This window comes from Ctenopharyngodon idella, chromosome 14 (genome assembly GCF_019924925.1).
Source record: "Ctenopharyngodon idella isolate HZGC_01 chromosome 14, HZGC01, whole genome shotgun sequence".
Lineage (NCBI taxonomy): Eukaryota > Metazoa > Chordata > Actinopteri > Cypriniformes > Xenocyprididae > Ctenopharyngodon > Ctenopharyngodon idella.
Genome location: NC_067233.1, coordinates 6709886 through 6774334, shown reverse-complemented (window position 1 = coordinate 6774334; position 64449 = coordinate 6709886). Strand labels below are relative to the sequence as shown.

The following is a 64449-nucleotide window of genomic DNA, read 5'->3' as shown; positions in this document are numbered from 1 at the left end:
ATTTGTTTTAATTATTTGGGGTGACATGGGATAAGAAATACAACAAATGAAAAAAAAATAATAATAATACAAGAATACGGCGCTAAAAAGCCTAGGATAACTCACTTTTAATGATTCACTATATCCAGCAGGTGGCACTATAATCCTGCTCATGGTCACAAAAATATTGTTGGTGACAAAAAATAATATTATCATGAACATATTCTTAAGCGGACAAAATGATTTATACTACATTTAGCAACTTACAAACTCATTTTGCCAGCCAATTATTATGAGGATTTGCTGTTTATTTTCAAAGGCAAATTAAAATCATTAGAGATAAGCTTCCTCGGGCAAAACCATAAACTAGCCTATAATGAAAAAGACAGAATAAGAAGCAATTCAGTTTGAAAAACATGTATTATTTATAAAGCAGGTAATTTAAGCTGGGTAAGAATGAAATTAACTTAAAATTCAATTTCGATTTCAACTTCCAGAGTCTGAATCTGGGACATTAACATTGCCACCTCAAGTCTTTATCCACTGACAACACCATTACCACACAGGTAAACTTTTCCCATACCTCTTTAATTGATTTGCACTGATCCACCTCTTCTGCCATCTCAGGTAGTGATGAGGTGCTTATCATTGACTGCCGTCAACACGACGCTGTTTTCTGTGCATTTCTCAAACCATGAAAAAGTATTTTCTCAAAGTTACAGATCAGCTTGTTCAGCAAAACGAATCCAAACTCACTAAACTGACCATGCTAGCACCAGCCTCAGTTTCCATTACAGAGAAAGAGCATTGCTAATCCACCAAAAGAGAGTCCACAGAAACACTATCTCAACTTTGGTTAACAACCCACAGAGTATACGCTGGCAGGGGACAGGGAATATAAACTCCCAGCAAATGTTTTGTGCTGACATGTTCTTTTTCCCCCTTTTATTTATTTTATTTTTTGTGCCACAGGGGATTCAGCCTGTGAATTGCTTAAACTGTCTCTACATATTAAACTAAAAATGGTAATAATAATCATTATAATAGTAATTAAAAAGTACATTTTCTTTTTCAGAAATGGAGATAAAATGAATGATGATCCCTCACACTTAAACATTTAATACCAGACAGCATAGTTTTTTGTGTTGAATATAGTACATACTGGATATACCCCTAATTAATATATTATTTGTTATTTTGTTTTATTTTGAATTTGGCAATATTCAATTAGAATCAGTAGCACCCTGTTTTTCAATGTCTAATGCAAACCCAAAACTATGAGCAACCATCTGTATGCATCACAAAATCTGAGCATTTCCATTATTGGTTATATAAACAATCAGGTTCCTGATGAAACAGCTTTAAAGGGGAAACAATTCACTTTCTTATGGTATTTGAACATAAATGTGTGTCGGCAGAGCGCGTACACAACCACACTGTCTATAATGGTAAAAATCCACACACTCCTTTTTTTAAATCACCATAAATCATAAGCAGTGTCTCAGATTAAGCCATTTGCGGTTTCTATGAAATGCGACGTCACATTACACAGGCCCCGCCCATGACTGCTGACGGACTCTGCCCTATTAGCATAGACCCCGCCCTGAGTGAGCTGTACACAGTCCGCCATGTTTATCTCCTCGCCTGAGCATTTAACAGCAGCATTCAAGTAAGAAATTCATTCTTATTAAAGCTACTAAAGTTATTTAATCAAGAGCAGTGATTTTCTGTTTTTCTTTTGTTGGTTGATACATATTAACAGCATATATCCTTGTGTGTCTTTGACAGTTTAAGTGCAGTAAGAGGTGAAAGAAAAATTGGTTTAATACTCACAGTACGCGCACTCTGTGCGCGTGTTTCGGGTGTGTGCGCTCAGAAAACCATATATCAGAAGTTTAGACTGATATGGCTTTAAAACGCATGAAGATAATATATTTTTAAGATGATGAAGAACTGCAAAGTCACGTGAGCGTGGTCGCGATAGAGATGATAATCAAAACCAAACAGATGTTTTAGTTTTTGCCAGAATATCCGAGGCACGAGCTGTACAGGCTCCGCCCTCTTCTGGAAAGTGGGGTGGGGCGCAGCAGCTCATTTGCATTTAAAGATACATGCACGAAAACATCATGTTTTTCCTTCCATTCAAAAATGGGCATTTACAACATGATAAAATATATGATCTGTGGGGTATTTTGAGCTGAAACTTCACAGACACGTTCTGGGGACCCCTGAGATCTATATTACATCTTGTAAAAAGGTCCCCTTTAAAATACAAGCACAACCTCCTGCAGAGAGGTGAATGAAGCACAGAGAAGAGTTTGAGTTATGAGCCTTTCACAAACAGGAGATAAAAGCAGACTGGCTGCTCAGCCAGCTGAGAATCCTCAATTAATTAAACACTTCCCAGTGATTAGGCCGCCTGATAGAACTTATCTCCAGAGTCAGGTCTGCACCCAACTAATGGGTTGTTACATCAACACAAACACAATGTGATGCATTGCACTTCGCAGAAACTGATTTCACCAAATGCAACATGTTCCCAGAGCAAAATCTTTGTTGATCCTGGTATGGAACAACATAGTTCCATACCAGGAACAACATTCCAATCAATCAATCAATCAATCGGATTTGAGGTGCAACTTTACAATATAAGTTTAGACTTAATAGCTTAGTTCATGTAAAAATGAAATTTCTGTCATTAAGTACTCACCCTCATGACGTTCCAAACCCGTGAGACCTTCGTTCATCTTCGGAACACAAATTAAGATATTTTTTGATGAAATCCAAAAGGTTTTTTTATCCTCAATATTAAGCAATGAAATTACCACATTCAAGCTCCAGAAAAGTAGTAAAAACATTGTATAGTCAAAATAGTCAACGTGATTACAGTGGTTCAATGTTATGAAGCGACAAGAATACTTTTTGAGGGCAAAAACAAAACAAAAATAACGACTTTATTCAGCAAATTCATCTATGCCCTGTCAGTCTCCTATGCAGTTGACACAGTGAAGGCAGTTCAGCACTTCCGTGTTTATGTCCAAACACCGACTCATTATTGGCCGGCTCCTGCGTCAGCATCACACGCATGTGTCGTGCTGCTCAGGTGAACAGGCGTCGGCCAACACTGAGCCGCCGTTCCGACGTAGAACCTGGAAGTGCTGCAACGAAAATAGCAAAGGAGAATGACAGGGAGAGACGAATTTGTTGAATAAAGTCGTTATCTTTGTTTTGTTTTTGTGCACAAAAGTATTCTCGTCGCTTCATAACATTAAGTTTGAACCACTGTAGTCACATGGACTATTTTTAACAACTACTTTTCTGGAACTTGAATGTGGTAATTTCGTTGCTTTCCATTGAGGATTAAAAAAACCTCTTGGATTTCTTAAAAAATATCTTAATTCGTGTTCCAAAGATGAACGAAGGTCTTTGAAACAACATGAGGGTGAGTACTTAATGACAGAAATTTCATTTTTGGGTGAACTAACCCTTTAAAACCAGGGTTAGGTGCTTTTACATCAGTATAAACTTATAGGATAGGGTTTATGTAGTTAGGATTAAATGTTTTTTTTATATTAAAATAGAAAACAGTTATTTTAAATTGTAATAATATTTTACAATATCACTGTTATTACTGTATTTTTGATCATATAAATTCAGTCTTGGTGAGCATAAGACATTTTTTTTCCTAAAAACATTTAAAAAATCTTACCCACCCCAAACTTTTGCACAGTAGTATAGATTTAATAGTAGTATAACTTTAAAAATTACAGTATTTGTTGTTTTGTTTTTAACAATTGTACCTGTTATGTGACAACGTGCTCCACTATTAGAGACTGTTGAAAATTCAATGGAAATGTTCCTCTATTTTTTTTTTTTTTTTTTCAAGACTTTGAGGTATGTGTTTATACAGAAATTGACTACCCTGAGAAATATTCACTTGAGTAAAATGTGTGAAATCTAGCTCCAGTCTTCCTATTTCCACTGGGTAAAACAATTGTATTTTTGCACTGGTATCTCACTGCAAACTGAATTTGGATGGCAAAAACAGAGCAAACACAGTTCCAGCACTAGTGCCACAGAAAGGCACTTTACTCATCATAATTGTTCACCACAAAAATAAAATCTGGCACCTACACTGCATCACAGAATGATGCATTATATATCATAAAAATGATTTGAGTGCCTGTTCTCAGGTGTATGGAGTCCTTTACATGCTGAGAGACTGACATTTATTGAGGAGTCTCTAGACTTCATTTCCTTCAGATAATATTGGTGATCCTGTCGACTTTGTATCTGCGTGATCACTTTGAATTAGTAGCATATGCAAACATCTAAAAGAATGTCTGTGGGGAAAGTTATTATGCCTTCAGGAGGTTTGTCACTCTCTGATAGATTACAGCCTGTCTAACAAAGGGAAGCTGCCCACACTACTTTGCCTTCCTGTGTTTCAGATCTGTATCTGTGGCCATTGAAATCACCTTGTCACTTGGCATTAATGAATAAAGGTGACCCTGTGCATGCACTGAAATATACTGTAAGACTTTTAAAGGTAAAACTAGCATAAAGAGCACAAAAGCATCCATCATACTTAGATTTCAGAGGACGTTGCTCCACCAGCACAATGCAGGCTGCATGTTAACAGATAGCATTCATCTGGCATTGACGATAACATATATAGTGTGCATCTGTACTGTGGTTATGTATTGGCCTACTTAATGCCATTATCTTTATCTAACCTTGTTTACCTGATAAGTGAAATATATTTATATTACAATAACAAAATATAAAATGACACATTCTGCTTTACAAATACAATCATTTTAATGCATTCTGCTTCATGAAAACCATATAAAGATTTGTCTAAGTAGTATCATAAGTAACAACATGACTGATGATTTCTCCAGTTGCAGTGTTTGTAGTTGTAAACTGGTTCATTGTCAAAGCTGTAAATGATTCAAGCATCTATGTCGCAGGGCAATAAATCATACACAAACAGAAGTTTGAAAGCTAATGGCTTTGTAACATTGCAGTATTTTCATTTGACTCAAAAGTCTCCTGGGCCTCGAATGTTTTTCTGTCATTATGAAATGTTCCCATGTTGCAAACTGAAAACTTTCCAGTTGAATTCTTAATGCTGACATTCAAAATTAAACTGCACATTTTTCAAAAGTTACAAATGATTTCACATAACCACTTGTTTCTTATGGCCATAATAAGATTTAAATGTTTGGTGGAAAACATTTTGACCACATAACCAGGTATGTGAAACTTGTTTCTGCCTTAGATTAAAAATAAAAAATGTAATCGATTAACAAAAAGAGAAATAGTCACATTGTGAGATATAAAGTCACAATAATGTAATTTTATTTTTTCACAATATTTTTTTTTAAGTGAGGCAGAAACGTATGGAAGACCAAACCTGCAGAAATGAAAAGTAGATAAATAAATAAATAAATAAATAAATGTAATAATAAGAAATAAATAAGGGAATAAAATGTATTTTTTAATACAATTTAATACAGAATTTATTTTTGTATTCCTTTTTTCATTCATTTTCTGTATTTATTTTTACATTTATTTTATTTGTTTATTCTTTAATTCATTTTTAATATATTTTATATTTATTTATGCATTCATTTATTTGTATATGTATTTATTCCCACATGTATTTGTTTCCAGATTATTTATTCATTTATTTATTTTCCTAGTATTACATCTATCTATCTATCTAATATTCTTCTTCCTTACAAATGAAGACTAAACACAAATCTTCTTCAACTCTAATCTAGGGCTTGTGAATCCTAAGTAGATCAGAAAGACAACCACCTGGACTTGTTGGATCTAAATCCAATTAAAGTAAAAAGCTTTAGCAAGCTCAGAAGTTGTTTTGAGGCTTAGACCAGATACAGACACTAATTAGATGTGATTTATTGGAACAATGACATGTCACAATAAAGAGTTAACTAGGTTGTGCTACTGGAGTTGTTAGCTAGCTAGTTGCTGAGGTGGTGATCCGTAAGCATCTGTCAAATATCACACACTCTCAGGCTGACAGACCCTTTTTTGCCTCAATCAACAGCATCTCTGAGAGAAAGGAAGAAGTGAGGTGAAATGTGACACTTCTGGCATCTGTTTGGCACCATTAACACAAAAAGAACAGAGCTGTAGTGTGATGGGTGACGTGTAGACACTGTGTAATGCTACTAGAGAGCTGCCAGGGAACTGTTATTAAGCTATATAGAAAACATTTCTATCAGAGAGTAGCAAGACTTGACCTTTGAGCAAAACTAGTGTTGTAGCAATAGCATCCCCTTTTCTAAATGGTGGCTCTCACATAGACTCAGCAGCGCAACATGGAGATGATAGTGATGTTTTACCTTCACATGGTTGAAGCCATATTTAATGCACTGATTTATTTATTATTATTATTATTATTATTACAAAACAACTTAATTGAGCTGGATGATGACACCACTGTTTTCTGCAGAGCTGCTTTATAGCTGATTGATGACATTGACAACATTGACACTGCTATTGAAGTGAAATGAATCAACACTGAACTGAATTAAGCTAAATAATGACACTATTGTCTTATGTAGAGCTGCTTTGAATTTGCCTCATATTTGATGTTCACATTTCCTTTTTATTACTGCAAAGCTGCTTTGAAACAATAGCTGCGTCTGAAATCAAATAGCCTAATTCTCTACTATATAGTACACAAAAAACAGTATACAAACAGTCCGAATTCACAGTATTTGAAAAAAAGTAGGCGAAAAGTCCCTGGATGACTTACTATTTCCGGTGAGATTCTGAAGTGCGCATACGATGGACACTTTACTATCCCATGAGGCCACGGGAGAGTTGGATGGAGTTGAAGGGATGTAACTGACACTGGTAGGTCATGTGACAGTAACAACATGGCGGATGTAGTACGTGAAGTAAATTTAAATTCAAATCTACTCAACAGTACCTGATTTCGGACGCAGCTAATCTGTATTGTTTAAGCACTATATAAATAAAGGTGACTTGACATAAACTGTGAGAACATTAATTTGTTTTTAAAAATCATTTTTTCTTTTTATAAACTTTTTTTTAGTATTAAAAGGGCACAATCTTTATTTCTAAACTTTATTATGTATCTGTATTATTATTATTTAAAAATAAATAAATAATAATAATAAACAGAAAATACATTGCTCTCGTTAACTAGTTTCGAGAATTTAATGGAGAAAACATTTGCTGTTTACTTCTAAACTTTATATAGCCCAGCTTACATATTGCCATAATTTAAATAATGCACTGTCGCCAATATTCTTTCCTCATGCAGATAAAGAGGAAATATTTATGTATTAAAAAGTGGACCTTTCACGCCCTCTGATTAATTCAAAAGCTGCTCCATCAGTTTAGGTGATCTTGCAAAAAGACTATGAGAATAAAGGGTGTGGTTTCGATTTTCCAGTGATGGATTGTTTCTTTGTTTTGGCTGCTATATGATTTTAAATGTGTTTTATTATAAATACACATATACATTAATACATTTACAGTTGGAACTTGTTTTTACTCATCAGAAATAAATTAAGGTCTTTATATGAATAATGGTTGGAGGGAAGGGGGTGATAATAATGAAAGTAATTTCAAAGAGACTTCAGAGCAAGTTACATTCTGATGAAATATTTCAAAGACATTTTTACCAGAATAACATGTACAGATGCATCATCATGAGACCAGGAACATGTATTAAGGAAGTCAATTTTGATTTCATTCATTTCAAACCACATGAATATGATGCTTTAGTGAAAGGCTGCACCTGAGCCATTATTAATATTAGACACTATTCAATCAGAATCAGACTTGTTACATATTTTTTGTTCTTTGAAGAAAGGCTACTTTGGGTAAGTTAAGAAAAAAAAAAAAAAATTAAAGCTGCAAGCAGCATTGAAATTGCCCTCGCACCCGATGCCCTTAGGAAGACAATGAGCAGTGGGCGACAAATATAGGAGAAATATGTCAAAGACATTTTGATGTGCCACACTTCCTGGTGCCAGCAGGCGGCGCTTTGACTATTACTGAAGATGTCCTCAGGCCAGGACTTTTATCAAAATGTGAATTTTGGGGCAGATTGGACATTGCATGCTCGAGTTACAACTTCCTGTTTTGTGGTGTTAATCGCATACATTAGCACTTAGCCAAGTGTTGCATGATTTCAAGTGTTTCTAGCATGTTTGGTACTTCGTGGCATATTTAAATGTGTTTCTGGGAGTGAATTACAGTGTAAAGCATACCATTTCCTGACCAAGACCAAGACTTTTATCAAACGTTAAGTTCTGGACAGATCGGACATTGTATGCCTGAGTTACAACAGCTTCCTGTTTCATGGCGAAACATCAAACTTTATCAGGCCGCCATGGACACGCCGTTCAGCGAAAACTCAAGATCTTCGCAAATTAACATGGCTAATTTAAATTTCTTCAGGCCCGAACTCTAAAAATACATGTGAAGTTTGGGGCAGATCGGACATTGTATGATCGGACCGAGCAATTACAATAGTCCTCACACCATCAGTGCTCGGGCCCTAAAAAGAAAGAAAATCAAGAGAAAAGGTGAAAAAAAATCTCCAAAAGGAAAGAACAAAGGAACGATGACATTAACACAAAGCTTGCTAAATATAAAAAACAGGAAAATTTCACAAATGAATCTCAACTTGTCATGTTGTAATTGCTTCTGTCTTAGTTCTGTGAGTGATGCACTTCTACCAAACACATTAATTGCAACAGAGAGCTGCACAATCGAACATTATGAACATATTGCATTACAGATATTCATAGTCATGAAGAACCTAATTACCAACATGATTTCGGATGAATTAAGCTACTCATTTTCCATTAGGCTCTGTCAGAAAACACGACACTAATAGCACATCAAGTTTGCTATTAACCTTATCGGCGTCCTTGGTCCTGACTGCTGGCCGTGCACACAGGAACAATGATTAAACTGAAGCCTCTTCAACACAAAATAAGCCAGAACATTTAATGAATCTCAATGCATCAAAACAGTGATTACTTCAATACTCAAAAGCGTCAGATGTGATGAAAGTAATACTAATATTATATTCATTAATCTTTAGCTATTTTGAGACACGGTATATTATTTAGTCGGTGGCTTAATGAGTGGGTACGTACAATATGTTGTTTCAGTGCCTGGCACAGAAATAGAAAGGAGAATATTGTATCAGTTTGGTTCTTTGTCACTGTCTTCCAGTGACAAAAGATGTATGGACAGAGACTTAATGAAAGTGTCTATCAGTGCAGGGTGGAAAGCGCACCTCAGGAAGCTCCTTCAGTTGTTCTGATAGGGAAGCTTTCATCTGTCATTGTCTGGAGGTTCCACAGACAGGTACTAAAGTTAGCAGGGGTATTTAGGTTTATTGTATTTCAAGGGGCAATAACTCCCGAAAGGTTCCAGAGGAGAACCTTTAAATGTGGAATGTAGGGGGGAGAAATAAAAGCCTTTAAAAAAGTCTTTAGACGGAAATACTTTGGAATGGCTTTCGTGAAAGTGCACGTGGTTTTGCATGGTAATGAATAATGGCCTTCCTAATTAGCAGACAGGTGACAAAAGACATTATGAGGAAAATGGATTGGTTTCAGATTTCAGTGAAATAACAGAACAGCTGGCACGGCCATTAATAGCTCTGCTGTTATGAATTAGAAAACAGAGGCAATGTAGTAATTGGCTAATATTAATAATGATAATAGTTACATTGAGAGAAGAAAGACATTGGATTTAATGTGTGCCATTGTTATCATTTAATACCGCACAATGAAGTGTGAAATCATGTAAAAAAAAAAAAAAAAGGAGGGGAGTAATAAAATTATTTTGAATTATAAACGCATTATGAGTCATCCATGCATGTAATTGTTTCTGGCTTTATTCTACATTATGTGACTACAAATTATGTCAGTGTGCCAATATATCCCTGAAACTTCATTAATTCAGACACATGAACACAGAGGTGAAGTGTCCCTATTGGTAAGGAAGGAGTGTGCAGAATATCCAAATGTAAACGGACCCTCTTGTGTGTTCTTAAAAGTGTAATTTTTTAACTTACTAAAGAGCGTACTAAAGCCCCATTTGACTAGTTTTCCCAGAAGAGGTTAGAGAAATTTGCGTTTTGACAGACGTAGGCCTACTTGAGATTTTAATCTGTCTGAATCTGCTACATCTGTGTTTTTTCACACAACCTCTGAAAATATTCCGAAGCAAATTACCTACTGTTTTTCAGAAAAACTCAATGGTCTTCGGAGAAATCTAATCCCGTCCGAATGCGAGTATCCCAACGGTTCTCCTCATGTGTTTTTGACTAATGTGTTTTTTACAAAATTATAAAATATAAAATGAAGAAGATCCAATTCTTGGAAACGTACCATTTTAATACCAGTGTCAGGTTTCTTTGCTCAGTTACATGGGTTTATTATATGCAGCCACTTCGGTATTAAGTATATTTAAATAAGTATATTTTAAGTATAAATAAGGTTATTATAAAAATTTAAATTATATTAAAAAATAATAAAAAGATGTGATGCACTCAACCTTTTGCAACAAAATACACACTCCTACAGACTAACAGTACTACTGTAATCAACATGTCAAATCCTATGGGGTTAAAATTAGTTTATGGTCCACAAAAATATTTCCATCAGGACTATACACAAATTATGATCATTCACAGATCCCGAACATCATGATCAGTAACACTCTCTCTACACCAGACACAAGCGACGCAACCCTTGCATCAAAAGCAAATAAAACTCATTATAATCAGTGATGCTGTCTACACTGGATGTGACCTGAGTACAATTCTAACCCCATACAAACCGGTACATAAAATCGCAGATGTGGGGTGATATAGGAAGACTTGTGCTAAGTGCTAATTTGGAAGGACTTTTAAACAAAAAAATATTCCGTTTTAAATGAACTAAAGCAATCATTATTTAAGGTTTAACTGAGTATTTCAGATCTTAATTGGAGATGCACCACATTTACATAAAGCACAAGAGTGAGGAGACTCCCAGTGTCATTGTCCATCCCAGGTGGAAGTGATTAATGCATGATTAATTCCTCTAGAATAGATTATCACGTTAATACCAGGTGACCAGCAATCCATAAACAAATAAAAATATCATGCGGCTATCAAGCAGCTCTTTGCAATGATGATCACACACACTAAAAAAATAAAACAACAACAATTTCCTAACAGATGGTGTGATAACGGCTCTTGACAGAAGACAGTTCCCTTCCCCTGCCATTAGAACTCTCAAAACAACATCTTGATGCATCATTAGAAAATATAGCTAAATTCTGTCTATTAGTTATTTGTTCATTTTGCATTTGTTCAGCTATGCCTCAGAGTTCCATTAGAGGCTTCTTTTCAAAACAGTTTCTAATCAGAGCTACAATTTTTTTTCTGCCGACTTCCAGTTTCCTCCGCTGAGGATGGAAAGAAATAACATGCACAAAAAGTGCACAAAATCACCTTTTGAAAAAATACAATGCATAGTGGAAATGGAGCATGCAATGAATTGAATGAATCCTGGTGAGTCACTGTCTGTACATAAAAATACTAGCATATATATATATATATATATATATACATATATTGTTTGTAGTGGCAGATGCATACAGTAAATGTAAGTTCTTGGAAACTTTTCTTTATTAAATTTATATTTTAGAAGGAGTGTAACATGTTCACGAGAGACAGATGGTGTGTGTTCAACATTATTCTGCTCCTTCACCTCAGATGAAAGGCCTCCATGCATGAGCATGGTTATATGGTCATGCAAAATCGCTTCCGCTGGACTGACATAAAATATTTTGCATATTCCTGTCATCATTGAAAGCACAGTCAACTGTAAGACATTATTTGACATAAACTGTCATTTTATCATAATATATTGTGTTTCGTGTCAAGGATGAAATGAGAAATGTTGGCTTTTACACAATGAAAAGTAAACAGATTTAGCCATGATATATCCATGGTGCAACACTTTTAATGAGTATTATTACACATTAAAATGATGAATATGCGATAATTATATCACTGAATTATTTGAAGGCTGATGAATGATTGTCACTGGTGTACTCAGAATAAACAAATTTCAACTGATGAAAATCATACATCAATCTTATGTTAATATGAAAAAATAAATAAATATATGTAATATGTAATTTAAAAAATATATCAGATAATGTCAGTCAAATTTCTACTACAGTCTCTCAGACTTATTTGTACAGAATCCTTCATAAGAGTCAATGCTTCATAAGATAATGTCATTTGTAACTGCCTAAACTGCCTAACAAGAGTCCCTGACACTTGGTGTGAAAAGATGAGTCACTTGCACAGTCTATGAAAAACAACAACAGCTAAAACATCACCCAGAATTTATTAAATTGTCACCGTACCAGACTACCATGTGGAAGCATTACATCAGTCTCTTCTGATTAAAAATACATGAAAATGCTCTATATCTCGACCAGAACAAGTCCTAAAAGAGAGAAAAGATAAAAAGACAACAGCTGACAGAACTTGTCCTCGGAGAGACTCGGAAAAACTGTTGGAGAAACTCCCCCACTCTGTAAGGCCATGTTCTTCTAGCAATACTGGTGTTCACTGAATACCACAATCTGATAACGAATTTAACAGTATTTTATTAACAATATTCCAATAATTACATATGTTTGTCTTTCTGTACTTTCTCCTTGCCACTATTATATTTGGATCAATCTGTCAGCCACAAATGAAACCAATAATCATTCCCCAAACACAAAAGTAGAGTCAAGTCAGTTTAGACATGAGGTCACAGGTAATCACAGCCCTGCTGATATTTGGAGAGAAAAAAAAGCACAACTGCGAGTGTGATTTTGTTTTAAAGGGGACCTATAATGCCCCTTTTACAAGATGTAATACAAGTCTCTGGTGTCCCCAGAATGTGTCTGTGAAGTTTCAGCTCAAAATACCCCACAGATCATTTATTAGAGCTTGTCAAATATGCCCCTATTTGGGTGTGAGGAAAAACATGCCATATTTGTGTGCGTCCCTTTACATGCACAGTGCAGAATATACAATATACTTACTATCACGTCCAGGGGAAAAACAGACAATAAATCTGATATGGGCGATGTAAGGGCATAATATAAAGTATTTATTGCAAAATAAACCCAGACAGGTTGATCAGGACTGTGACACAAACTGGCACTTTACATTATGCTGCTTATTACATGGCGACTTAACAAATAAATAAATAAATGATCATGAAATATTGATTTGAACAACTCCATCTGATTAAGTGCAAGGAAAGAGACAGCAAAGTTATACAAGATACATTGAACTAGTTTATGAGATTGGTTGTCAAGAAAAACAATAAAATATAAAGTTCAAAATACAAAAATATTTAACTGCTGAATGCTGTGATGGATCAATCAGAATCAAGTCTCCCAGAGAGCCATAATATCCACTGTACTGCAAACAAGCAGAAAAACCTGCATGAAAATATGTAGAAATCAACAAAACAAATTGATTTAGTTGAAAATGCTAATCTAAACCTGACAACATGTATCTGCAGTCCACACTCCTTTAGACCCTAAATGTATTGGTTTTTGTTTGCAGGTTTGCCTATAAATCATATTGATTATTACTAAGCTTGCATTTCTTTCACCATAACAGAATAAAAAATAACCTGCTTCATTCAATTTCACTCACATTCCACTCAAATCATGTATATGTTTACTGTCATCTTAGTGCTGAGCCGATACAACTGAGGGGAGGCATGGCTGAGCTCACAAATCCATCTTCATGCGGCATATCATCTCTGACTGAGCCCTTGCAGAGTTGTGCTCCATGCTAAATGGAACGAAGTCAGGCGAATATGATGGTCCATTAGGAGTGGCTCAGTTGGGCAGCGGGTCAGACTGTAGCAGGTGACAGAGTGATGAATAGCTTTCGGCAGGAGTCGGGTCGTATAGATGGCAGAGAGGGCAAGGCTGTGGAAATAGAGAAAACCTCAGGTTAAGCCCCAGTGCCCGTGTGATTGAGTCTCCATTTGGCATAGCAGCTGGGGCATTCACCACTGGAGTCCAGAAGTCAGCAGTTGAATCGAGAGTTTCGGTGACTTCAAATGCACTGAACGATATTGCGATATATTCCTCAACAGAAACACAAAGGCTATGCAAAGCTTTTCAATAATTACTTTTTTAAAAGACAACAAAAGTTGCGTGTGTTGTATAATTCATGACTCACCTGTCGAATATCACAGGGATAGATGACAAGAAGTCTTCACAAAAAAAAAGTTTGATAAAGTACAAGCATACAATTCAAACTAGACATATTTACAAGGTAAAATTAAATTTGTTTCATTTATTTAATTATTTTATGTACAGTACATGTCACAATTGGATTTAAAATGCTGCCAAGTTAGTAGTACATAAAGGATTAGATCACTTTCAATGAAAATTAGCCCAAGCTTTACTTACCCTCAAGCCATCCTAGGTGTATTTGATCTTCTTTCCGATGAACACAATCGGAGATATTTTAATAAATACCCTGACGCATCCGAGCTTTATAATGGCAGTGAACAGAGTATGAGTTGAAGAAAATGCTTCCATCCATCATAAACGTACTCCACACGGCTCTGTGGGGTTAATAAAGCCCTTCTGAAGTGAAGCGATGCATTTGTGTAAAAAAATATCCATATTTAACAAGTTATGAAGTAAAATATCTAGCTTCCACCAGACCGCCTTCCGTATTCAACGTACAAAGAAAGTGTAAAACTCTTGCAGTTCAAAAAGCTTACGCTGCGTCCTGCGCCTTCCCTATTCAACTTACGGAAAAAGTGTAACTGATGCGACGCCAGTTTATACTTTCTTCGTAACTTGAATACGGAAGGTGGTCTGGCAGTAGCTAGATATTTTACTTCATAACTTGTTAAATATGATTTTTTTTTTTTACACAAACGCATGGCTTTGCTTTAGAAGGCCTTTATTAACCCCCCGGAGCCGTGTGGAGTACACGTTTATGATAGATGGATGTGGATGGAAGCGCTCATACTCGTGACCCCTGTACACTACCATTATAAAGCTCGGACGTGTCTGATATTTATTAAAATATCTCCGATTGTGTTCATCAGAAAGAAGAAAGTCATATACACCTAGGATGGCTTGAGGGTGAGCAAAGCTTGTAATTTTCATTTGAAAGTGAACTAATCGAAGAACTGTCTTGAAATATTTCCATGCAAACTCTTCCAAGATTGTTTGCCACATGTTTTTGATGAGAAATATACAAAGCAAAGTGCTTGTTGTCTTAAAATAATGACAATATGCTCATCACATGAAAACTCATAAAAATACCACTTGCAGACTGATAATTATAGGAACAAACTCTCCAGACATCACTAAAAGTGAAAAAATCAACATCAATGTATATAAAACCATATGCAACCATATTAATTATTCATGCCCCGATGCATAGGAATGATTCAGAAAACCACTGAACCAAAAAACTACTTACATTAGCAATAAATGCATAAGAATTAATAAAGTATGTTTTTAAGAATTGCTTACTTGATCTAACATTGCTTTTTACATTGTATTTTCTATATGCAAGCATTGCAAAGTGTCTCCTTTCTATAAATGTTGTCCAAGTGCAGTGATTAATCTACAATTCAATAAGATGAGGGATTCGTAGCGAGTGATTAGCAAGGACTGTGTGCACTAGAACATCTTTCAGTTGGCGTGACAGCTGTGAGTGAAGAGCTGGCAGTCGAGGGGAATGTCTTGTGATGTGATTACTTAACAGATCCCCACCGTTGCTTGTTAAATTGTGCATGACTAATAGACCTGTTCAAGGACAAATTTGTGTTGACATGTTTGATGGAGTACATGCTTCAGGCTTGATGCTTTAGGCTGATGGTTACCTATTTCCAAGTTTATCACACAGAGAGTTAATGAGAATGCAACTTTCCTGATGGGGAGGAAGGGGATGCTGTTGGTCAAAACACTTTGAAGGTGCTTATGGATTGAAATACGGACTTTAATAAACTCACCGTCCATTGTATTTTTGACTCACTGGATCTGTTTGTCCTTTTATGTAAACAGATTTAATTTATAATGCCAGCTTTACCTTGTCACCTCAATCTGTTTCCTATTTAGCAGCTTATTAATCTACACTTAAAAGCTGACTTCACTGTAAATCATTTTTGATAAATTACCACAACACAAATACACCTTTTGTAATCAAGCTTGAAAAGCTTATTTTCTGTAATACAATGACACCCCTGAATTTGGAACTTACTGTACGACTCATTAATCATGCTGTGTGAGGTTAATGTCTCATCAGAGTCATGTTTATAATGTACATTTATTTTCTGGTCATAATGCATCCAACGACTCACTGTTTTATGCATTAAGTGCTTTATTTTGCAACTATATTATATGCATTCAAGAAATACAGAATGAAATAAATTGTGTCCATAATATCCAAAATGTCCATATTAAGGGATGGATGGATGGATGGATGGACGGACGGATGGTTTTTTTATTGCAATAGGTTGTTTGCAATCACATGGTTCTGGTGGCATGCAAAATTAATGTGGAGGGCAAGCAGTGAAAATCAGAATGGAAGAGATTGGGAAAAGTCCGTACTGTGCTGGTTTAGAAAGGTATAATCACAACATATTTTGGACGTGAACCTTATGTTATGAAGAGGATCGATTTTTCTACTGAATTGAAAGACTTGACTGCCATCGAGGAGGTAGATATAGAGAATGTGAAGCTGCCGTCACGAGTTAGTCTGGTTTGTTTATATCGCGCTGCCTTTCTGCTAGTGACGTTAAGGCCAGTATTTTTGATTTTCTGTCGTGATTGTGAAAAATGTCGCCATTGTAGGTCATTTATGCTGAATCGAGAATTGCAACAGGAGCTCACATCATCGTACATCTCACAAGTGGACGGTGTAAAACAATTTTCGCCTTTTCTACGTGTAAAAACACACTAAGGGAAGCAGGTTGAGGAGGTGACGGGAAGACGATGTATAGCAAATGTAATAATGTCACTGATTAAACCCACTGCCTATCACTCAATAAAATAATCACATAGCTGAGTGTTTTTGAAAGTGTTGTATTTTGTTTGGTTTAATAATTAACATTACATTTGCCAGTATGACTCTCACTCGGCTTGTGAATGAGCATAACTTGCACGCAGCCACTTCAAAACTGTTCACAAGCTTCTATGGGTTTGATTTTGGTTGTCATTCGTTGAAATAAATACAAAAAAAAAAAATACAGTGTGTCGGTGTCTATCCGTTGAATGCCTCTCAATTCTCCTCCGTGGTCATTAGGGAAAGTGAATATTTACAAAGAAAACATTAAAACTACAGTTACATTTACACCCTTCCAACAAATAAATGGATCGACTTCTGTCAGCTTGTTGAACACATTTTTTTTTTTATTTGGACATTTTCTACCATATGATGGCTGAAGCAGCAGCGTGTGACACTGTTTTCACTGTAACCAGATCAACATTGTGAACGGAATTCTACAAAACTTCAGTGAAAACACCAAATGATCATGCAATGGGATAAAATATCTTCTCTTCCCTGCAAACGATACCATGAAGAATGTGAATATTTAACCAAGTCAAAAACAAAAAAGGTAAGCAGGTGTCCATATTCATTTCAGTATCAGCAGACGCAAAACGCTATAAAAGGTGACAACTTAACTAAAGTTAAAAAAGTTACGTAAACGATAAAAGCTCATTGTGGTTTCTTGGTTTGATAGATTTGAGCAACCATAAATGACGCAAAACATTTCACGTGCAGCAATGACGTCATGTGCAAACAACCTATTCAGTAAATTCAGCAAATGCCAAATTCCAAGTGTCCGATTCAAGTGTGAATTTGAAAATGTGAAAGGGACTGAAAAAGGGATTGAATTGATTGAATTGGGATTGCCAATTCTAATTATGAGTTTTGCCCAACTCTGGACAAAATCCCAGAAATATTATTACAGGTACATTTTTTGTAAACACATTACTTTGACTGACATTCTGTAAACAGACAAGATGTTTAGAATCATTCTAAGGGTGAATCATTTAGGAGGATGCCTAAGGCCATACAAAATGTTCTGTTCCTGGGTGGGTAGAAGAGAGACACCTTCCTCACCCAAGAGGCAGCAGCAATGGCAGCTGCAGTCAGCCAGATTAAATGATAGATTGACCACAAATCAATGGCAAACTGGTTCTTTTTAAAGCCCCAGATAAATCTTCTCTAATCTGTGCAGTGCAGGTGTGCCACACATACCAGGCACAGAGTCCAACCAACCTCCCAAGAGTTCACAATAAATCAAATACTAGAAAGCCCGAAAGCTATACTCAATGCCATTTTATATTAAAGCTCAGAATTAAAACCATCCAGTTCATATCTCCACACACTGGGTGTTGGCTTGAAAGTATGCTGAAATAAGTGGCAGTGTATGATGCTTTCACTAGCGATATGAAAATTCCACTAATTAATTCCTGAATGTGACTAATCTGAGGATAATTCGTGCTGTCTAAATCAACGTCCACTGAATTTAAATCTATAAAAAAACCAACAACACAAATGATTTCTGTCAACGCCAAAGTGTCTTTCATTTATTCACTGAGCCATGATCTAGTTTTTCCTCTATTAAAGATAAGTGTAATCTATTGAATTCATCTCACAGACTTTATTTTCCTACTGAATGGGTTGAGTCATGATTCAGTCAATAATGGAGTCATTCATTACCACTATTTCTATATGTTCTGCTTCTGTATGTCTGCAATCATACTATGATTTTATATCTTAGCTCAATAGGGTTTAAATCTTAAAATATCACACACTAATATAGATTACAATAATGTCTTACTAAAATGTTTGAAATGATAAACTGCAAGACACTATTTTACCAAACCCTTTAAAATATACACTATATTGTCAAAAGTATTGGGACACCCCTCCAAATCATTGAATTCAGGTGTTCCAATCACTTCCATGGCCACAGGTGTATAAAATCAAGCACCTAGGCATGCAGACTGCTTCTACAAACATTTGTGAAAGAATGGGTCGCTCTCAGGAGCTCAGTGAATTCAAGCGTGGTACCGTGATAGGTTGCCACCTGTGCAATAAGACCATTCGTGAAATTTCCTCACTACTAAATATTCCACAGTCAACTGTTAGTGGTATCATAACAAAGTGGAAGCAATTAGGAACAACAGCAACTTGTATAAAATCACAGAGCGGGGTCAGCGCATGCTGAGGCGCACAGTGCGCAGAAGTCGCCAACTTTCTGCAGAGTCAATAGCTACAGACCTCCAAACTTCGCGTGGCCTTCAGATTAGCTCAAGAACAGTGCGTAGAGAGCTTCATGGAATGGGTTTCCATGGCCGAGCAGCTGCATCCAAGCTTTACATCACCAAGTATAATGCAAAGCGTCGGATGCAGTGGTGTAAAGCACGCCGCCACTGGACTCTAGAGCAGTGGAGATGTGTTCTCTGGAGTGACGAATCACACTTCTCTGTCTGGCAATCCGATGGACGAGTCTGGGTTTGGTGGTTGCCAGGAGAACGATACTTGCCTGACTGCATTGTGACAAATGTAAAGTTTGGTGGAGGGGGGATTATGGTGTGGGGTTGTTTTTCAGGGGTTGGGCTTGGCCCCTTAGTTCCAGTGAAAGTAACTCTTAATGCTTCAGTATACCAAGACATTTTGGACAATTTCATGCTCCCAACTTTGTGGGAACAGTTTGGGGATGGCCCCTTCCTGTTCCAACATAACTGCGCACCAGTGCGCAAAGCAAGGTCCATAAAGACATGGATGAGTGAGTTTGGTGTGGAGGAACTTGACTGGCCTGCACAGAGTCCTGACCTCAACCCGACAGAACACCTTTGGGATGAATTAGAGCGGAGACTGCGAGCCAGGCCTTCTTGCCAACATCATTGCCTGACCTCACAAATGCGCTTCTAGAAGAATGGTCAAAAATTCCCATAAACACACTCCTAAACCTTGTGGAAAGCCTTCCCAGAAGATTTGAGGATGTTATAGCTGCAAAGGGTGGGCCAACTCCATATTAAACCCTACGGATTAAGAATGGGATGTCATTAAAGTTCATGTGCACGTAAAGGCAGGTGTCCCAAAACTTTTGGCAATATAGTGTGTATCGTAACAAATTCTAAATTTACAAGCTTGGAAAACGTCTAGGTTACGTATGTAACCCTGGTTCCCTGAGAAGGCCCCGGCTCAATTGGAATCTCAAACTAGTTCGAGCCATGCTCCAGGAGAGTCTAGATTCCTTAGAGCAGAGCTATCAGAAAATCAGAAAAGTCCATGACCCACATCTAACAATTTCCAACCATAGACGGGGGCAATTAGAAGGAGTATAACCTTACTTAATATTGAGGGACTGGAAGCTTGGGCGCACTCCGTCGGATCTGTCTGTGGTTTCCTCCTATTTTGGCGCCTCCACTTGCCTTCTGCTCTTCTCTCTAGGAACTCATGCCTGGTGAGGGCACAGACAATTTAGGAGGAGCCTGAACTCGGCGAACAGCACACACAACCTTATTTGCTTGAAAATAGGAATTTTTTAAAGGATCTTCCAAGAATGTTGTTCTAAGAACATTTTCTCCCAACATTATGAGGACATTATGAAAAACCTCTACAAACACTGTATAATTAACATTTTTGTGCTAACCATTATTAAAGACCAAACAACTTTGAACAAACACTTTATTAACGCTACTGGAAGAACATTTATTTATAACTCGGAGAGAACCTTGCCAGAACGTTAACCAAAGTTATTTGAGACTGTTCCGTGTTAGCTAGGCACCTTCTGATGGCTACTTCCAGCAGGATAACGTGTCATATCACAAAGCTCAAATCATCTCAAACTGGTTTCTTGAACATGACAATGAGTTCACTATCCTCAAGTGGCCTCCACAGTCACAATCTCCATTCAATAAAGCACCTTTGGGATGTGATGGAACAGGAGATTCGCATCATAGATGTACAGCCGACAAATCTGCAGCAACTGCGTGATGCTATCATGTCAATATGAACCAAAATGTTTCCAAAGGAATGTTTCCAGCACCTTGTTAAATCCATGCCATGAAGAATTAAGGCAGTTCTGAAGTCAAAAGGGGGGTCCAACCAAGTACTAGTATATATATACACTTTATATATTATACCCATTTTATGGCTTTAAAATGTTATTGTTTAACATTATGTTTCCAGGTTCTGTGACCAGAGCTAAGGGAGAGAAGTCAGAGCTGTTTATCTGTTCGTCTTGGACTGTCACACATAAGATGGCAACAGTGCTATTTTCACTGGCCAAGTTTCACACTTTCACTGGCTAAACAGAAATGCATTCTGTATTGTATTCTTGGTGTAAAGTTTGAAAGATGGTGTAAGTATTGCAGTTTTTGGATTTAATAAATGGCTCGCTGTGTTTTGTATGGACAGTTTATCTACAAATTATACATGTTTTTCAATTCTGTCATTTCTGCATAAAGAGTGCATGTACAAAGGACAAACAAAATGGTTTAAATTACCATTGCAGCAGCTGTATGAAAAATAGACTGAAGGATTTTTTTTTTTTTTTTTTTTTTACTTTGAATTAGATTTGGCAGTACTATACAGCTGTACTTCTTAATTGTCTTATGACTCTATGAGTTTCTTATGTAAATATGTTGCACAGACTGTTTTCTATGTTTATTACTGATGTTCTTGTGCAATAATCCCACTTCTTTGCATCGTTCCAGAGTAATCCTGCTAGGGAAATAAAGACAATGATGCAATATAGGTTCACCCTTGGCTCTGTGTTATGTGTTTATCTTTCCTTTTGTGTCTAACTGAGCAAACCCTGTACAGGGGCATATCATCGCTGGCATCATGAGAGGATATAGATTACACAGAGGTGCTCAATAGCACATATTGTCTCAAAACAGAAGAGTGCTTCTCTGTAGTCTCACACCAGAGATGAATGCAAATAACAAGCGAGATGGAAACGCGAAAGTGTTTTGCTCACAGGCTTATTCAATATATATCCTCCCACTCATGAACGATCAATGCAACGCTTACAGCTTCCACACTGTGTTTCATCTTGTTGCAAAGCAAGTGCCAATACAGTCAAAATTGAAACTATGCCAGCTACAGGGTTTGCATTCTGTTGATTTTCATTAAGGAGTAAATCTGGCAGTGATTTATTGAATGGATCTTAAAAACATAAACAATTTTGTGAATACAATGTCCAACAAATTTGAGCTGTTCTTACAGGCATGCAAGTTTAGTATGTTTAAGTTTTATTATTGCTACACTGTAAAAAATGAATGTGATTTTAACAGTAAAATATTGTAAAAACGCTACGGAAAAAAATTGTAAATAGGTTAACAGTAAGTTCCAGTACTATATACAGGGAAAAACTGTAAAAGCTCTTACCAGACATTTTATGTAATTTTCACAGTAAAATGCTGTAAATTTTACAATTTTTAGAAGTAAAAAAGAACAAATCAATGTATAATTTACAGTCAAAAACTGTAAACTGATATTCCCACAATTCCCTGTGTGACACTCCACATTTGAAAGTATTTTGCTTAAAAAATCATGTTTCTTAATAGTTTTTGTTATGTACATTAGGGTTTCATGTTACATCTTCTGTTGTTTAATGAATGTTTATTGCATTATGTAAGTGTTGTGGGTTACCAGGATGGTGTTTTGCATTTGCGTGAATGACTCTTTGCACCCTCTTTACATTAGTATACACTTCAGCTCGTGGAAAAGCTATTTGTGCTGAACTCTGAGTCTTCATGTGGCTTTCTCTTTTACCACCTGCATTATTATGTTGGTTGTCAGTATATGTTAAAGGTACAAAACAGATTTTAGTAGTAGTGTGCATTGTTGAATTTACTTGTTTACATTCAAATTTTCTTGTTTGTAAATTACAGTTTTATACTGTAAAATTGACAGTTTGTTCTGTAAATGTGTTTACAGTTTTTCTGTATTTTTTACAAAATTATTCTGGCAACCACAGCTGCCAAAATTATTTTGTAAAAACTACGGAATATTTTTTACAGTGTAGATTTATAAATAGATCTACCATGTTACCATGCACTTGGCAAGCTACATTTAATGCACAATAGCAGGACTTTATTGAGTAATATTCTGATGCATATCGAGGCCTTTTGGTATTTCTTGCAAAATAACTCTCAACACAGACTGATTCCCATAGGATGGATTTGATGGAAGAGATGATGTGCGAGTTATTAGGAAAGTGCAAACAGCCTTTCCCCCATTTTATTTCCTTTGAGAACCACTTCACACACACACTTTGAATGCTCCTTAATGCCATTAAACTACAATCTATTTCCCAAAACAAACAAGAACTGTTCAATAAACACATTCACATGGCTTAATTTTACCAGCACTGATTTAAAGCACTGTATTTCAGCATATTTGTATGTAAAATAAATCAGATGTGCTTGTCATGTAAAAACTGTAACACTCCATCAAGCATAATAGAGGGAATACGGAGGAAAAGTGAAATTCAAAAGAGACAAAAGGGTTTGCTAAAACTACAAGCGTCATAAAACCAAAAAGCAGGAGATGGCAATGAGACAGGTAAGATAAGACTCCTCTGACAATCACAACCACAGAAGGACAGACAAACAAATCATCATCCCATCTACTGTATTAGGGTGAAAATACCATGCAGTCCAAAATGACTTCTTAATGAAATAACTAACACTAATAACTAATAACACAATCTTTTTGATGTTTTACTTACATATTATTCTATATATTATTAACACGGATTTCTGTAAATACAGATCACGAACAAACCATTCTGTAGTAGACCATTCAACTTCTGACACTGATGACATCACACACTGATCGAGACGGACTTGTCCTCGGAGGAGCAGTAATGATCCAGCATCAGTGTGAGGCACTGAAACACCGACACCGCTCTCCGGCTCATGTGGAGTTTAAACGGCATTTTATTTGGGAAATACCTGAGATTTGTGTGGATTGATCCTTAATTTGGACGCATATTCTTTTGCAGCGATGGTAAGTGACGGCTAAAGCCATGCACTTTTATTATCAAATAATAATAAAGGTACATTTATTCACATTTGCTTCTTTCTTACTAGACAAATAGTGTAATATAACTTAATCTGCTCTCGCGATAAATATCTGTAGCCTATAAAGATGATCGAATCTTTATAGATTCGCATTTCCTACATCAACAATGAGTTTGTAAGGAGAAACTTGAGAACTGAGTCTTTCAGTCGGAACTGTCAGTGTGCTTGCAGTTGAAATAATCAAAAACTTTATAGTCTTTTACACGATCAAATCAGCCACATTAACTATTAAATAAAATATGATCAATATACTACCAGTTTAATACAAGTAAATGTTTTGTCATTTTATCTAGATAATTATTTAATTCATTCACTATTTTCTGTCAGCAAGTCGTTATCACAAAATACAGGTGTTTATTCTGCGATGACCGACATTATATTTCTTATTACACTACCAAACAAACAAATAAATACAAAAAGAAATATTTTTATTATTTTGTATTATTATTATTATTAACTCCTTGATTAGCTTAACGCTTCTGTTAAGAAAATATACTCCCATAGACAACAATCGAAAAGCAGTACGCCTAAGTAGCACCTACCTGTAAGTAGCATATTTCTGGAAATAGTATGTAAACAATTACCTGAATGACGTACTGCACGCGCTGAGATTGTACGGCGTGCGATCTGAATATTTTGCTATCCCATGAGTCCGAGTGAGCTGAGGAGCCGTTGAGAAGCCGGAATTATTTTTTTTAATTGCAAGAAAAGAAACAGCACTGCGTTAAATACATTCACATAAATGGAGAAAGAAAGAAAAAAAGAAAAAAAATACAATGGCACCTCAACCAGTAAGAAAAATATGGTCATAGTTCTTAAGAAATTTGTTGTTCTTGTTGTTATCAATGAGTTGAGAAGCTGGAAAATAAAAATGGCAGCGAACCAAGTTTGACGTAGTTAGGATGTCCAAGTTTAAGTGCTAGAGTTAGCACGAAAATCTTCGTAGTAAAATTGTAGCCTACTTCATCAATGGTTAAAAAGTTTTTCGTCGAAATCAGTATATGCTTTGCAAGTAGGCCTACGCGATTTCAGACGCTTCGTGCGCGTTTCTCAATATTGCTTGACCAATCAGAAGCATTTATACGATATTATAAGTATTTATTATAGTAGCCCTAATTATAATCAGAAAAAAAAATATTTAAATTGAACAGTTTAGACAGAATAGGTTTTTATTTGATTGGCTTTATGGCTCATTTAGTATGATATGTCACTCGAGGAGGAAAAAACACCTCAGTTTTCATTCAGAGGCCCAATCTGAACAAAAATTAGTGCAGTTGCTGATATTTATATGGCCAAAGTGAATCAATGAGATCTTTATAACAGTATAGCAGGCTACTTACATAAACTGCATATAAAAATAAGTTATCACTTTATACCTCCCAATAATATGTCTTAATAACATGGTATTTAAATGCTTATTTTTATGATCAAAGTTCTGTAGTTTTTTTTATTGTGTCATATATAAGACTCACATTTTAACTTGATATATTTTTTTTAAAAAGTATGGAAAATCAAGTAAACCAAAGCTGAATCAGTCCAGTAAATGTTTATCTTAAAATATTAAAATATCTAATATTTTAACACAAATATTTATATCTAAATATAAAATAAATATTACATTAATAAAAATTTGTAAATAATTCACAAAAACGTGTACCACGACCTGAAGGCGGGCATTTTTAGAATTATACTAAAATGCCATTTACTTGCTAAAAATGTATAAACTATCAATCGGATGACAGAAGACATGTAGAAAAGTGTGTACAACAGATTTTTCAGCAAAGTTTTGATTATGTTGATAATTTGGAGGCCTTATAAATTCACATAGCAAAAATATGATACAGTAGTCTTTATATTATAGGGTTAAATAATTTCACATAGGAGTTGAATTGATGCATTATTGTGATATTTATTTTATTGTCATATTTACAGTACTTTCCTCCACCTGTTTTTCTGTTCTTTTTTCAGTTGGCTCTGTAATCACCTGTGTCACAATGGGTAAATCCTGGACTAACCATCTTGTAATGCTGTTTATGTGGAGTTGCTTAGGTGCCCAGCAAATGGAAGATGCATCGCCTTTTCAGTTTACTCATCCAATTTACAATGTAATGATATTTGAAAATTCAGCAGCAAAAACCTTTGTTGAATGCCCCATAGAAATGGGTATTTTTATGGCGAACCAGTCCTGGGACATTTGGTACATAATAGAATCCGGGGACCATGATAATTTATTCAAAGCTGAGAAGTATGTTTTGGGTAATTTCTGTTTCCTGCGAATAAGGACCAAAGGAGGGAATTCTGCCACTCTCAATAGGGAAGTGAAAGACCACTATATACTGTCTGTAAATGCTATTGAAAGAGACACTGGTGCTGAGGCACAAACTCAAGTTAAAGTACAAGTTCTGGACACGAATGATCTCAGACCTCTTTTCTCGCCGACTACATATAGTTTTTTTGTTCCTGAAAACTCAGCCATCAGAACAAGCATAGGCAGAGTTTCTGCCACAGACGCTGACACAGGCACCAATGGAGAGTACTATTTCAGCTTCAAAGAGAGGACTGACATGTTCTCCATTCATCCTACTAGTGGGGTTATAACTCTGACAGGCAAGCTGGATTACTCTGAGGTGGCTCTTTATGAGATTGATGTGTTGGCTGTGGACAGAGGTCTTAAGCTCTATGGGAGTAGCAGCAGCAGTAGCACAGCAAAGCTAAAGGTGCACATACTGCAGGCCAATGAACATGCACCTGTTATCACAGCTGTCCCCTTAACTCCATGGAACGCAACCACGGATCCCACTTATGCGTATGTGACTGTGGAAGATGGTGATGAAGGGCAGAATGGCGAGATTGCCTCTTTGAGCATTGTAGCTGGAGATCCGCTCCAGCAGTTCAAGACATTCAGAACAAACCCTCGGAGCAAAGAATACATGATCAAGGCCATCAAAGAAGTGGAATGGGAGGGTTATAGTTTTGGGTACAATCTTACATTGCAGGCTAAAGATAAGGGAAATCCTCCAAAGTTTTCCTCAGCCATAGTTGTGAGGGTGAGATCGCCCGGCGAATACACAGAGACTCCTACATTTGAGAAGAGCATCTATAGAGTAACTCTCAGTGAGTTTGCGCCACCTCACTCTCCTGTTGTTATGGTCAAAACTGTACAGAAACATTCTAAGATTAAATACATGTTAGAATTTAAAATGCAACAACATGAGAATCCATTTGTTATTAATCCAAACACAGGTCTTATTACCACCACGGCACCTATAAAAGCAGAAACTGTCAGTCAATATGAATTTGATGTTGTTACCAGTGACAGGCGAGCAGTGACCAAGGTGATGGTCAGTATAAGTGACGTGAACAACAATGCCCCAACCTTTCAAAAATCTAAATTTGAAGCCAGTATCGCTGAGCATGTGCCTATAGGGACCAGCGTCTTAACAGTCAGCGCTACTGATAAAGATGATGGGGAAAATGGCTATGTCACCTATAGTATTGTCAATGTGAACAAACAGCCGTTTGTAGTGGATTATTTCACCGGTGTCGTAAGCACCGCAGAGGATCTGGATTATGAGATAATGCCAAGTAAATTCTCCCTAAGGATTCGAGCCTCAGACTGGGGCTCCCCTTTCCGCCGCGAGGCCGAGGCTGTTGTTTTAATCACTCTCACTAACCTGAATGATAATAAGCCTCAATTTGAGAATATCGATTGTGATGTTACTGTGCCAAGATCTCTAGGGGTTGGTGAGCAAATATTAGTGGTGTCTGCCATTGATGCTGATGAACTCGGCATAGTGCAGTACAGAATTGACGCTGGTAATAACATGAATCTTTTTGAACTGGATTCCAGCTCTGGGGTGCTGACACTTAAAAAGTCACTGAGGGATGGCGATGCAGCGAAAAAGTCTTTCCACCACCTGCAAATAACTGCCAGCGATGGAGAAATATCAAGTACTCCTATGTTCTTAAATCTAACAGTTGTTAGTGCTTTTAAACATGTCCACTCCAAATGTGCACAGACTGGCGTTCTGAGAACTGTTGCAGGGCTGCTGCTTTTTGGCTCTAAACTACACAGTCAGAAAGAAGCAGAGGATGAATTCGCAGACATCCATTCAGTTAACCGCCACGCTCCACGGTTTATAGAGTCCACTCTAAGTGTAATAGAAGTTAAAGAGGACCTTCCTGTGGGGACAAGCGTAGCACTCTTCAGAGCTGCCGATTCTGACTCTGGCTTCAATGGGAAATTGCTTTTTGTGATCGCAGGGGGAGATTTTGATAGCTGCTTCACGATAGAATCTGACACAGGGTGGCTTAAAGTTTTCCAGCCACTTGATAGAGAAACAACAGACAGCTACGCTCTTAACATCACTGTTTATGACCTTGGCTTACCGCAGAAATCCTCATCTCACATTTTAGATGTTAACATTTTGGATGCCAATGACAACAGTCCCAAGTTCCTTCAGCTTGAGTATTCAGTGGATATAAGTGAGGACACTGCTATGGCAACAGAAATCATTCAGCTTGAAGCAAAGGATAAAGATTTAGGGGTAAATGGAATGGTTAGGTACTCGTTTCTTACTGAAACGGACAAATTTGTCATACATGAAGAAACAGGGATTGTAACTGTTATCGGTCTGTTAGACAGAGAAGCCATTCCGTCGTTTGTTTTGAGGGTGGCTGCTTTTGATGCAGCAGTTGATGAGCCTAAAATGGTATCAACAGCGTTGTTGCATATTAATTTGAAGGATGTGAATGACAATGCCCCTACATTTATACCCCAACAATACCATATCAGAGTAAGAGAAGACATTCCAGTGGGCACCTTGGTGCTCTGGCTTGAAACTCTCGATCCTGACCTTGGCTTGAATGGACAGGTGAGATACAGTCTAACAGATGGGGAAGATGGAAGTTTTCAGCTGGATAAAACGACTGGAGCTGTGTACGTCTCTCAGACTCTTGATTTTGAAACAAAACGAGTATATAATCTGACAGCAAAGGCCAAAGACCGAGGCAAGCCGAACCCTTTATCCTCAACCTGCCTCATTCAGGTAGAGATTGTGGATGTTAATGAGAACATGTACCGGCCCTCTTTCCCATTCTTTGTGGACTGGGGCGCTGTGAGTGAAGACGCCCCAGTTGGCACCTCTGTTATGAAAGTTACAGCTCATGATGAGGACAGCGGCAGGGATGGAGAAGTTCGCTACTCCTTACGAGGCGGTTCAGGCCTCGGAGTGTTTACCATTGATGAACAGAGCGGTAAGTTCATTTGTGTTCTTTATTGCTTTTTAAAGGAAAAAAGAACTTGTTCTGCGCTAAAATTAGTCTGGTTCTTTGGGTTTATTAATTCAAAACAAATAAGTCATCAGGAAGTATTAAGGAATCCACAAACGAAAAACTATTTTGAATGAGCATATCATGGAGGCTTGCAAATTAATTTTCATGGTCATTTTTTTTTTTCTAAAATCAATCTGCATAAAAAACAAAGTGCATTTTTTATTATTCCTTGTTATTGAACACTTATTGCTATTTTTCTATAATTCTTCAGCACTGACTGATTAGAGATTGCCCCACAAAGTATTTGGAAACTTACACATATATTTCTTTGCATTGTGAATGTCTTTGAAGTGTCTTAGAAAAATAGCAAATATAGCAAAAACGATATGTTGTTCAAAATTATGGTTACAGCTAATGTGATGAACTACGTCTGGTTACTCTGCAAGGATATGTGTGAACTTAAGGAGAACTGAATTTACATACTCTTAAAAAATAAAGGTTCTTTATTGGCATCAATGGTTCCATGAGGAACCTTTAACATCCATGGAACCTTTCCATTGCACAAAAAGTTCTAGTGGAAAAAGATTCTTTACATTATTAAACTGTTCTTCATACCAAGAAAAAAATGGTTCTTTTAAGGCCTGTTCACTGAAAGGCTTTCTGGGAGCCCAAAATGATTCATTGCATCACTGCAAAACCCCCCTTTTGAACCTCTAAAACGTCCACTAAAAATCAGCTTGATACCAGTTAAAAGTAATTTGTGAAATGGCTCAGTGAAGTTAGTTGTAAGAAAAACTTTAGTGGTGTTACTTGTTAGCAGATGCCATTTTATTTATTTATTTTTTATCTAATACAATAAAATTCATTCATTTTAAGTGTGACTGAAGTGTACTCTTCAGGGCCACTCTATGCATCTTTAACAAACAACAACGATTGAATTTTGTTGTTTGTACCATAGTGCTATCTAAAGACACGTGAGAGAGACAAAATGAAAAAGAGAGAGAATAAGAGGGAGAAACGAAGAGCGATGTGGGCACTTTCACCCTCAGGAAAGAGCTTATCACGTTTTACTAGAGTTGTAGAATCCACACCGCTACCTTTAGAACAAAGCCCACAGCGTGAAAGCAGACACTGCCGAGAGACAGTCAAACAAAGAAAGCTACCTCATCTCCCCTTACCCTCTTATTCACTCAATTTTTTATGTACAATGTCTGCCCTTTACACATTTAATCTTTTATGCAAATGTCTGTGTTATGAATTTTCAGTTCCCTGCTAGATAATAGATCAATTTTTTCGCTTCTGCTGTATGTTGATTACGTTTTTCATTTAAAAAGAACATATTAGCACTGTGTAAGTCGTTTCTACTTTGTATGGTTAATTTCTGCCTCATCCTTATCTAGACTTCAGAGTTTGCAATGCAAAACTCCCAGTGCCATGTGACAAGATTTTATGGCAGCACCGTTGGAGCTGTCTCAGTCTAAGTATTTAAAGTGCTTCATGTAGTGCAACATGTTCCTTCTTCTTTTCTTTGTCACAGGCATTATAAGGACACAAGAGACACTTGATCGTGAGACTACTAATCATTACTGGCTCACAGTCTATGCTACAGACCAGGGAATTGTGCCACTTTCTTCATTTGTGGAGGTCTACATCGAGGTTCAAGATGTCAATGATAATGCTCCTCTGACGGCAGAGCCTGTGTACTATCCTTCTGTATCTGAGAACTCTCCCAAAGACGTCTCTGTCATCCAGATCCAAGCATTTGACCTGGACTCTGAATCAAGTGATAATCTCTCTTATAAAATAACCAGTGGAAATCCACAGGGATTTTTTGCCATCAACTCCCAGACAGGTAAATTGATGCCTCTCATCAAAACCTCTAAATCCCAGCATGTGTTTTTGTGTTTAAAAAATGTAAAAAATAAATAAATAAATTATATTTATACACTGTAAAAAATTATTTTCATGATTTGTTATTAGAACTTTGTTGGTAATTAATGTGGTTCAGATAACATAATATTTTGAGTTTCTGTTGATTAAACCAATTGCCTTAACTCAAATTTTTAATTTCAATGAACTCAAAATTTTAAGGCAACCAGGTAACTTACTTTTTTAAGGTAAACTAACAATTCTTATCATTATTATGATGATGATACCCTGAAAACGTCTAGTTATGCTGTTTTCTGGCTCTGTGTTATTAAAGAAATGCCCTTCATGTGTCATATGCAAAAAGGAGCACCTTGAACATTTAGTAAACACAATTTAAAACATTTTACACTAGGTGCGTTTACATGGAGCATTGCAATTGGTTTAAAAGTCCAATCCGAATGAAAATGCTCCATATAAACACCTCAATCGGAATAAAAATGCCCAAACCGAATGAAATTGTAATCAGTTTGAGAGGGGTGGGATAAACCTTTCTATAAACCGAACAACAAATAAAAACTCTGCCATGTAAACACGTTAAACTGATTATTTTGGGTCTACGTCATCATGTCAAGAGGCCAGGGGTCGTCAGAATGCACAATGGCAGCGGCAAAAATAAACTGGAGTAAAACTGAAACAACACATTTATTAAATACACTGAAGTTTATCATTACTACAGACCTTCATCCACATGCTTCTGCTTTTCGGAGGAGGGAGGGGGTAGCATTGAGATGCTCCTTAGAGATGCACAGCCACCAAACAGGTCAGCTTCCTGCGCCTGTCTTTTCTTCATACCTTCCAGCAGTAATATGCCACAAATCCACGCTGTTGCTTGATTAAGAGCAACACTTTACATAAAAATAGCGTGCATAAGAAATAATGGAACTCCATGTTGACAGGAATACAAGGTGGCAAACAGGACATAAGCTAATGTGCGCACGTCACAAAGTCACATGTAAACACCGTATCGGATTAGGTAATATCTCGTGTAAACAGTCCACCGAATCTTTCAATCGGAATGATTTTAATCGGAAAAAAAGGTGTACATGTAAACGTGGCTACTGTATTTGAATATATATACACCAATAGAGATGAATAAACTGCAAAATTTGAGTGATGTCCACACCTGTGTGGGATTTAAAAAATGCATGAATAATACATATGCTGAACATAAAATAAGTTTTGACATGATATATTTCCTGAAGTTTTTATACAGTATATAGGCATAATTGATATTCACACCAGCTGGTTAATTACATTCGCTGAGCAGCACAAGTAATGAATGCAGCTAATTAATTTGATGCGCCAATTGATTTCTCCTCCACCAAATTACTTGCCACACTCAGTCAGCTCAGCTTAAAGTCTCAACAGTGCAAGTAAAAAAAGTTTTTCAAAGGATTTTGCTGCCAAAGTCAATTGAACAGACTGAACTTAGTTGGTACATTGAGAACTGAATGTTTTCCTGAAGAAGAATTGTGACCGTTCAGAGAGCATTTCCAAGAACAGTGAGCATAGTACACTCTAAACTATGACTCTTTCTCTCTTTTCTCTCTCTTTTGCAAAAAATACATGAAGGAATGCAACATAAAGGAAACACTCTCTGAGGAGAATACAAAATGTAGGGTAGTTTTATCTGTCAAGCCTGAATGTTTCTTTTTTAGTTAGGACTAACCCAGTATCAGGAGAACAGCTTGAATCTTTTATTACTGATAAAAAGTTTTCTTATTCAGAGGAAGACACACACAAATAATGTACCATTTGTCATTTCATGCACAGGGTTGGTGACAACAACATCACGGAAACTAGACAGAGAAAAGCAAGCAGAACATCTTCTTGAAGTAAGTTGCACCCTGTAACTCATGACAATGCATTGTATTTACGTCCACAGAAGACAAAGGAGAATTTTCATGCCCTTTTTCTTCATACAACAATAGCACATAGTGACCACATATGTTCAGCTCCAAAAAAGGACACAAAAAGCACCATAAAAGATTCATGAATGAAATGCTCAATTTTGTGTTTCACACCATATGGGTTTAAAACGACATGATGGTGTGAAAATAATTTTAATTTTTTGGGTGAACTGTTCATGTTGAAGAGATGTTGAAGTTTACATTCAATTTAATATATTTTATGCCTCCCTCACGTTTGCTTTGGCAGTAGTTTCTCAAGCGCTCAGGCATGAGATCTGTTTTTTTCTTAAACAGATCACTGTTTCTGATGATGGCAGTCCATCCAAGTCTACATCGGTTCGTGTGATAGTCAGCGTATTGGATGAAAATGACAACAGTCCCCAGTTTCTGGAAAAGATCTTAAAAATCAAGCTGGTGGAACGACTAGAGGCAGTCGAATGGGAGCCAATTTATCGAGTGATTGCTTATGACAGAGATGAGAGTCCCTCTTCTGATATCTCATACACAATCGAGGAGGGTGAAGAGCACAGGAAATTCTTCATTGAGCACACAACTGGGTTTGTGTTCTCCAAAGAAGCTTTTTCAGCAGGGGAGTATCATATTCTCACGGTACGTTTATTTCAATTCCTAGACTCCAAATGGTGTCTGGCTTAATAGAGTTGTATTTGCGGCTTCAGAATCAATAGACACATCCCCCTGCATATTTTGGATCCAAGTGGATTTTGAATGCAACTTCTAAATGATTGAATATTTTGTAAACTTTGATAATCAAATTGAATAAATATTGTGGCAGAAATCACCCATTAACATACGGTTAACAAAATAATACAGTATGCCCCATACAGTATACAAATAGGCTCTTGACATGTCTATGTCAAAAACAAGGTAAAACACTCACACTGCTGTCTTGCAGATTAAAGCATCAGACAATGGCAAGCCTTCAAAGTCGTCCATCTGTCGGTTGCACATTGAGTGGATTCCAATGCCTAAGCTGGCTAAACAACCGCTGGCGTTTGAGGAGATTCCGCTCTCATTCTCTGTGATGGAGAATGATCCAGTGGCCCATATGGTGGGAGTCATCAGCGCTCAGCCACTTGAATCTCCTGTATGGTTTACAATCAAAGGTAAAGATATAAAGCTCTACAATCAGCCTTAAAAGAATATTTCTAAAAAATTAAAATTCTGACATTTATTCACGCTCATGTGATTCCAAACCCACACAACTCTCTTTCTTCAGTAAATCACAACAGGAGACATTTTTGAGAGTATGTTGGATTCCATGCAATTACTATGAATAGGAGTTGGAGATTCCAAGCTTCAAAAAGGACACAAATTCATTGATAATGTTTCCATGAAAGTGTCCATATGACTCATGCAATACATTTCAAGCCCACTAAAGTCATATGGTAGCTTTAAGTGAAGAACATCCTAAAATTTACGCTGTTATTCACTGATAATCTTCCACTCCAGTGGTCTGTTAATGGGGTTAGTTCACCCAAAAATGAAAATTCTGTCATTAATTACTCACCCTCATGTTGTTCCACACCCGTAAGACCTTCGTTCATCTTCGGAACACAAATTAAGATATCTTTGATGAAATCCAATGGCTCAGTGAGGCCTGCATTGAAAGCAAGTTAATTTATACTTTCAAACGCCCAGAAAGGTACTAGTTATATTTAAAACAGTTCATGTGGTTCAACCTTAATGTTATGAAGTGACGAGAATACTTTTTGTGCACCAAAAAAACAAAATAATAACTTTATTCAACAATATCTAGTGATGGGCGATTTCAAAACACCACTTCATGAAGCTTCGAAGCTTTACAAATCTTTTGTTTCGAATCAGTGGTTTTATCAAAAATATCGGTAACACTTTATTTTAGGGTCTTTTAACTAGTTGCTTATTAGCATGCATATTAATAGAATATTGGCTATTTATTAATACTTATTAAGCACATATTAATGCCTTATTCTGCATGACCTTGTTTTATATTTTTAATCCTACCCAATACCTAAACTTAACAACTACTTTACTAACTATTAATAAGCAGTAAATTAGGAGTTTTTTGAGGGAAAAGTCATAGTTAATCATTTATATGTGTTCCCTATACTAAAGTGTTACCGAAATATCTTAATTTGTGTTCCGAAGATGAACGAACATCTTACGGGTGTGGAACGACATGAGGGTGAGTAATTAATGACAGAATTTTCATGTTTGGGTGAACTAATCCTTTAAACTCTATAAAAGTGAGTTATATTCAGTGAGTTAAACTCCAGAATCAATGACAAATGATTTATATATGGGCATTGTTACTTCTATCATGATTTGAGTAATAGTTCACATAAAAATGCAATTTCTGTCATCATTTACTCACCCTAATGTGTTTCAAAGCTTTATGACTTTCTTTTGTCTAACACAAAAGAACATGTTTTGAACAATGTCTGTTGTTTTTTTTTTTTTTTTTTGTCCATACTATGATAGTCAGTGGGTTACAGTGTTGTTTGGTTTTTAATGTTCCTAAAATATCTCATACAGGCTTAAAACGATTTGAGGGTGAGCAAATGATGACAGAATTCATTTTTGGGTTTTAATTTCATTTAAACTTCAGTCTAATCCTTACAAAATGTCTTTGAATGGCTTTAGAAGACATATCACACAAGTCATGTATCACTTTTATGATACTTTTATGGTTCTTTTTGAAGTTTAAAAGCCTCAGTTCGCATTCATTGTAATTGCATGGTGCAAAAAAAAATTGTCAGTAGATTTCTCCATTTATGTTCGGTAGAAAGAACATCATAAGGGTTGGAACTAGATGAGGGTGAATAAATGGGGACAGAATTGTATTTTTTTTGGGTGAAGTGCTCTTTTGAAAAAGAAATAGCCAATAAATACAATGTATTGTAATCCCTAATCATTCTTGATGCTTCAGCTCTTTAAAGTTCAGATGTTCAGATGCTCCTCAATAACCCAACCTTGATTTTGCTCTAATCAGCTTTCAAATATTATATAAAAAAACTGTTTTTCCCTCTGCTGCCTTTTTGTCTGCCTCATCTGCCTTTCTTTTCCTGTTTCTCTACTCTTGCTTCACAAGGAGTCACACATGTTAAAGAAGTTTTTCACATCCTACAGATGGCTTGTGACCTGAACTGTACAGCAGGTATCTGCTGATAAATAGAAATATTGCTTCTTATTTTTCTTACAGCTTCTTATTTCCTGTCACATCTACCAGAAAGAGTTCTGAATTCATATTCTGTGGGAGATATATTGCACAGTATTTACTTTCTTTGAACGTTTGCTACTTTAATAGCTAATGCAAATTCTATATTATGCAAAAAGTGAACAGCATGAATATGTGGCCTCTGTCTGTTTTGGTACTAACAGGTGGAAACACTGACAGCCGCTTTGATGTGGATAAGGCGAGTGGCACAATCATCATTGCTGGAGCTCTAGATGCTGAATGGCAGTCAAATTACAACCTCACTGTTGAAGCAACAGATGGAACAAGATCTATCAGCACTCAGGTGTTTTGTCTTTAATGGCACTTACCAATAAATTGCCCATGCATTTGTAAAATTGGATCTGTTGAATAATGGATGGAGAGATAAGAAAAATGATGCACATCTTTGCTTTGACAAAGATTGTGTACGCGTGGTTCTGTATTGTGACAGGATAATTATTTTGTTGCTTAGTATTACCTATTCATTTCGCCACTGCTCAAATTGCAAAGGATGAACAAGATTATATGACACACAATGAATGCCAGGTTTAAATTCGTCACAAAGTGAACATATCATTTATCTTTTTTGATCACGTGTTGAAAAAAGTACCAAAAAGAAAGAAGTATAGTTGTATAAATTTCACTCATTTCTCGTGATACACGTGACATTCCATATTCCAGAAGGATCAGATTTAATCTTAATAGAAAATATTAAATTTCATGAAAAAAAAAAAAGACAACCCAAGTAGCTGAAATGTGCCCTGGCACCTGCATACTGCGATACTATTGGACACACTTGGCTGGAGTCAAGCTCACTGCTGTCTTTCTAATGTACAAGTTGCTATTGTCCTTTTGTCATGGTGTGAACATACCTCTCCTTGGGCGATACCTGCATGTATCAGCCAAGCCAGCCAGCCTTATCAGGTCACAGTGTGAGACTCATCCATCAGTGTGAGCAGACCCAGAGGCAAAGAATGATGTGAGAGGGAGTAATGTTTTAAAAGAGAGCTCCGTTTCAGCCCTCAGCCCATCTCTCCTGTTGCAGAGAGCATTGCCCTCCAGGAGATTGCACTCTGTACAGTTTGTCATCCTATAATGGGCTTCTTACTTGTGGGTAGTTTCAGGGTCTGTGTGAATTAAAGATTTTCATAAATTTGTGTCTCAGGTCAAATAATATGTACTGGGTGTCCTTATGTTCTTGTTGCTTGAGTAAACATACATCTTACAATAATAATAATAATAAAAAAAATAAATCTAAATATGATTTTGACTGTAAGTACTTTTTTAAGAGTACTTCCTTAAAAGCAACTGGATTTTTTGTATCCCTTGTATTCCATTTGATTCTCAACTGATCTCTCCGCCCATTATGGGTAATATAAATAATCATATAATTAAAATATATAATATAATATAATATAATATAATATAATATAATATACTTGATTCTGATTGGTCAATGGCGCCATCCAGCGGTATGTTATTCGCCGATAACAACCGCTGAAAACAGTTAACATAGGCTCATCCGGGTTACTGAAGTCTGCAGCGCTATACGCTTGCTAGGAGCGGTTTTTCCTGGTGGAAGTTTTGCCTTTGGTGAGCTAATAAAATATTAAAAAGCAGTCAAATTTTGTGTAGTTATTTAATTATGTCATTCGGTATCGCGGACTCGCTCTCTCGTTTCATACAAATGCAGCTGCTGCCATTTTGCGACTATTATTTTGTTCATTGTAATGGATTAAGATAACAAACAGGTACGATTTTAAATCAGTTTAATCTCAGATCAATATCTTATCCCCATAATAATTTATGTGGCGAAATACCGTGTAATATGCTGTATGACTCTCTTAAATGTGTTTCAGATCAATATTTTGTGTCTAATTATTTACTTATGTGGCAAGTAGCCGTGTAATAAGTGGGATTATGTACATCCATCCGGTTGTTATCTCATAAACCCCTTCAGGCTGATCCTGATCACCCTGTCGGGGTTTATTCTGAGATAACAACCGGCTGGATGTACATTATCCCTTACATAATGTTTAACAAATACATATATACCATATTTACTGTGTGGATTTTGCTTTGTTAAACAGGTCATAATTCAAGTTCTTGACATAAATGAACATCGCCCCCAATTTGGCCAAAACCAATATGAGATAAGCATTCCAGAGGAAACTCTGCCTGGTATGAAGATAATGGAAATAAATGCAACAGATAAAGATGAGAAGAACAAATTATCCTACACACTGTTGAGCAGCACAGACTTATTTAGCCTGAAGAAGTTTCGTCTTGATCCTGGGACAGGCTTTCTGTACACTGCTGAAAAACTGGACCATGAAATCATGCGCAGACATATTCTCACAGTAATGGTAAGGCCATGCATAATCTTTTTTTTTTTTTTTGGTCCACTACACTAGGTACTAGGAAATATTGCACTGCATTTAACAGCTGTTAATATTTATATTATTCCAGGTTAGGGATCAGGGTGTGCCTGTGAAGAGTAATGTTGTGAGAGTGATCATCAACGTGGAGGACAGTAATGACAATGCACCATGGTTCACCAGCTCTCAGTACACTGCTCGTGTGTTTGAAACAGCTGCGATTGGTTCATCAGTATTACAGGTCACTGCTCTGGACAAAGACAAAGGCCTAAATGCTGAAATCCTCTACAGCATAGATTCAGGTACAGCTTATCTCTACTAACACTCTCAAGTCATTGGAAATTTTTATTGTCAATGGAAAATATAATACAATATACACTAATAATACCACAAATAATACATTTAAGCTTTCTATTTTCTCTAGGAAATCACAGAAATTCCTTCAACATTGATGAGTCTTCAGGCATTGTAACAGTTGCAAGGGAACTTGATCGTGAATACAGAGACCAGTATGAATTGTTAATAAAAGCATCTGATAAAGGAGAACCTCCTCTCAGTGTGGTTACAACCGTCCAGGTCACAGTCACTATCTCGGATAATACCAAGCCGAAGTTCCCCTTCAATTCAGTATTGGCTGAAGTCAGTGAATCTGTTCCTATTGGAAGTTTTGTAACTTTAGTCTCTGCCTGCAGTCAATCAACCATCTTCTATCAGATCAAAGAGGGAAATGTGAACAGTGCGTTTGACATCAATCCAAACTCTGGTGCTATCTTCACAAGGAAAAAACTGGACTTTGAAACTCTTTCGTCATATAAACTGATTGTGCAAGGTTCAGACATGGCTGAAATGTCAAGCAGTGTCATAGTGAACATTCATCTAAAGGATGAAAATGACAATGCTCCTGTTTTCACTCAACCTGAATTTACTGGCTTCATCAGTGAGTCGGCCATTGTTAGAAGTGTGGTTCTGACCTCTCAGAACGTTCCACTTGTTGTCGTGCAACAGATGCTGATCAGCACTCAAACGCCAGGCTTGTCTATGAAATTTTGGAGCCATTCGCTCATAACTATTTTTCTATAGATTCTGGGACTGGAGCTATTCAAACTCTCAGTAACCTGGATTATGAGCAGAGAAAGGTGTTTAACTTCAGAGTTCAGGTCCATGACACTGGGATGCCACGTTTGTTTGCTCAAAACACGGCAAATGTGACTATACATGTCATTAACGTAAATGATTGTGCTCCAAAATTCACTCAGGATTCATATGAGACAACACTCCTCCTTCCAACCTACAAAGGGGTTAAAGTGACAACAGTAAAGGCTACAGATGAGGACTTGCTGCCAGACACCAAACTACGCTTTGAAATTGTAGATGGCAACATAGGGAAAAAATTCCTGCTTGATCCAACTTCAGGTGATATTTTTGTGCAAAATGCTACACAGTTGCGGAGCAGGTACAGACTGACAGTCTGGGTTTTTGATGGAAGTTTTACTGGCACTGCAACTGTGAAAGTCAATGTTAAAGATAATAAAGGTCACAATCTGAAGTTCACTCAGGAAATTGTCACCGCCTATGTGCAAGAAAGCTCAACAGAGAAGAAGACCCTCGCAATCCTCTCTGTAGTTGAAAATAGAGTTAATGAGCCTTTGTTTTATTCTATTCTCAACCCTAACAACAAATTTGAAATAGGACGCACGTCTGGAGTGCTTTTCTCCACAGGCATCCCATTTGACCGCGAAGAGCAGGATTTGTTTGAAATCTTTGTGGAAGTTACAAAAGAGTCAAGGTTAAATGGAACCGCCCACATGCTTGTGAGAGTGCACGTTGAGGATGTGAATGATAATGCCCCTGTCTTTGTAGATCAGCCCTATGGCGCCGTTGTTCAGATCGACAAAACCATGGGTTCAGTTTTCACGAAGGTGTCCACCGTGGACAAAGATATTGGCAGAAATGCAGAGGTTACGTACTATTTGAAAGGGCATGATAAGTATTTTCAAGTAAGCCCGTCTGGAGAAATATCTCTTAAGAGACCTCTAGAGCTCGAAAGCATTGGCAAGTTCGTCATTAACATCACTGCGCAAGATGGAGGCAACCCACCGCTGTTCTCAAATGCAGAGGTAGTTATTTCAGTGGTGAACAAAGCCACACCAGTGTTCGAAAGACCTTTTTACAAGATTGTAATCCCTGAGAATGTGCAAGTTCGTACTTCTATACTTCAAGTCGTGGCCAATCAATCTGCAGGACCTTGTATGTTCTACAGCATCAGTGAAGGAAACCCATTCGATCAGTTCTACATTAATTTCAATTCGGGACTCATTGAAGTAATCCAGCCATTGGATTATGAGGCTCATCCCGCATATCGGTTGAGTGTCCAGGCGACAGACTGTCTAACCGGGGCCAACTCTGATGTTTTTGTAGATATCATATTGGAAGATGTCAATGACAACACACCCAAATTCGAAGTGACAGTGTATAACATCAGCATCTCTGAATCTGTTGTAACTGGAACCTCTGTGTTACAAGTGGCAGCCATGGACTCTGACACAGGAAGCAATGCAGTATTGTTTTATCAGTTGTATGAAAAGGATGGAGCCACTTCAGATCATTTCAGAATAGATGTTGAGAGTGGAGTCATTTGGACTGCAGGACTATTGGACCATGAAACCCAATTGCAGCATGAACTGATTGTAAAAGCTATTGATGGTGGAGCGTTTCAGCTGTCTGCTGAGGTCCAAGTAATCATATATGTAACTGATCTTAATGACAACCCACCTGTTTTTGCACAGCAGCTTTATAATGCCACAATAAGTGAGATTTCTTCTCCAGGGCAGCTTGTGACCTGTGTTAAAGCATATGATGCTGACAGCAGTGGAACCAGTCAGCTGGAGTATGCTATTTTGTCTGGAAATGACAACAATATCTTTGCAATTGATGCGTCAAGTGGAGAAATTGTGATTGCCAACATCAGTCGACAGTCTCTTGAGCACTTCTACAGCTTAATTTTGTCAGTAACCGATGGTGTTTTCAGAAGTACTGCTGAGGCAAAAATCTATGTGATGGGTGAGAATAGCCACAGCCCATCATTTACCCAGAATGAGTATCTTATTGAGCTCCCTGAGAACTCTCCAGTTGGTACGTTGGTTGGACAAGTTGAAGCCATTGACGATGACCCAGGGATATATGGACAATTGGCATTCTTTATTGTAAATGATATCGCTAGGGATAAATTTACCATCAATGACGATGGCCGGATTCACACAGTAGAGGGTTTTGACAGAGAAAACCCAGAAGAGGAAGTGATTAGCATCAGTTTAATGGCTAAAGATGGAGGCGGGCGCTTAGGCTTTTGTACTGTTATTGTAATTCTCTCTGACGTGAATGACAATTCACCCAAATTCAGGTTCTCAGAATATAAAGTTACTGTGCCAGGAGATGCTCCCATCGGTACAACAGTGATCAAAACATCTGCAGTAGATGAAGATGAGGGAAGTAATGCTGATATCATTTACACTACTGACTCTAATTTAGGGCACTTCGAAATTCATCCACTTAGTGGTGTGATTGTCACAAAGGATAGTCTAATTGGACTGGAAACTGGCCTGTATTCCTTCTTTGTGAAGGCTAAAGATTCTGGAAACCCACCAAAGCAATCTATTATTCCTGTTTCAATTAGAATAGTTCCCCCTGAAACATCAATCCCAAAGTTTGCAGAGCCGTCACTGTGGTTGGAGCTTTCAGAAGACCTGGCTGTCGGAACTGAGATGGATATTTTCCAAGCCCAGAGTGAGCGGTCCGTGATCTACAGCCTTGTTGGTGGGAACACCCCAGAGAGTAACAAAGATGAAGTCTTTGCTATTGACAGCAGTACTGGAAAGCTTACACTCACAAAAAGACTAGACTATGAAACTATCAAATGGTATCAGCTTGCAGTGCAGGTCCGAGATGTTGAAGATGACATGGAAATGGTCTCAACTATAGATGTGAGTATCCATCTCAAGGATGTCAATGATAACAGCCCACAATTTGAGTCCTTCCCCTACCAGTCATATATTGTTGAAAACCTACCAGAAGGGACTTCTGTAGTGCAGGTCAAGGCCACTGATCTGGATTCTTGGCTAAATGGTCAGGTCACTTATACTCTGCATGAAATCCAGGAGCACCCTGATGTTCTGGAGATGTTTGCAGTGGACAGTGAGACGGGCTGGATAACCACCCTCACAGAGATAGACAGAGAAAAGACAGACCAATATCGAATCACAGTGGTGGCCACGGACAGAGCCCAAGGGCTACATATGACAGGCACTACTGTTGTAGAAGTGACAGTTCTGGACACAAATGACAATCCTCCATTATTTGCTGAAGCAGTTTTTAAAGGTACTGTGAGAGAAGACGAGTCTAAACCAGGCACAGTTGTCACCATTCTCAACTGTGCTGATTCTGACAGTGAGGAGGTCAACAGGAGGTTCAGCTGTTTTATCACAGGTACACTGTCCATGCTACAAAATGAAACTAGTAAGAGTAATAAGATTAAAGAGATACACTTGAATGTCATTTTTTACTCTCATGCCCTGAGATATTTTTGTTCCTGTAACACAAAAAGAGGTACTTAAGATGAAGAATGTCCAGACTGCTCTTTTCTATACAATGAAATCAAAATGGTGACCAGAGAATGTCAAGATCAAAAACGTATAATACAGTTTCATAGAGTTTGTGCATTAAATTTCAGATAAGTGATAAGTCATCTAAAGCAACATTTGCTTAAATATAAAGGCAGCTATATATATTTTTTCATTTAAGATCCATTTATACTGTGTGAGTTAAATAGTATGCATCATATTACTATATTACTACACTATACTAAAAGCAAAAAAATAAAATAGTGAAACCTTTTAGTTCTGTTCATTTTATTCAGATTTATTTGTAAAGTGCTTTTTGCAATATATATTATTGCAAAGTAATGTTCAAAATTATATTGCATTAAACATATTTAATAAATATCTTAAACTTTTACAATCCTAAAAATACATAGTATAAAAATATTTTCTTTTATGTTTTCCTTCTTGGCCTCCTAAAATTCCCTTGCGGCTCCTTGGACCAGTTTGAAAACCCTTTGTCTAAAGCCATATGATAGATTTATGTGAGAAATGGACCAAATTTTCATTTTTAGGTGAACTATCCCTCTAAAGAAACTGGTATTGGCATTTCAACATGCTAATTTTGTGAGGTGTTTATTAACCTTTGGTTAGTCACAAAGAAATTACAGATCTAATGTCACAAGCTTAATTGCTGGATGTTATGAATAATCTATGATATGTATATGAGTGTTCTGTATTATACCATCGCTGATTAGAGATATTCAGAGCATCTTGTTATTGTCCTCAGTTTCATTACATCGCCTGATTAGTATCTTGTATGCAGCTAGAAATACAATTATTCCCCAAGCTGTTTAGAATGATGCTAAACGCATGATGATTTGACTGCTAATCTCCTTATTAAATATTTCTGATTAGACCAAAGTTTTTCTTTGTTTAATATATTCAGGTGGAGACCCGCAGGGTCTGTTTGATGTGAAGCACACAGATGGTGTTTGGGTGGTCGCTGTCAGCAAAACCTTGGACAGGGAGGAGAGAGATTTCTATCTTTTACACATCACAGCCACCGATGGAACCTTTGTGACAAAGGCTACCGTAGAGATCACTGTCCTTGATGCAAATGACAACAGTCCAGTTTGTGAAAAGGCATGTGTATATTCAATAGTCCCTGAGCTCGGACTGTGCAGAGAACTTTTAATGAATACGCACATGTTTAGATAACACCCATTTCTGCAGTGTCACTTTAAATTGAAATCCACTTTTGTTCTCAGGATGTGTATGCGCAAAGTGTTCCAGAAGATGCACTTGTAGGAAGACAAATTCTTCAAGTCTCAGCCACTGATGCAGATATCCAATCAAATGCGGAACTCACGTACCAGCTGAGTGGCAGCGGAGCTGAATCATTCACAGTTGACACCAAAACAGGTAAAATAAGCAAACTGGAAATATATAGTCATTTAGTCTGCATTTTATCTAAAGCAAGAGGTTAGGTATCTTATTCAAGGACATAATGGCAGTAGCCCATTGATCACTCCTTGCCAGGTTCAAGTCCACAATCTTGTGATTATCAGTCCTGGTCGTTATTGACTTTTTAAAGCATTCAGTGTTCAATGTGAATAACGATTTTCGCAATATTGTTCCAAAGCCGCTTTACATAGAATAATCCAATAATCCAACTCTAAGTGAACAAGTCAAAGCATGACAGTAACAAGGAAAAAACTCCTTAAGATGTAAGCAGGATTAAAAGGAAACATTGGCAGGAACCAAAACTCAACAGAGGGAGCCCATCCTTCTCTTGCTGGCATGTAGTACATATTAGTGTATTAAAATAAACACTACTGTTCAAAAGTTTGGGGTCAGTAAGATTTTTTGGTAACACTTTACAATAAGGTTCATTAGTTAACATGAACTAATAATGAACTGCACTTATACAGCATTTATTAATCTTTGTTAATGTTAATTTCAACATTTACTAATACGTTATTAAAATCTTGTTAACATTAGTTAATGCACTGTGAACTAACATGAACAAACAATGAACAACTGTATTTTCATTAAATAACATTAACAAAGATTAGTAAATACAGTAACAAATGTATTGCTCATGGTTAGTTCATGTTAGTTAATACATTAACTAATGTTTAACTAATGAACCCTATTGTAAAGTGTTACTGATTTTTTGTTTTTGAAAGAAGACTCATTATACTTACTAATGCTGAATTTATTTGGATAAGGCTCAATAAGTAAAAACAGTGATATTGTGAAATATTGCAATTTAAAATATATTTTTTTAATTATTTGAATAGATTTTAAAATGTAATTTATTTCTGTGATGGAAAAGCTGAATTTTCAGCATCATTACTCCAGTCTTCAGAGTCACAAGATCCTTCAGAAATCATTCAAATATGCAGATTTTCTGCATTTCTTATCATTATCAATGCTGTGCTGCTTAATATTTTTGTGGAAACTGTGATACAATTTTTCAGGATTTCTTGATGAATAAGAAAGAACAGCATTTATTAGTATTTATAAGATATATTTTGTAACATTATAAATATCTTTATTGTCCTTGCTGTATCCTTTATCCTTGCTGAATTAAGGTATTAATTTCTTAAAAAAAAAAAAAAAGTACTGACCCCAAACTTTTAAACTATAGTTTACATTTTTGTATTTTTCTTCTAGGTGTAGTAAAAACGCTGGTAACCCTAGACAGAGAGACGACAGATGTGTACAACCTAACTGTGCGTGCTGTGGATGGAGGCAATCGCTTCTGCCAAGCTTCTGTGGTCATCACTGTTGATGACGTTAATGACAACGCCCCCAAATTCACATCTGACCCACATCATGTCAGCATTTTTCAGAATACGCAACCTGGGACGTACGTGGCACGACTAGAAGCCTTCGATGCAGATATTGGTATGAACAACTTTTCAGCATAAGCAACCATTTCTATTATTTGGTAACCTTGTTTTTGCAAATTCCCTCATACAATCATGAAGAACAATTTGTTAGATTGTAGTTAAATGTACAGTAGTTGTTTCCAGCAGTGTAACCTGATTGAAGCAGTTTTTGCATTAGTAGTTATTAGTCTGTGCTCTGTGTGGCGTTTCATCACTCTCGTCTTCACTCAGCGTGTAGCGTTCACTGACAATGTAACATATGAATACTGTATGATCTTCACTCCTTGTGCATAATTGTCTTAGTTCCCTGCGAAGTTAAACAATTACTTTCTCGCAGTAGTCCACACTCTAATTTTGTACAAATAATCTGACATTTTCTGCCTTGTAAGTAAAGTTCAGATCACTTTTTCTTCTTTGACATCTCAAGCACATTGCCTGATGCTTGTTTGACTTCAAATTTGTAACATTTCAATCATTTTTGTCCATTCGGACTTCAGTCTCACTACTGGAAGATGGCGAGATCCCAGTCTCCTTTGTAATGATCTCTGCCGCATCATTACTCTTCGAAGCTTCTGGTCACTTGGAGGCCCGTCTGTTTTTATTATTAACATTATTGTGGCCACAAAAAACTAAAGTAAACAACTGCCAGGTGGATGTCTTGTAATTAGTGTTTCTTTCATGAATTATCATCAACAGGATGTGTTTATGAGTATGTGCTGATTGGAGAGGAGCTTGTGAAGTGATTAATTCCAATTCACTCAGCTGTCATCATAGGATTTTCATAGGCGTTAATTAGTCAGAGGCAATTAGGCTGGACGACCAGGCGACACCAACAACAAGGTCTGCTCTCATTGCACTAATGAGCATATGAACAAGTATGTTTTGTATATAAACTGCAAATTAACCCAACAAGAAGCAATTAGATCATATTTCTGCCACCCTGCCTCACTATGTCATGAAACAGATTAGACTAGAGGAACAGACTAATTTTTGCATCACTTGGGATTCATTGCAAGCCCTGCCACTCTCCTCAGATTGTTGTCATTTCAACCCACTCATGACTTAATGATATAATGACATTCTTCTGCCCACTTCTACCCAATTTAGGTCTAAATTTTAAATGTTTACTCTTTTCAGCAATGTGTCTTTTTATTTTAGACTTCATTTTTGTCATTAAGTAGGAGTAATTTTAATTACAATACCACAAATCACAGCACAGGTCGCTGCTTCTCTTGTTTACAGTAAATGCAAAATTTAATAATGCAATGAGGAGAAATATATATATATTTTTTTAATGATTGTTATTATTATTTCACTCTAATGCTTTAATACTGTAAGACAATTACTATATAAATAAAATTTAAAATGTAATCGCTGTTGGGCAGAAACCTTGTGTCTTCATATTTCATCAGTTGTTTTCATAAATCATTGCTATTTGTCGCCCTTAAATTTTGCAAAACCCTGTCTGTGGGTTTTGCAAATATTTAACTTATGACTAAACCTTGTAACCCAATTGGATCCTCAAACTGTCAGTAAAACCTCATAACTCCACCCTGCCTCAATCTTGAATGAAGTGCCGTACACATTTTAGACAGTCTCTGCTTGTTTGCAATGCAAGGGTAAATGGACTGGTTGTTTGAATAAGTTTAGCGTTTTCTTTACTTAAGAAACACTATATGAAAAGGCAAATGTTTTATGTATTTGAGCAGTGAGGAAGAGTGTCTTAAAGCCCATTCAAACTAAAGAATGATAACTATAAAGATAACTATAAGAATAAGTATATTAGCATTCACACTAGTGGACGATAACGTTCTGTTTGTTTTACGCGTGTGCTGAATTTTGTCATCTGCATGCTCGAGCTCTTTAAAGCAGCATTCTGATATGTAAAAAAATTCAAAAATTCAAACTGTTTATCATAGAAAGTGATCGAGTCTCTTCAGAAAATTTGGACTAAACCACTTAATTCATATGGATTAGTTTTACGATCTCTTTATGAGATTTTTGAAGCTTCAAAGTTTCAGTTGCGTAGCTGTCTATGGAGGGACAGAAAGCTCTCAGATTTCATCAAAAAGATCTTAATTTGTGTTCCGAAGATGAAACGAAAGTTTTACGGGTTTGGAACGTTATGAAGACGGGTAATTAATGACAGAATTTTCATTTTTGGGTGAACTAACCCTTTAAACAGCCCACTGTGCCACAGCACTGGCATTTTAAAATTTAAACACAGAGTATAGTATATTGTATTTTGTTCAGAGTTAACAGTATATTGTTCACCAGGGGCGGAGCTAGGGGTGGGCTAAGGGGGCTGGACCCCCGAATGTTTTTCCAAAAGCCCCGAATCTTTCAGGTTTGAGGTTTCTTAACAGTGCTGTCAAAATATCATTTTTCTAATCTCTCTATTAAAATATGTTAAACAGTTCAATATCGCTTTTCTGCAGCATACACCGATGCCTGCAGCGCTTTCTCTCTCTTCTCTCCGACAGCGAGTTCACGCACACCGCAGTTGTACACAGACACGGCTCCCGTCACTCACTCAGAGCAGCGGCAGGCCTCAAGACTCTCGTTCGGTCCGGTTGAAGGGTTTTTGTTATGATATAACAACTGATATGACAACTTTAGCACATTTGTCAGCTAAACATTCATTCAGTGTTTCCCATTAATTACCCTATGCCGCCATTGTTTCATAATGAACCGAAAATTCAAAACATACATAGCCTAAATGGTCTCTAACGTTGTATTTTGCCAATGAACTAAAATCGAAACCGTGATAAGGCTTTGTGCCTTTATAAAACAGCAAAAGACAGCGATTAAGTATATATACAGTCTGTTTATGCTGCGTGTTTTAAAGAGAAGTGCACACATTTGCTCATGCGATCAGCTGGTGATCTGGTGATCAAAATAAAAGCTCAAGGGTTTATCTCTTGCAAGTGAAAAAAATTAGTACAAAAGTATTTTTAAATTCCTTATACTGTATTGTAAAGTAACTATTAATAAATTTTTCATTTATTTTACAGTGCATTTGTTACAATATATGGATATTACTGTCATAATGTCCAGGTACATGTCTTGCAAGTTTTGCAAATTCCTGTGGGAAACAATGTACATTTTATGAACTTTACTACTATAAAGTTCATTTCATGACAGTAAAGCTGTTAACGGAAAATTAAATTGTCATTGGACAAATATAGATTTGGGCTAAGCCCCGAATGTTTACAATGTCTGGCTCCGCCCCTGTTGTTCACTGACAAAGAATTCAACAATTTCTGCTAAAACTCTGGCTTTAAATGAAAGGAGGGAAAGGGGACTTCTGTGAACACTTAAAGACTCAGTGGATTCAAAGATTTTTGCTGAAATGAACACTTTAAACGAATTGATTCACAGAAATGTGAAAACTAAAACAACATTACAGGAAACTGAGAACTAAACATAAAATAAAACTACTCTCAGACAGCCTTCTTCCACCAACAACAACCTGTTCCCAGCCTACACATCAGAGAGTCCCATGCTGCCACAAATCAAATACAGCTGTTAGAAATCTAATGGAGACCTCCAGAACTGACATTCCCTAATACTCTTTCTTGTTTCTTTATCTCCAGGGATAAATGGAAAAATACGTTACTCGTTTGAGGACTCTGCTGAAGGTCTGTTTTCAATTGAGGAGAGCTCAGGAATTATCAGTTTAGAAAGGTCCCTGGACAAACAGACGAAGGCCATGCATGTGCTGAGGATACGTGCTACAGACCAGGGCTCTCCCCATAGACTCTCCTCTCTCAGCTCTGTAGTGGTGACAGTGCTGGACGCTAATGACCATCCACCAACATTTGAGCGCAGGGACTATGTTTCCACAGTTCCTGAGGATGTTATGGTAGGAACTAAGCTTCTGAATGTCTTTGCTGCAAGCAGGGACAAGGAAATTACTTCCCAGACAACGTACTCTATCACCAGCGGCAACGAGCAAGGAGCTTTCCGAATTGATTCACGGACAGGTGACACACATACACACAGTTTCCCCTCTGACAGTGTGACTGAAAGAGGACTCCACTGTGGATTTGGGGATCTAGTGAATGTTTGTGTTTGCAGGTGACATCTTTGTGATGGAGCCGCTGGACTATGAGGTGTCTCCACAGCACTACCTGACAGTGAAGGCCACCACCAGAGGGAAACAGTCGCTCAGTGACACAGCTACTGTTACCATTCACCTCCTTGACATCAATGACAACAGCCCTGTGTTCAGCCAGAAGATCTACTCGGCTGTAGTCAGCGAGGACACCAGACTCAGGAGCACAGTGCTGACGGTAAGTGTTTTGCATATGTTTGCATTAAAGGGATAGTTCACCCAAAAATGAAAATTCTGTCATTAATTACTCACCCTCATGTCATTCCAAACCCGTAGGACTTTTGTTCATCTTCGGAACACAAATGAAGATCTTTTTGATGAAATCTGAGAGCTTTCTGTTCCTCCATAGACAGTCTATGCTATTGAAACTTTGATGCTTTAAAAATTTCTAATCCATATGATTTGAGCGGTTTAGTCCAAATTTTCTAAAGAAACACGATCGCTTTATATGAAGAACTGTTTTAATTTAGGCTTTTATTCACATATAAACATTCATCAACTCGCACATCAGAAGCCCAAGCATGTTCGCTTGACGTGTGAGAACCAATGAGGTTCATTTTCGTGGTATACAGCACGTTTGAGCTTCTGCAAGAGGTTTGTTCTTGCGCTTCATTCAGGTTCGGTTGAGCTTCTGTTTATAACTGCATAACTGCATGACAACCACTCCAGACACCCTTGCATTGTGCCGGCAAGTTTTGTGTGAGCAGTATGCATCAATCTAATTAAAATGATGAAATGGTATTTTGATTGTGTTGCTAAACCAATTTAGAAATATGTGTCATATATAGTTTATGTGAGATAAACAGATCTTTTCCTTTTTGCTTAGGTACTAGCAAATGATATTGATGGGCATTTAAACAACCAAATCCACTATTCCATTGAGAACAACAACCAAACGTGTCCCTTCATCATGGATGCAGTCAGTGGTGAACTTCGACTTGCCCATCAGTTGGACAGGGAAAAGGTAATGCTTTTTGAATAACATCTTCCCCTTACCTACAGAAAGGTGGGCTTTGATTTGATCTTCACAGGTTTTAATAACAGTGTTTCTAATTCCTTTGCAAAAGCCAAGGATGACTCCATCTTTTCTACCTTTTTCTTCTTGTTTAAATTAGGTAGCGAGTTACATGCTGACCGTGCTGGCCTCCGACAGTGGAAATCCCCCCAAGTCCGACAGCGCTGTAATCAACATAGCTGTGTCTGATGTGAATGATAATCCTCCTGTCTTCTCTCAGGCTAACTACAGTCTCATCATCCAGGCAAGACCACACTCTCCTGTAGAGTAGAGCAAATTAAATCCTACACAATCTTTCCTTACTCCATACCTGAGCTCTCAGTGAGAGGTGATGGTGTAATCTCTCAGACCTGTTGGAATGATTCTGGTATCTTTCTCTCTTCGGTAGGAGAATCTGCCTTCAGGGGCTAGTGTGTTACAGCTCAATATGACAGACAATGATTCCCCCAAAATGGGGCCCCTTACTCCTTTAGTATTCTGAAGGGTGATGAGACAAGCCTCTTCAGCATAGACCAGCAGGGTGTGGTAAAGACAGCTGGACCGCTGAGAAAGGGCCAACACATACTCCAAGTGCAGGTGAGAACTGAGCTTTGTTCATTTGTTTGTTGTGTAGCAGTCCTTCAGGGTACTTCTAAAGCAGCGTTTCTCAAAATGGACTTCACAGATGCCTGCTGTGGGTCCTTCACAAATAGCCAGAGGACCAGAAACCTCACTCATAGAGTGCAACAGTTAGGCGTGTTCCTGGGTCAACATATTTTGTTGATCATGGAACAACATTCCTGTCTACAAATTTAATCATTACCATATCCCTACCCCTAAACATAACCCTATCCATACGTTATCCCTAAAATCAGAGGGAAATGATATGTGAATAACACTGATGTTGAAGCACTTAACCCTTGTTGTAAACCTAAACTTGACATAAACTGTAAACTTGTCCCTCAAATATGATTGGTTGATTGGAATATTGTTCCTGGATCAACAAAGATGTGGAACATACTTGGTGAAATCAGGTTCGGCAACCAAATAATTTAAAGCAAAAAAGTGTCTAAAATCATAAAAAAATACAAGGTACAAGGTACTTAACCCAGTGTCTGTAAACACATTGGGCTCTTGACAGGGTTCCTTGGCTCAGAATTGGACAAACCATGCATGATCAGAAGGTTATAGCCTGATTTGTAGGCTGAGAACAGCATTATGTATGTAAACCTAAAAATACATTTGGTTTTAAATCAAAAATATGCATAATTCCTTTATCGATACCACCTGTTAGTGGAAGATTTGTGTTATATGATGCATACATTCTAAAAGATTCATGTGTTGAATGTTCCCTCTTGTGTTGAACAAGTGCCATAGCAGGCAAGTGAAAACACTTTTACTGCCTTCCTATCCAAAATGCCTGGGACAGAATTTGCTTACATTAAACACGTCATTTTATAATAAATTATAGACACATTTTATATTTAATTTATATTATTATGTCACATTTTATATTATATTTACACTACCATTCAAAAAGTTTGGGTCAGTAAGACCCAAATTAGATATTTTAGATTGTAATAATATTTCACAATATTTTTACTGTGTTTATGATCAAATAAATGCAGCCTTGGTGAGAAGAAGAGACTTCTTTCAAAAACATTATAAAATCTTACTGACCCCGAATGGTATTTTTTAAAAAATATTATTATTTGAGTTTAATTTAATTAAGTTTTCATTTAAAAATATTATTCAGTGCTTAAAATATTAGTTGATGTATGTTGTAACATGACAATATTTAGATAGATTAGATAAAAGTTTTTTTAACTATATGTATTTATAGGTTATATATAAAAGAATGTAACACAAAGTTATTATAAACCATTACCTTAGTTTCAAATTTAAAATGAAAATGATCTGGATCTGATTTCAGGTGTCTGACAATGGAAGTCCCCCACTGAAATCAGTCACATCTGTCAGTGTGCTTGTGGTACAGGCGAGTGTGTATCCTCCATCTGTGTTTTCTCTGGATGTATTCATCATGATCTTGGAAGATGAGTATTTAGGAGGCATGCTGGGCAAGGTCCACGTCACAGATCAAGATGAATATGACACGCTCACATTCAGTCTGGAGCCACAGTCACACAGCTTGTTCTCTGTCATTGGCACGGATGGCAGATTGTTGGCCCGTGGAGGCTTGGATGTGGGTTATTACCAGCTTAATGTCTCAGTCAGTGACGGCTGTTTCTCAGCCTTAGCCAGTGTCACAGTGAATGTGCTGCAGGTCACAGAGCAGATGCTGGACAGTTCTATTTCTGTGGGCTTTGCTGGCATCGCTGCAGAGGATTTTATCCAGGACCACTGGAAAAGCTTCCAAAAAGCAGTCCGGAGTGTAGCCGGAGTCCGCAGGGGTGCCATGCAGTTGATCAGTCTGCAGCCTGCGGAAACTGACGACGGGCTGGATGTTCTTCTGTTCTTTGAGAAACCAGGACGAGGCGCCAGCTCGCTGGAAGCCCTCTCTCAGAAGCTCAACTCTTCCAGAGCAGCAATCAAAGAGATGACAGGACTACAAGTAGTGAGGGTTTTGAATAGTCAGTGCTCAAGCTCTGAGTGTCCCGGTAGTATGTGTAGACGAGTTGTCCTGCTTAACCAGACCAGTATGGCCACATTCAGCACTGCCCGTGTCAGCTATGTCACTTCCAAACACAACATAACAGCCAAGTGCCTGTGCACAGGTATGCAATGTGACTGTTATAAACTGTGACATTTTAAAAACAATATTTACATTTTTTTATTCTCACTATTGTTCTAATATCAATAATATTATTATATTATTAATATTATTATGTGAATTGAGGCTTTGACAATATGTAAAACAATAATGTCAATACAGTAAAGTACACTTAAATTTAATTTGAATTTTAATCTCTTAACTTTTTCAGACAGTAAGTGCCTGAAGCATGAAACCACCTGTGTAAACAACCCATGTCCAGAGGGCTATGAGTGTGTGCCAGGCTTTGGAAAAGACAAACATAGTTGCATATGCACAGGTGGTGCCAAAGTCAAATGCTCAGGTAACAGTGAATTAATTTCTTTATCAAATAAGACGGTGTCATCTTAAGGAGCGGTCACAGGTGCAGATTAAATTGTTTCCTGCTCACTTAATAACAATTTGCAAGCGTTTAGTGTGTAGTGTAAACACACATTCATTAAGTACAATAATACAGGGTTAATGTTCAGCTATTTGCAGATTTAATCATTAGGTGAAGCAGTGTTTACACGCACAATTTAACACAAGGGTATGTTTTCTTAATGTGGAGAATGGCAGCTTCTCTTGAGTAGGATCAATGAGGTGTTTAGCAGTAAATCAACTACAAGATAACAGAAGTGAATTTCTTCAGAGAAATGGGTATCCTTCATTATATCCTTAATGAGAATGTCTTAACAGATTTAATTATCTCTGACTCCCACAAGCACTTGTGCTATACTTCTTTTGTTAGAGTCGAGAGAATTTTGTAATTACAAAAAATTACAATGGTAACTTAAAGTACTATTTATCTTGGAAAACCATAATATATTAAAATGAGATATTCTTCAAATCATGTACTAATTTTCAAAATATTTCTGTAATATTGTTATTTTTATTATAGAATCAATAACTAGTTCTGTCATGACAACTCTTGGGAGACTGGTATGATAATAGAGATCGGCATGGTAATGGATATGGCACTGTTTATGTATTTGGTCTTGGCAGAATAGATCTGCTACGCTGCTGCTGCTGCAGAGCAAGTACCGAGACTTTCTACTGCCAATACATTCACAGACATTGCTGTGAGCATGTAAGACATCCTGCTGCTGCTGCACATGTAACATACGTGAATTACAGTAACCCCCGTAGCAGATCTATACAGGTGGAGCTGGGGAAGGTGAAGGGTTTCTGAAAGCGCACTGCAGACTGCTAACAGCAACACTACCGGTATTTGTTTGAATGTTGAGCCACAGTTCATTGGCTGCTGATGCAACAGCAACCAATCAGCTGTGCTATCTAGATAATGATCGCTACCAAATGAGTTAAAGACCTATCAGCCTGCGCCATCTAGAGTTTCATGCCAGAACTAGGTAATAATGCAGCCAAAGGCAAAACTCAGTAACTCTACATTTACCTCACAACTATGCTCAGATTCAAAGAAATCCAAGTGTGAAAACATAGTTTTAGGTTTGCTGTAGTTTCTGTGTTTTGCCTTTGTAGGGCAGAATGATATTGTAGTAGAAACGTTTTAGTATGGGTATTCTGTGCATGACATTTTCTACAATTTTCCATGGATTAAAATGATTTAGTAAGACATTTATTATTCCAGAGGTTTGTAAAATGGACACAAGCAACCATAATCCAAACTTAAATGTCATTTGTATTTATTTTAATTAATGTGCTACTAACTTTATTTCTACTACCTTTATTTCTATTTCTGCTACTATCTTTTTCTCTATGTTCTAAGGAGGATCTTCAATGACATTTAGTGAGAGCAGCTATATTAAATATCGCCTGAGAGAAAGCACAAGAGAAGTGAAGCTCACGCTCAAGTTAAAAACTCTCTCAAGAGAAGGAACAGTAATGCTTGCCAGAGGAACAGGCCACAGCATTCTAGAGGTATAAAAGAATATTAAATCACTGCCTGTTTTCATATAATTTGAAAACAATTACATAAATGTATACATAAACCGTAATTGAACCAGTTGTCCCTAGAGAATTTTTAAAAAGGTAACACTTATCAGTAAGGTCTTATTTTTTAACATTAGTTAATGCATTAACTAACATGAGCTAACAATGAGCAATATATTTTTAAAGCATTTATTAACCTTTATTAATGTTAGTTAATAAAAAATATTCACTGCATTATTTTATGTTAACAGATACAACTTTTGAACTTGGAAAAAGTTCATGTTATCTAATGTAGTTAACTAATGAAACCTTACTGTAAAGTGTTACTAAAAAACAACTTAAACCAAGTCTAGTTCACCCAAAAATTAAAATTCTATCATCATTTTCTCACCCTTATGTTGTTCCATGTTGTTATATACACATTTCTTACTTCTGTTAAACACAAAAGTATATATATTAAAGAATGTTGGTCACTAAAAAGTTTTGGTTCCCATTGACTTCCATGTATGTAAAAAAGTTCAGTGGAAACCAATAGGAACTAAAACTAGATTAGTTTAAAGTAGAAACTATGACTATTATTTCATGTCAAGCTTTACATGGTTAATGATGGTTTTAGAGCGATTTTGCACACTGGCCAGGCTGGAAGACTAGCTAAACAATTTTAAACCAGTGAAGACCAGCAAACCAACTTACCAACATAATTTTCTTAATACTGACTGTATGTATTCCCCAGATAGTTGGAGGCAGACTGCAGTTCCTGTTTGACTGCGGCTGGGGTCTCGCCACAGTTTCTGTGCACAGTGTCCTGGTAAATGATGGACAGTGGCACATGGCAGAGCTTGAAGTGAAGGGTAACCATGCCAGGTTGGTTCTGGATCAGCTCCATTCTGCTTCAGGCATCGCGCCTGGTCCCATCCACTGCCTCAACCTGGGCGAACAGGTGGTCCTGGGTGGACATGCTCAACGTCTCATTTCCAGACTCAGGCGCAATCTGCCTGTATCAAACAGCCTACAGGGCTGCATGGACTCTGTGCTGTTTAATGGACAGAGGCTGTCCTTGGACTCAAATGATCCATTAGGGGTTGCCATTGAGGACATGGTGGGAGTGTCTCCTGGCTGTGTCTTCTTCCCATCTCCAGACTGCTCCAGTAATCCCTGCCTCAACGGAGGGAGCTGCTTAATGAGGCAGAGTGGAGGTAGACTGAACCCCACATACTGTAGATTAATGAAAATACCATACTAACAGTATCTGTATTAATATAAAAGCTCATTATTCTTTTCATATTGATTATTCAGATAAATATTCAGTGAAATGTACAGTGGGGCCTAATAATTTTATTTTTAAATCTTGAAATAAACAATTTTGGAGGGAAAAACTATAGAAGCCCATTTCCAACTTTAGGGTACAAAAAAGGTAATTGTAACTTTATATCTCACAATTGTGACTGTATTTCTTGAAGGAGTTTATGTCTCCCAATGTGACTTTATATTCCTTTTCACAATGTGACTCGTTTTTTAAGTCTCATTGTGAGATATTAAGTCACATTGTGAGTGTTTGGGGTCAGTAAGGCTTGAATGAATACTTTTATTCAGCAAGGATGCTTAAATTGAGCAAAAATACAGTAAAGACATTTACAATGTTACAAAAGATTTCTATTTGCCATCACAGGAATAAATAACATTTTAAAATATATTAAAATAGTAAACCATTAATTTAAATTGTAATAATATTTCACAGTATTTCTGTTTTTACTTTTTTTTTGACCAAATTTTGACTTGGTGAGGAAAAAACATTCAAAAATCTTACTGACTCCAAACTTTTGAATGGTAGTGTAATCGCAATTTTGAGAAATAAAGTCACAATTGTGACTTTATATTTTACAATGTAACTATGTTTTTTATTTTTTAGACATTTCTTACATTTTATTTCTTACATTTTTGCTTGTGGTTTCTAACCCCACTGTAGATGATAAACCTGTATCTGATCTCCATATGTATAGCTAGTTTATGGCATTGCTGCGTCATTGATTTTCTCCCAGGTTATGTCTGTAAATGCAATACGTCATTCTCTGGGACTCACTGTGAGGTCAAGATCAGTCCTTGTGACTCCAACCCCTGCTTGTATGGAGGAACCTGCATCCAGAATAACCTGGACTACTACTGTAAATGCAGGGGCCAGTACTCAGGACAAAGGTACTACACTTTCAATGTACTGTACAAGTGAAATTTTAACTATAAAATCTGTCAGTGGGACAGAATTACCGTATGCCCAAATCTCTCTGTATGACCACAGGTGTCAGATAGGTCCTTACTGCAAGGAGAATCCATGCCAAAATGGTGGACAGTGTATAGACAGTCTTGATGGACCCATTTGTGAGTGTGAGTCGGGATTCAAAGGAGAAAGGTCTGTTGTTATTATCAACCTCTTGAACATATGTAGGACTTTCCTTAAGAATGTTTGACAGAGCATTTTGTTTTTTAGGTGCATAATCGATGTTGACGAGTGTGTGGACAGGCCTTGCTTCAATGACGGCCGTTGTGTCAACACACATGGATCTTTTAACTGTTCTTGCTTGGTGGGATTCAGCGGGAGACTGTGTGAGATAGGCACAGAAGTGAGGAACCAACTGATATCTTCATCCTGGAACTCTTGGATTGGAGGACTGGTCGCAATCCTGGCCTTCCTAACGGCCATCTTTGTTTTGATGTTGCTTGTCTTAGTAGTGTGGAAAGGAACCTGCAAAGCTGGCAAGAGAGATAAAGACCTTGATATGTACAAAGATGTTGATTCTTACATTCAGAGGTCCAATGTATACAGCCAAGCTCGAAAAGAATCCTGTCCGGACACCCCGCCGCAGGTCCCAGTGCGACCTATCTCCTACACACCTAGCATTCCTGGAGAATGTCGAAACAACCGAGCCTCCGTGCCTGAGCTCAGTAGCTTTACGCCAGATTCACTCTTTGGTCTGAGGAAGACTGTGGCTGTGTGCAGTGTTGCCCCTAACCTACCACATCACAAAGCATCCCATTCACACTCGGAAAAGGATTCCATACAACAGTCGGATTGGGATGAGGAGTATGATGGTTAGTGCAGTCTGAAGCCTCAGTTGGAGGCCTTTAAAGTCAATAAATCTAAATTGACAATTCTTTTTTTTTTTAGCAATATTGGGGTATTTCTTATAAATGATTTATCTGTGCAGATCATGATTTTTTTTTAAATGAATATGCCCTTGTAATCTTTGATCAAAATGTTGACATTTACTGGTGCGAGGGCTGGACAACCTGTCATTCACATGAGATTACAGCAAGAGCAAACCACATGATCCATTGATCCAATAAATTCCTGATGGACAAAATAAAGTCCCGCCCTTCTTTTTTTTCTTGTTCAAGAAGCTCTTTCATTCAGATATGCGTCGTAGGGAAGAAAAGTCTAAAGCAACTACCATTTATGCTGACTTAAAGGGTGCTCTTAGTAAAAACCAAGTACTATTTATTTGGCTGGTCATGTGATCACGTGGCCTCCATGTAGATTATCAGCGTTTATTTTTATTTATTATTTAAGATTTCTTTTAGGTGTAAAACTCATTACCGAGTGCATCTTTAGACACACTGTAGTTGTATTTTTCTTGAAATTAATTCATGAATACTTTAGCGTTTCTTATGGCCTTTGCAGGATTGCTCTTTATTTTTTTGTTTCTTCTTTGTATTCATTCTTCCAGAAAAAGTCCTAGACTTGACATCCTGTTTAGCACTTGAGGACGACAGTGTTTCCTTTTGTCATGACAATAGAGGGCTGCGGTCCACGTGTTCCCTCCAATCAGATGCCACGGATGACAACAGTAAGTTGCACAATCCAAAAATTTCAAGTTTGAAACTGTATACTTTAGACTTTTTCAAATCTGACAAAAATAGGTATTTTTCCATAAATAATCTATTTTTTTATATTGTGCACCGGTGTATTAACTTGCAACATCTTTGCTGTGTCTATAATGAATTCAGCCCCCATATGGATTAAATCTAAGCACAGATTCTGAACAGACTGCAGTGTAAGTGTTGTGCACGCAACACAGTTATTAATTAATTAGAATCAGAATATTAGTCATCAATTCCTATTTCCCTTTGGACTAGAATGTGTTTAGCTTTGTGGTGCTTATACTATCGTTCAAAAGTTTGGGGTCAATTTTTTTTTTTTTAAGAAAAGAAATTAATTGTTTTATTGAGGAATACTGCATTATATTGATCAAAAGTGACAGTAAACATTTATAATTTACAAAAGATTTCTATTTAAAATAAATGCTGTTCTTTTGATCTTTGTATTAATCAAATAATCCTGAAAAAACACCGCAGCTGAAAATTCAGCTTTGCATCACAGGAATAAATTATATTTTAAAATATATTACAATAGAAAACAGTAAGATTAAATTGTAATAATATTTCACAATATTACTGTTTTTTGATCACATAAATGCAGTCTCTGTGAACATAAAAGACTTCTTTACAAATCTTACCGACCCACAAAGTTTTGAACAGCAGTGTAATAATATTAATTTGGTGATATACTATTCTAACTGTTCTTGTCATCATTTTTAGTGACTTTACAGACATGTAGTTACCGAACACCATTATCAGAATCAGATTTTGGCTATATCAACCTGCCTTCTATGTTTAATACACATGGTCTTTTGTAGTTTTATGTAAGTAAAGAATTGTAAAATAAGATGACTGATGTTTAATTCTTTACTTTTACAAGCCTCCAAAGTGATACACCCTGTCAAAACATAGATTGACATGGTGAGAAAAAGGTAGATATATAGTATATGTTACATCTCACATCATGTTGGTGGTTTCATATTTATCATCATTCTTTCTGTTTCTCTAACTCACTTCAGATTATTTATTTACTCACTGTTAAGCACTGACCAACTTAATTGCATGGACATTTTAAGAGATTAATTTTGCTGTTTGAAATGTATAATTCAAACTCTTAAAATGTGAAAATGTCCTTTTCTTTTTCTTTGACTTGTCAAGAAAACATTCTTGTGAGCTTTGGTACTTTGAGAATGACAGTGGTTATTTCTGTTTTGTTGTTGTTTATCAAACCCTTCGTGCATGCTCCATTGCTTTAGCAAGCTTGGTTACACTGAACAACTGTGTGAATTTGATAGGTTCTCGTGACTTGCCTATAACAAGTTCTGCTCTAACGCACTGACATCGATCTCAGGGGTACTTTGATGTTTAATCTTCTTTAACTCGGAGGAGTTATAACAAGCTCTTTTAAACCAGTGTGCTCAGATCTTTCTCACTGTCTAAGATTAATGAGCCTCAGAACTATCAAAGCATGCCATAGTCTGAAGATACATGTGAGCTTTACTGAAACATGTCTGTTGTGGAGCTGCTTGCAGCTGTGAGAATGTAAATGATTTGACAATATACATTACCATTCAAAAGATTGGGTTCAGAAAGATTTTTTTTGTTTTGTTTTGTTCTAAAAAATTGATACTTTTATTCACAAAAGATGGCTTAAATTGATCAAAAGTGTTATAATGTTACAAAAGATTTCTATTTCAAATAAATGCTGTTCTTTTGAACTTTCTATTCATCATAGAATCCTGGAAAAATATTAAGGATTATAACTGTTTTCAACAAGAAATATTTCTTGAGCACCGAATCAGATTTCTGAAGGATCATGTGACACTAAAATGGCAAATAATGGACTGAAATAATGGCATTTTAAAATATACTGAAACAGAAAACAGTGATTTTAAATTGTAATAATACACAATGTTACTGTTTATATTTGATCAAATAAATGCAGCCTTGGTGAGCAGAAGAGACTTATTTCAAAACCATTAAAAAAATCCAACTGACCCCAAACATTTTAATGGTAGTAGCGTATAAATATTTACAGTATAGTGACTCTAATGTTTTAATCTGTTTACCAATACCTACATTATTATGAGTTGAACACATTTTTCATCTCTGATAAATGTGTTAAACTGTCTGGTTTTCTAACAGGCTATTACTGGGATACCTCAGATTGGCTGCAGAATATCTACTCTCCTGGGATCCAAGGTTTTCTCCAGTATGAATTTGTGCAGATGTCCAATCACACTGCTCCAGATGTTCTTGACATGGACTTCCTTACTGCTGACGATGACATTGAGAACTTCCTGCCAATTCCAGATCTTCCTCTTAATACTGACATGCCTGCAGTTCCAGAGTACGACCAGCATGCCAGACCAGAGCTCCATCACGTTATTCGCCCATCAGCAAGGTCAAACTCCATGTTTCCCAGTCAAAATCACAGCCATGGCTACCCACAGCCCATTGAAACAACCTTTGAGATGCCTCAGGGCCAACATACAGGACCTGCTGAGATTTCTGATTCCTTGGAAAGTTCTTTGTGAGCAACACACTTGGAAACTACCTTACTCAGACTTGCCAGCCAGTGGTTAGACATTCGATTGTACGGTTAGTGACCGTGAAAAACTCGTGGAAGCTGTGGTTGGTAACCACCAGAGACTGAAGTGTGACTGTGATGGGTTTATGTGCTCTGATTTAAAACCACCATTAGTCTCTCATGCAGAATCATCTGTCTTTATTCCTCAAGTCAAATCTTGTATGGTAGGATATGTCACTGTTACACGCAATCCTTGATTTACTTTAAAGGTGCACTCAGTATTTTTTTTATTTTTTTTTTTGAGAAAAAAGCAATTCCGCTGGGGACATGACAGTGGTCTCGGACTTTATACTCTCACCTAGAGTATTAATTTTTTAGTTATTAATGCCATCATTGTCAAATGTGCTATTCACAGTCAGTCATGATTTATTTTGCAAGTGAAAATGTCCAAATCAGGGAGTTAATAAGATAAACTGAGTAGTATTTGGCAGGTCATGTGATCTCAGCATGGTGACCCCCATGGGGGGACTCTCTCCATCTAGAATAAAACAGTTTTAGGCCTCTGATATGATTGATCTTCATGTCATGTGAGTATATATGATTTTAAACATATATTTTTTATAGTACTATGCATTCACTTTGTGTATATTTTGAGGAAAGAAAAAGAGTGCACCTTGAAATAATTGTGAATAAGTATGTCATTTCTGTGGCACTAGCATCACCAAACAGAATTGCAGAATCACACTGCCATTGTTCTGCCATTGTTTTGGACAGACATATAGAGTATTCCAATCCCAAATTCATGCCATGGGTTTAGCCATATTGAAGTATTTAACTACAAAAATTTCACACTTCAGCTTTAATTAAATAAAAAAAAAATCTTGTTCCATTGCTGACATGAATTGACATGAAAAGAAATGTTGTCATTGTGGTTAGCGTGATATTTGTACAGTTGTGAAGTTTGCTATGATTATGAGGTAGTTTTGGGTAATAATCAGAGACAAATTTGACAAATTTCAGGTTTAAGTTTTAATCCCTAAGGTATTTTATTACTGAGGTTTGTCAATAACCGCTGCCCAGCAAGAGGTATTATTTATTATATCACATTAAAAGTAAAAAAAAAAAAAAAAAAAGATAAAAAAGAAAATTTGTCTTCTCAGATACTTTTTTTTACACAAAAGACATGTATGGTCTGTCAAATGTATATTATGTTCTACTTGCTGACTCTTTGAAATGTTGTTCTGTATACAAAAATGTATAAAAAATATTTTTTAAGATATAATACATTCTGTCTCATTTTTGCATTCATAGTGTTTTTGTTTTGTTGGTTGTTTCAAGACTGTAAAGAACCTGAAGGTCTCTGTTAACAAGTAACATACACATCAATCAGTAGCAAGAGGTTGGGAGTAGAGAGCATCTCTGCGTTCATACAGTATGGTGCGTAAAATGACGAGTAAAAAGTAAAATAAAAATCACATCTGAGGATGACAGGATCCCTTTACTGTTCTCAAGCTGCTTCAGCCTCTATATTGCAGTCTATTAGTGTCATTAGGTGACTTTAAAGTTTTCTGAAGCTGTGAAATTTTGCATTTGCAAAGGTTGATGATCTGGAGCTAATAGCAGATGTCCTCAGTAGGGTCGTTATGGCAATAATGACTAGAAGGTCATCTGTCAAGGTTGCCCTTTTATTTCATAGAAAAATTAGGAGCGTTTTGCTCATTTACAACTTAGGGCATAACCACGTTAACATTTTAATGGTTTAAAATGTTTGCAAAATTAGCAATTAAATGTAAGAATGGCTAATTAATGAAATGTCTACATTATTTTTTATATTATTCAAGTTTATTTGTATAGCGCTTTTCACAATAGGCTATATTGTTTTAAAGCAGCTTTACAGAAAATGC

The 64449-nt window shown here is 36.9% G+C and overlaps 1 protein-coding gene across 1 annotated transcript; it reads left to right on the top strand.

Annotated features, from left to right (window-relative positions):
- The first annotated feature begins 23966 nt into the window (after nt 1-23966).
- fat1b (FAT atypical cadherin 1b) lies at nt 23967-63940 on the top strand. The gene is given in 30 exon segments (XM_051860907.1): nt 23967-24100; nt 26143-29430; nt 30986-31300; nt 33151-33212; nt 33582-33896; nt 34201-34411; nt 36379-36444; nt 36669-36808; nt 38595-38870; nt 38974-39184; nt 39307-39873; nt 39876-43364; nt 44424-44620; nt 44746-44899; nt 46157-46390; nt 49971-50360; nt 50455-50669; nt 51318-51455; nt 51607-51750; nt 51895-51949; nt 51952-52082; nt 53419-54220; nt 54428-54559; nt 55982-56133; nt 56879-57341; nt 58185-58338; nt 58439-58549; nt 58628-59229; nt 59865-59984; nt 62161-63940. Coding segments are annotated over 29 exon segments (13500 nt in total). The 5' UTR covers nt 23967-24100; nt 26143-26168; the 3' UTR covers nt 62553-63940.
- The last annotated feature ends 509 nt before the right edge of the window (nt 63941-64449 follow it).